At 38.2% G+C, this 60,948-nt stretch overlaps 1 pseudogene; it reads left to right on the top strand.

Moving 5' to 3' along the window:
* Positions 1-40,724: 40,724 nt before the first annotated feature.
* Positions 40,725-41,586, top strand: LOC117714099 (uncharacterized; annotated as a pseudogene).
* The last annotated feature ends 19,362 nt before the right edge of the window (positions 41,587-60,948 follow it).

Below are 60,948 nucleotides of genomic sequence, written 5' to 3' on the forward strand. Positions count from 1 at the left end.
CAAGAAAGTAATCTTTCAACAAACCCAAAAGAAGATAGCCTGCACATTACTGACATAAATTGGTATAGTTATGCTCTAACTGTATTTTGAGAGAAAATTTTATTTTAACAGGAAGGGTGATATGTAGGAGGAGCTAAGGTGGGAGGAGTACAGAGAGGAGGAGTAAGGAGAGGGGGAGGAGAAGGAGAGGAGGACCTAGGTGATGAGAGAGAAAGAGAGAGGGGGGCCAGACATGGAAGCGGATGTTCACATGTCTCCACCAGTCAAAGATAGTTGATATATCTAGATTGGGTATTAGGTTACTCTTTTGATTGATATTGAGAATTACCAAACTTATAAAGCCTTTGGTTGACATTTTAAAAAGTTGTATAAAAGCAAAAACAAGAAGGGGGTATGGGATAGGGGTTTTCTAGGGAGGGGAAATGGGGAAAGGGGATGGCATCTGAAATGTAAATAAATAATATCCAATAAAAAATAAATTTAAAAAAAGAAGATAGCCACACAAACATAATTCTATTTCTAACAACAAAAAATAACAGGAAGCAACAATAACTTTTCCTTAATATCTCTTAACATCAATAGACTAAATTCCCCAATAAAATGATGTAGACTAATAGACTGAATATATAAACAGGGCCCAGCATTTTTCTGTATACAGGAAACGCACCTCAGTGACAAAGACAGACACTACCTCATAGTAAAATACTGGAAAACATTTTTTCCAAGCAAATGGTCCCAAGAAACAAGCTGCAGTAGCCATTCTAATATCAAATAAAATTGACTTTCAACCAGAAGTTATAAAAAGGGATAAGGAAGGGCATTTCATACTCATAAAAAAAATCTATCAAGAAGAACTTTCAATTCTGAATATCTACACTCCAAATGCAAGGGCACTCACAGTCATAAAAGAAACTTTACTAAAGCTAAAAGCAAACATTGCCCACAATAATAGTGGAAGACTTCAACACCCTTCTCTCATCAATAAACAGATCATGGAAACAGAAACTAAAGAGAGACATAGTAAAACTAATAGAAGTTAGGGACCAAATGGATTTAAGAGATCTCTGTAGAACATTTCATACTAAAACAAAAGAATATTCTTCTCAATACCTCAGGGTACTTTCTCCAAAATTGACCACATAAACAGTCACAAACCAGGCCACAAACATACAAGAACATTGAAATAAACTCATGCATCCTATCAGAACACAATGTACTAAGGCTGGTCTTCAATAACAACAAAAACAACAGAAAGCCCACACACACATGGAAACTGTATAACACTCTACTCAATGATAATTTGGTCAAGGAAGAAATTAAAGACTTTTTAGAATTTAATGAAAATGAAGGCACAACATACCAAAACTTATGGGACACAATGAAAGCAGTGTTAAGAAGAAAATCCATAGCTCTGAGTCCCTCCAAAAAGAAACAGGAGAGAGCATACACCAGCAGCTTAACAACACACCTGAAAACTCTAGAACAAGTGAAGCAAATACACCCAAGAGGAGTCGAAAGCAGGAAATAATCAAACTCAGGGCTGAAATCAACTAAGTATAAACAAAAAGAACTATACAAAGAATCAACAAAACCAGGAGCTGGTTCTTTGAGAAAATCAACAAGATAAACCCTTAGCCAGACTAACAAGAGGCCAAAGAGACAGTATCCAAATCAACAAAATCAGAAATGAAAAGGAAGATGTAACAACAGAAATTGAGGAAATTAAAAATATCATAAGATTCTACTACAAAAGCCTATACTCAACATAACTAGAAGATCTGGATGAAATGTACAATTTTCTAGGCAAGTACCAAGAACCAAAGTTAAATTAGGATCAGATAAACCATCTAAGCTGTCCCATACCCCTATAGAAATAGAAGCAGTCATTAAAAGTCTCAAAAAAAAAAAAGCCCAGGACCAAAGGGATTTAGTGCAGAATTCTATCAGACCTTCAAAAAAGATCTAATGCCAATACGCTTCAAACTATTCCACAAAATAGAAACAGAAGGAACACTACCCAATTGGCTATGAAGCCAAAGTTACACTGATACCAAAACCACACAAAGAGCCAACAAAAAAGAGAACTTCAAACCAGTTTCCCTTATGAATATAGATGCAAACATATCCAAAAAATTCTCACAAACTGAATCCAAGAACACATGAAAATGATCATTCACCACAATCGAAGTAGACTTCATCCCAGGGATACAGGGATGGTTCAATATAAGAAAATCCATCAATGTAATCCACTACATAAAGAAACTTAAAGAAAAAAAAACCAGACATGATCATCTCATTAGATGCTGAAAAGCATTTGACAAAATTCAGCATCCCTTCATGGTAAAAGTCTTGGAAAGATCAGGAATTCAAGGCTCATATCTAAACATAGTAAAAGCAATATGCAGCAAACCAGTAGTCAATATCAAACTAAATGGAGAAAAATTGAAGCAATCCCACTAAAATCAGTGACTAGACAAGGCTTCCCACTCTCTCCCTATCTATTCAATATATTACTTGAAGTTCTGACTAGAGCAATTAGACAACAAAAGGAGGTCAAAGAGATACAAATTGGAAATACCACTCATGGGCGTACATCCAAAAGATGCTCTAACATATAACAAAAACACATGCTGCACTCTATTCATATCAGCCTAATTTATAATAGCTAGAAGCTGGAAAGAACCCAGATGTCACTCAACAGAGGAATGGATACAGAAAATGTGGCACATTTACACAATGGAGTACTACTCAGCTATTAAAAACAATGACTTTATGAAATTCGCAGGCAAGTAGATGGAACTTGAAAATATCATCCTGAGTGAGGTGACCCACACACAAAAACAACACACATGGTATGCACTCACTAGTAAGTGAATTTTAGCCCAACAGCTTGGAATACCCAAGATACAATTCACAAACCATATAAAACTCAAAAAGAAGGAAGACCAAAGTGTGGATGCTTCTGTTCTTCTTAGAAGGGGGAACAAAATTCTCACAGGAGGAAATATGGAGACAAAGTGTGGAGCAGAGACTTAAGGAAAGGCCATCCAGAGACTGCTTCACCTGGGGATTCACCTCATATACAGACACCAAACCCAGATGATATTGTGGATTTCAGGAAGTGCTCGCTGACAGGACCCTTATATGGCTGTCTCCTGAGAGGCTTTGCCAGAGCCCGAAAACACAGATGCGGATGCTTACAACCAGCCATTGCACTGAGTGTGGGGTTCCCGATGGAGGAGTTGGAGAAGAGACTGAAGGAGCTGAAGGGATTTGCAGCTCCATGTGGGGAGCAGCAGTGTCGTCAAATGGCCAGACCCCCCCCCCCAAGAGCTCCCAGGGACTGGACCACCAACCAAAGAGTACACATGGAGGGACCCATGGATCTGGCCACATATGTAGCTGAGGATGGCCTTGTTGGACATGAGTGGGAAGAGTGGCCCTTGGTCCTGTTTGGTTAGAAGCCCCAATGTAGGGGAATGCCAGGACTGGAAGGCATTAGTGGGTGGGTAGGTGGGCGATCATCCTCATTGAGGCAGGTGGAAGGGACATGGGATAGGGAGTTTCTGGAGGGGAGACCTGGAGAAGGAATAACATTTGAAATGTAAATAAAGAAAATATCTAACAATAGAAGAAAAAAAGAAAAGACATATGGAAGCCTACTAATGTAGAAGCTTCTTAAAATATATGCGTATACATACAAGAAAAGAGTTTAAATCAGGCTACCATAAAATTGGGTGACAATGCCCTTATTTGATATCATATGAGGATATAAGACACTATTGCTGAAAACATAACATTCTTAAATCATAGAACATACAAAAAAAAAAAATCATCAAATGGGTGCTGACCTGGAAGCTTCATCTCTACTAGCTGGAGAGTTTTACTATGGCAAGTAGGACAGTGATCATTGGCCATAACCACTTGAGAACGCTATTAACTACAACAATGACTGTCCTGACAAGATAGATCTACTGATACAAGGAGCTGTTATGGGAGTATATCAGTATCAGTCAGTATTCTCTGCAGTAATAGAACATATAAAATGAATCTCTCTATATAAGAAAGGAATTTCTTCAAATGATTTATAAGCTGTGGCCTAGCCAATAAAGCTAGTTATAAATAGAAAGTCCAAGAATCCAGTAGTTTCTCAGTCCATAAAGCTGGATGTCTCAGCTGGTCTTTAGTATACACTGGAATCCTGAAGAAGTAGGCTCTAATGCCAATTAAAGAACTTGCTAACAAGGCAAGAGCATGGAGGCAAAGAGCAAAAGTTTCCTTCTCCTGTGTACTTACATAGGCTACTTCCAGAAGGCAGAGCCCAGATTAGGTCTGGATTAAAGGTATGTCTTCCTACCTTAAAGATATGAATTAGAAGTAGATCTTCCCCCTTTGAATGACACAGAGATCCTCACAGGTATACCCTCCATTTTGGGCCTCTGAGTTTAGGGCCTATGCCTGGCACAGTTATAGTCAAGAGCTGTGCTTAGACAGACCATAGGTCCTAGGGGAGAACCTATAACTATTATTCTAGTAAATGGTAATAGTATTAAAACAATTCTTAGTAACTTACTGCTACACCCGCAGATTAGTGCATCTCTCATCCCTCACCAGAGAAGTTTCTTCTTTCAGTAGATGGTAATTAACCAAGAGATTCATAATGATCAACATATAGGTTATTAACTCTCTTATTAGAGAGGCTGTGGAGTTTTCAGCCCTAGGTGTGACATTTTTATCACACCCCTCCCCCAAAGACTCAGGGATCATAGCAGAAGAAAGGGTAGGAAAATCACAAATCAGAGGTGGTAGATGACTACAAAGAAAGGGTGTTTTCCAGACATAACAGGGCATGTGCACATAAAAACTCACAGAGATTGTGATAGCATGTACTAGACCAGCACAAACTCAAGATGCAAAAAATAAATAAATAAATAAATAAATAAATACCCTAGTGTGGGAGAAAGGGGGGGGGCTCAATGTGTCATTACTAAATGATAAACTATTGGCAAATGAAAGCTTCTGGAAAGGAAAAGGTTGTTGTTGTTGTTGTTGTGTTTTCTCTTCTTTCTTTCCTTCTTTCTTTCTTTCTTCCTCCCTCTCTTTCTTTCTCTCTCTCTTTCTTCCTTTCTCTCTCTCTCTCTCTCTCTCTCTCTCTCTCTCTCTCTCTCTCTCTCTCTCTTTCTTTCTTTCTTTCTTTTGAGGTGTGGCCCATGATAGATTGATCATGTTCCATGGCAGGCTTCACATTCAAAAATATTTAGACAACTCAAATTGGACCTGATGAGATAAAAAATGAAAGTGAGAGGTAGGGATGGATCTGAGAAAAGTTGGAGGAGGCATGTGAATATGATAAAAATACATTGTACAAAGTTCTCAAAAAATTAATTAAACAGTTTAAAACACTTGCTATTATAGAAACACATGCTCACCCATGTTTATTGTTGCTTTATTCACATGAGTTAGTACCTGAAAATAGCTTAGATGTCTACTGATGAGCAAATAATAAAAATGGGGTGTGTATATATAATGGAATTTATATAGTAAAGAAAAATGAAATTGTAAAATATTAAAGTAAATGAAGATGCTGGCAAACATTACACTGAATGATGTAGCCCAGATCCAGAACAACAAATGTCATGTGCTCTCTCTCACATATAGATCTTACCATCAAATCTTTAGGTTTGTATATTTAACTTGAAATACACATAAAAGCCAGGAAAATGTTCCATGGGGACGCAAAAACATCTTAGGGAACGGGGTATAGTAGAACACAGGTGACATAAAGGGTAATTGGGGTGTAGTAGAGAAAAAGGTTGGAGGGGAGACGGATAGGGCAGTAGGGGAGAAGAGATTAATAGAGAGAAACTAACACTAAAAATATTTTTTAAACCATATTGAACCACTTTATAGTTGATGAAAGAGAAAGGGAGGAATGGAGAGAAGGAGAAAGTGAAAGGCAGAGGGAGGGAGGGGTGAAGAAAAGGAGGGATGAAGGAACTGGTAGATGGATGAACAGACAGACAGACAGACAGACAGACAGACAGAGTTACCCTCCCTACTCAGAAGATAATGCTCCTTCAGGAAACCATAGATTGCCAAACAAAAAGCCAAGTACCAGATATGTGACACATAACCTTGAATAATTAGTTGGTCTGGGGTGTCCATTAGACCCTTCAAACAAATGCAGATTATTTATTGCACCATTCTTAGTTGACTACAAAGTTTTATAAGACTCAGTTCCTTAGGACACCACATACCTAAACTTACCACTTGCCTTTCTTCTTTTCCTGCCCCTCAACTACCCAAGTGAGTCCACCTCAGGTCCTTTGCGTCAGCTGCTCCTTGCTACCTATTTCTTAGCTATCTCCCTGGCTGATAGACATCTTGGATATCTTCTCTGATATCCAAGAACCCCCAACTCAGGGCTGCCAATTAAGCCTTTGCTTACCATCTGTGCTTATCATCTTACTAAATTCATTTTGTAGGTTTCCGTAAATTTTCTTTTCTATTCTTCTATTCTATTACATATTTGGACATGTTATATTTTATATGTGCCATATGCTGGAAGCAAAAATATAACTTACAATCTGGTTAATACATAAGGAGATGATAACTGTACATGAGTTTTGGTATATTTTGTTGAATTAAAATTTTGGTGAATATTGGGGCATTTATGCTATTTTATATTCTGGCCTATTTAGAGTTCTAAGCTAACAAAAAAAAATTTTAAGATGTGTTATTAATAATCCCTGGACAACATCTTGCACAGTCACACCAAGCTTCCAAAGCCTGGTAATGACTCTCCTCTTCCTGGAAAACAAAGTGTGAGAAACAGACGAGAAGTTTTAGAGAATATTTCTCTCTTCCTTCCCAAGAGGCCAGTTACTGGTGTTTGGACACAAGCTGAGTAGAGCAGTTACTGTTTTGAGTAAAAAGCTTCTTTGATCTAAAACATAAACATTAAGGCCTTTGACCAATTTGAATATGGCAAATGTCTTTTAATTCTGTAACTAATCAAATTGGGACTTAATTCTATTTTGTAGCCTAACTGCAAAACATGAGGTAAGGCAAGTTTTTGTTATAGTATAAAAAAAAAAAAACCATTGCTTTTACTAAGTAATATTAAACAGCAACATCTTTTCATTCCTGAGAGTCTTATAACATGTTCCTTTTTAATCAGCAAAAGTACTAATTATTTCATTTTTCTCACCAATTGCCATAAATTTCAACAATAATGTGAAATCTACTTAAAAGAACTAAGACAAAAGCAAAGACTGAAGGAAAGGAGACAGAGTTTACTTTCTACCTTTTAGTTAAAAAAGAAAAAGCAAAGAGCAGTAAACCTACTTTCTGGGGTCTTTGGACTATGAGTTTCTAAAGCCCAAAGCCCGAAGAGGTGACAACCTTGTTCTCAAGTTTCCCAGAGTACAGAACATGTTTCTGAACCTTTACACAGAGAAAAGGACATTCAAAATCATCCCCAAAGGGAGTTGCAAAGACAGGAGTTTGCTTCTCTGTTGCAGTCCATTTGTACTGAAATAGTGAAGGAGGAGTCTTTTGCTTAGCAGACTTCCCAGGGAAAATAGAGTTGACCTACTTTTAAGGGAAATGAATTCCAGGAGTCAAGCTTTAGGACACATGCTCCACCCATGTCTCCTTTCAGTGGAATTGTCTGAAAATCACTAGTAAAAGCAATTGTCATCCTGACAAGAAACTGCTAGACCACCATGGATTCTGTTTGTTTCTTTCTTTCTTTGGTTGAGTTTTACTTTGTTTGGTTTTAGGGATTTTTTTCATTGTTTGTTTGTTTGTTTGTTTGTTTGTTTTTGATACAGGGTCTTGCTATGTAGTTCTAGCTGTCCTGGAACTTACTATGTAGACCAGGCTAGCCTTGAGTTCACAGAGATTTAACTGCCTCTGCCTCTAGAGTGCTAAGATTAAAGGCATGCACTACTACACCCAGATTCCCTTGAATTTTTAGTGCATGATATTAACTTGAACCAGGCAATGGCCCTGCATTTCAATGTCAGATGCAGTTAACAGGATAATCACTATCTAACACAGAGATGTCAGCTCATTATTCCTATTCTAATAGTATTAATTTCTAGAATATTAATGTTTTACTAAAATGATTATTAATACAGAATAACTCCTTGACATAACATTGAAGCTTTTTGTATTTTGTTTAGAAGTTCTAAATAAGCTATTCCATAAAATAGTCTTTTATAAAAATGTGAACACTAGACGTCCAGGAAAGAGAAAACCATGTATTGTAAGAAGGAACCAAACTGAAGCCATTTCGAATAAAACTTCCAATTTGTTTATTTTCTTTTTATTAATTAATTTATTTATTTACTTTACATGCAGATTGCAGCTTCCTCTGAGATGAATGTTTAAGGATGCAGTCAGCTCCCAAGTCTGTGCTGTTGTCCCTGACTGATCAGTTCTTGCTGCCTAACTCAAATAAGGATCTTGCTTTGCTGAACTCTTGTGACTACTTGGGTTGTTTTGGAATTTTGGACTCTAACAGTATCTCCACTTTTAGCCAGGTCACAAGTAAAGAAAGTAACATCATAAGTAATGCAAGAAGTAGCCATAAATCAGAGAAACAAGCCAGATGTCATTTTACCTATTAATCTATCCATGCAGTAGATTTTATTAATATGTTGATCTCTCAATTTCAGACACCATGTAAGAATTAAGAGCCCATCTGGATAATTCTAGTATATGTCTTCATTTTATACTACAACCAAAGCCATGTCATGGTCATAATCTTTCAAATAGTAAAGACCTCTATAATTAAAAGTTACAGTAAAAACATTTACCAATTTCTGTTACCTCAGTACCCACCAACATTTAGCATGAATAATATCCCATGTAGAGAAAGTGAGCTAACTTGTTTTTATAGAAATCTTCATAGTGTTTTTGTTAAACCAGAGGAACTGACTGTGCATCTGAGGACTCATGTCAATTCACATACAGGAAAAAGAATGGACCACTCTCTCACCTTCTTAGATCAAAACAGCAGCATGGGTGCACCTCTCCTTTGAGCATTATCTAGAAACCAGTTTTAAGATGACTTGAGTGTATATTCTTGTCATTTTTAAAATAATATTTTCATTATTTGAATTTTTCGTACATTTGTGCAATGTATTTTGACCATATCCACCCACCAGCACCTTTCTCCAACTATCCCTAGTTCGCCTCACCCCATCCCCCTCCCTACATGTCATCTTTTATTTTCATTATTGTCACTAATAACTTCTAGGCTTCAATCAGTGCTGTCCCGTGTGTGCATGAGTATAAGACAACCAGCCAGTGGTCATATTCCCAAAGGATCACAATATACTCCCTCCTTCCACAGCCATCAACTGCCAACTCCCAGAGGTGTTGCATCCTGCCCCCAACCATGCTGGAACTTTGACTGGCTTCATCTTGTGTAGGTTTTGTGCAGGTAAGCACAGGTACTATGAGGCAATACATACAGCAGCCATGTCATCCCAGAAGTCAGCATTTCAGCATTCTGCTTCTCATCTGAAAGCTCTTACATGCTTTCTTTTTCTCTTCTGAATGATATTCCTTTGATCCTTGGATGATATAAATGGTCCATCCACAGCTGAGCACTCACAGTTCCTGACCATTGGAAATTTGACCACTTAAGAATCTCTGTATTAACCACTACCCAGTAGTCAACCACACATCGGTTTGGTCAAATTTCTCTGACCAAAATTGAAAACAACAAAAATCTGTATAAAAACAAAAAAATTTAAAGCAAGTTGACAGCATCATCATTAAGCAAAGCCATAGAAGGTTCCCTTCCCTCTAGAGCCCATCATCTTCCTAGTTGTGTGTTTTTGACCAGGTTCAAGTACTAGGTATAAAATCCTTGTTAAAGCACCACTCCTATCTCATGAAATTCAAAGGCTTCTTCACAGTAGCAGAAATGCTCAATCAGATGAAGAGGTAGCCCACAGAATAGGAGAAAATACTTTCCATTTATATATGACTAGAATTTTTAAATTTTCTTTTAAAATTTTTATTTATTTACTTTACACTGCCCCCCAAGACCTGCCCGCACATAATCTCTCTTCCCAACTCTCTCCACCTCTCCTCTAAAAGGGTGGAGACCCCTAGGTAACTGCCTCCTCTGGCACATATACTCTCTGCAGGGCTAGGTGCATCCTCTCCCACTGAGGCAGTTCAAGGCAACCCAGTTAGAACTATACCAGATAGACAACAGCTTTAGGGATGGCCCTTGCTCTAGTTGTTGTGGGACCTACATGAAGACCAAGCTGTACATCTGCTACATATATTCAGGATGGGCCTAGGTCCAGCCTGTGTATGCTCTTTGGTTGGTAGTTCAGTTTCTGAGAGCCCCTAAGCATACAGGTTAGTTGACTTTGTTAGTCTTTTAGTGGATTTCCTATCCCCCCTTGTGGCCCCATCCTTTCTCCTACTCTTCCATAGGAGTTCCAGAGCTTGGTTCAATGTTTGGGTGTGGGTCTCTACATCTGTTTCAGTCAGCTGCTGGGAGGGCCTCTCAGAGGACAGCCTTGCTAGGCTCCTGTCTTCAAAAACAGCAGATCAGCATTACTAGGGTCAGAGATTGGTACATGCCCATAGAATGGGTCTCAAGTGGGGCCAGTTATTGTTTGGCCATTCCCTCAGCCTCTGCTCAGTCACCTTCCCTGCATTTCTTTTAGACCTAAGCTCAATCCCATTCCCATCTTCCAGACAGGGTAAATTTTGGTGTTCCTATCACTCCACTGGGGTTCCTGTCTGGCTACAGGAGGTGGTCTTTTCAGGTTCGCTAACCCCACTGCTGTGAGTTTCAGCTAAGGTCATCCTCTCTGATTCCTGAGAGCTTCCCCCATCCCAGGTCTCTGTCAAGTTCTAGTCCTCGAGCTTTGGCCCACCACCCCCTCTCCCAATCTCTGCCAGCTACAGACTTTCATTTATTCTCCTGGCCCTCTGGCCCTCTGGCCCTCTGGCCCTCTGGCCCTCTGGCCCTCTGGCCCTCTCTCCTGTCTCTCCCTACACCTGATCCTGAAATTCCCCCCATCCCCCCAATCCCCCTTCCTACCCAGTACCCTCCATCCATCCACCTTCCCATCTAAGTGATATTCAAGCATCCTTTCACTTGGACTTCCTTCTAGTTTGCATCTTTGGGCCTGTGGACTGTAGTATGGGTATCCTGTACTTTATGGCTAATATCCACTTTGCCTTTTTAGTTTTATCATGTCCCATTTATCAGTTGTTCTTAGAGCCTGAGCCATTGTTGATCTGTTCAGGAAATTGTCTCCTGTACCAATGAGTTCAAAGTTATTCCCCACTTTTTGTTCTATAAGATTTAGTGTATCTGATTCTCAGCCCATTTATCATTTGGATAAAGGAAGGCTACTGATTTTTTTTTTTTAGTTAATTTTGTATCAAGCCACTTTGCTGAAGGTACTTATCAGATGTAGGAGTTCTCTAGTAGAATTTTTGGGGTCCCTTATGTATGCTATCACATCATCTGTAAATAAAGATACCTTGACTTCCTCCTTTCTAACTTGTATCCTCTTAGTCTCCTTTAGTAGCCTTATTGCTCTAGCTAGCTCTCCAAATATTATGTTGAATACATAGGGAGATACTGGGCAGCCTTGTATCATCTCTGATTTTAGCTCCATTTAAAGTTTCTCTCCATTTAATTTTATGTTGGCTATTGGCTTGCTGTATATTGCTTTTATTATGTTTAGGTATGCACCTTGTATTTCTGATCTCTCTAAGACTTTTAACATGAAAAGGTGTTGGATTTTTGTCAAAGGCTTTTTCAGCATATAACAAGATAATTATATAGTTTTTTTCTTTTAGTTTGTTTATATGGTGGATTACACTGATGAATGTTTATGTATTTAACCAGCCCTGTAGGAGGAGGTGCTGATACTAAGATCTGGTTCCCAAATTGGCTTTTGACTTTGTCAATAAAGAAGGCTGGGAGCCAATTGCTGGATGAAACACAGTTGGGACTTCTGGGAGACAGAGGGAAAGAGAGGGGCTTTTTCTGCCATGTCTTGGAGGAAAAGAAACACTGCAATCATATAAGGCCTTGAGGACAGCTAGAGACAGCGGCCTCCACTATGGGCAGGTGGCCAAGGATGTGGAGGAGAGACAGGGATAATTAATTGATAAGGGCTCCTTTCCATGCAGGAGATTCTGTGCCCAGGAATTGTGCCACAAAAGGCAAACCATAAAGTGACAAGCTGAGTGTGTGTTTTTATCCTCAGAATCAAGGTCTCGGAAGCGAGCTGGTGGAGCAATCAACTCCTGAAGTAAAGACAGAGAAGCTGGGTCAGTGCTGGCAGCTTGGTGGAGCTAAGCTGGAAGGAACAAAAGGGAATCAGGAGGGGCCAGTCATGGTCACAGCTCCCAGGCAAAGACAGTATCATGATTTATTTTTAAATTACACATAACACATCCCTGCATCCCTGGGATGAAGCCTACTTGATCGTGGTGGATATTTTCTATGTGTTCCTGGATTTGGTTTGCAAGTACTTTTTTATTTTATTCATTTTATTTATTTTTATCACTTTTACTTTTTTATAGCACAGTCATTACCCCCCTTCCTGGTCTACCCTCCCACAGTTCCTCATACCATTCCTCCTCTGCCCTGTCTCCATGAGGATGCACACACACACACACACACATACACACACACACACACACACACACACACACACACACACACACACCAGACCTCCCCACTCCCTGGGGCCTCAAGTTTCTCCAGGGATAGGCTTGTCTTCTCTCGCTGAAGCAGACCAGGCAGTCCTCTGCTGTATATGTGTCAGGGGCCTCAGACCAGCACTTGTACACTGCATGGTTGGTGACTCATTGTTTTATTCAGTATTTTTGCATCAATGCTCATAAAAGAAATAGATCTGAAATTCTCTTTCTTTGTTGAATTCTTGTGTGGTTTAGCTATCGGAATGGCTATGGCCTCTTAGAATGAGTTTGGCACTGTTCCTTCTGTTTCTATTTCATGGACTAGTACTGGCTCGTATTTGAATCTGGTAAAATTTTGCACTATTTGGCCCTGACCTTTTTTGATTGGGAGACTTTTAATGACTGCTTCTATTTCCTCAGGAGTTATGGGGCTGATTAAATAGTTTACATGTTCTTGAATTAACTTTAGTAAATGGTATCTGTCTAAAAATTCATGCATTTTGTTAAGATTTTTTTAAAAAATTGTGGAGTACAGGCTTTTGAAGTAAGACCTAATGATTCTTTGCATTTCCTCAGTGTCTGATGTTATGTCTCCCTTTTCATTTCTGATTTTGTTTATTTGGATACTGTCTCTCTGCCTTTTAGTTAGTTTGGCTAAAGGTTTGTCCATCTTATTGATTTTCTTAAAGAACCAGCTCTTGCTTTCATTGACTCTTTGTGTTATTCTCTTTGTTTCTAATTGATTATTTCAGCCCTGAGTTTGACTATTTCTTGCCTTCTACACCTCTTCAGTGTGTTTGCATTTTTTTTCTAGAGCTTTCGGGTGTACTTTTAAATTGATGGTTACATTTCTAAGTTGTTTATGGAGGCAGATAGTGCTAATAACTTTCCTCTTAAGATTGCTTTCATAGTGTCCCATGAGTTTGGGTATGTTGTGCCCTTATTTTCATTGAATTCTAGAAAGTCTTTAATTTCTTTCTTTATTTCTTCCCTGGCAGGGAGATCATTGAATAGAGAGTTGTTCAGGTTCCATGAATATGTAGGCTTTCTCTTATTTCCGTTGTTGTTTAAGTCCAGCTTTAATTCATGGTGTATGATAAGATACAAGGAATTATTTAAATTTTCTTGTATCTGTTGAGGCTTGCTTTGTGACCTAGTCAGGTCTGGAGAAGAATCCATGAGGTGCTGAGAAGAAGGTCTATTCTTTTGTGTTTGAATGTAATATTCTGTAGATGTCTATAGATTCTGTAGATGAATCAAAATACCATTTGATTTCCAATAACATTGGTTAATTTCATAATTTCTCTGTTTAGGTTTCATCTGGATGACCTATTGTTTGGTGAGAGTGGGGTGTTGGAGTCTACCACTATTACTGTATGGGGTTCAGTGTGTGATTTAAGCTTTAGCAATGTTTCTTTTACAAATGCAGATGGTCTTGTTTTAGGACATAAGATGTTCAGAATTAAGATATCATCTTGTAGATTTCTTTTGGTGAGTATGAAGTTATGAAGTATCCTTTCCTGTCTATTTTTTTATTAGTTTTGATTGAAAGTATACTTGATTAGATATTAAAATGTCTACTCCACCTTATTTCTTGGGTCCATTTGCTTGGATTTTTTTTCCAGGCCTTTACTCTGAGGTAATGTCTATCTTTATTACTGAGATGTGTTTCTTGTATTGAGCAAAATGACGGATCCTGTTTTCACATCCATTCTGTTAGCTGGCATCTTTTTATTGGGAATTGAGTCAATTGAGGTTGAGAGATATTAATTATCAGTGATTGCTACTTCCTGTTATTTTGATGTTGGGTGTGTGTGTGTGTGTGTGTGTGTGTGTGTGTGTGCTTCCCTTGTTTTGGTTTTGCTGGTATTAAATTACTTATTACTTATTTCCTGTGTTTTCTTGGGTGTAGTTATCCTCCTTGGGTTGGAGTTTTCCTTTAGTATTTTCTGTAGGACTAAATTTTTAGATAGATATTGTTTACATTTGGTTTTATCTTGAAATAATTTGTTTTCTTCATCTAAGGTTATACAAAATTTTGCTGGGTATAGTAATCTAAGTTGGTATCTGTGTGTTTTTTAGAGGATGCAAAATATCTGTCCAGGCCCTTTTAGCTCTCAAGGTCTTTGTTTAAAAATCAGGTGTCATTCTGGTAAGTCTGACTTTGTATGATACCTGGCATTTTCCCCTTGCAGCTTTTAGTATTTTTTCTTTGTTCTGTAAATTTAGTAATTTAATTTTTATATGGTTGGAGGATTTTTTTCTGGTACAATCTAATTGATGTTTTGTGTGCTTCAAGTATGTTTAAAAGAATCTCTTTCTTTGGGTTGGGAAATTTTTCTTCTATGGTTTTGTTGAAACTATTTTCTGGTCCTTGGACCTGCAACTCTTCATCTTCTTCTATTCCTATTATTCTTAGGTCTTTTCATGGTATCTCAAATTTCTCAGATGTTTTGTGTCAGAAACTCTTTATATTTCACATTGTCTTTGATTTATATATCAATTTCTTCTACCACATCTTCTATGCCTGAGATTCTTTCTTCCATGTCTTTTATGCTGTTGGTGATGCTTATGTCTGTTGTACCTGTTCTCTTCACTAGGTTTTCCACTGCCAGAATTCCCTCATTGTCTTGAACAATTTTACTTATTTCCTTCACTTGTTTGATTGTATTTTTCTGAATTTCTTTAAGGGATTTATTCATTTTCTCTTTAAAGGCTTCTATTGATTTTGTAACATTGGAGTCCAGGTTATTTTCTTGTGCTTCAGTTGTATTAGGATATCCAGGGTTTGCTGTAGTAGGATTTCTCCCAAGGTGTCATATTTCCTTCACTTTTGTTCATTATGTTCTTTTGCAAGCCTTTAGTCATCTGGGTGTCCTTGAATGGCTCCTCTTATACCAGGTATTAGGAGGGAATCTAATTTCAATGTTCCTGGTGTGGCAGGTCTCTGGTGAGTATCTTTAGGCTGGACAATGGAACTCAGTAGTGGTATAAGTCTTCCAACAGCTAGGTATATCCCTGGATGGTTCTTAATCATCAGGTCTGATGAAAGTAGGCACAGAGGTCTTGGGAAATTGATGTCTTGGGGAATTCCAGGACACTCTGGGCAGCTAGGTGTGCCTGAAGAGGACTCAGCAGGCAGAGGAGATGGATATAGAAAGGGCACATGATCTGTGTGGTTCCAGATCAGCAGGTCTGATGAAGGTGCTGAACAATGGAGGTCCAGGGGGAACATAGGCCACTTGGGGCAGCTGGGTGTAGCCCAGAGGATTCATCAGGCAGAGTAAATAGACTAGAATGTTTTTTAAATGCTTAAAAAATAAACACTTAAATTTTTTTCAATTAAACATGAACCATGTAACTTAAGAAAACTCTCAAACCAAGAATTACAAATAGTTGGTAAGGACTTTAAAGATTGCTCACCATTTTTAGCCATCAGAAAAATACAGATTGATTGATACTTCTTTAAAATATTCTCACCCCAGTCATAATGAATACTAAAAATGACAGCAAATGCTGGTGTGGATATAGGGAAAGAAGGAGCCTTGATAATAATGTAAGGTAATATACAATGTTGGAAATCAATATGTGAATTTTCCAAAAAGCTAAAAAAATAGAACTATCATATGATTCAGCTATATCAGTCCTAAATATATAACCAGAGGACTTTACATATCATTTTAAGTATCTTATACTTAAAGATTCAGACTTCTACAGAAAACTTGAAGATCATTTGAATTGTTGAAGGCATTAAGTTCTTCGATGCAACTGAATTCCTCTCTCATGGGTTATTGCTAAGTGAACCATCAGACCATGCAAACAAGAAGTTTCATACCTGTGTACCAGCAAGGAGACTGATGTCCATTTTCTTGTTTGGGTTGTTGAGTGGTCATGCTGGATTTAATCACTATTGAGCCAAATCCAGATAACAGTTTCATTGTTCTTGATATTGATTTCTTCTTCTCTAAGATAAGATCATCAAGCCAGATGAGCACTCATTATACCTTCAAAACTAATGGACTGATATAGACAATTATGCAGTGCAAATACAAAAGATTATTTCCTTCTTTTCTGAGACAGGGTTATGCTGTATAGTTCAGGTTGGCCTTGTTGCCATTCTTCAGTTTCCACCTCGTGACGCCATAAATTACAGTCATGCAGCACCACACATACTGACTAACTCATTCTTAACAATAACATGGAAAAATTAACTCCTCTCTATTAAATCATCTTAGAGCTACTTTAGAAATACATTTCCAGCTGCCTCCTATGCGTGTGATGAAAGTAGAATGTCCTTATGGTCCTTTATGCAAAATGATAAAATAGAAGTATGAAAAATTTATGAAGAATTAGCTAGAAATTAATTTTGTTTTTAAATAGAGCTCAGGCCTGGAGGTGTCTTTTAAAATTTTGAGAGAAGCTAAGGCAGGAACTCAAACAGAGCAGGAACTCAAACCTAGAGGCAGGAGCTGATGCCAAGACCATGGAGGAGTATTGCTTATTTTTTAAAATGTAGTTTAAAATAAAGATATCATGGTGGGAAAACCTCGTTTAGTTCTCTTGGAATCACTACTTTCATCTGATCATTTCAAAGAGAAGCTTTGAGAAAGAGAAAAGAAAATAGTACTTGGATAAAAACAAAACCTTATGACAAGAGTGTGAAATGCAAACCAGAGTGACCTCGAGCAGATTTGGAATCTCTGCAAGGTTTTGTCTGAGGTTTCTTTGAATCACAGAGGAAATGACCAACCCATTTGTTTCATTTTTCTCAGCTAAATTATCTTCCTGTCATTTTGTCAACAGGGCAGAGACATGAAAATGAAGCTTCTAGCCCAAATAGTGTCTGGCTGAACCCAGGTTAAAGGCTGCATAAAATAATTTCTTAATTAATTAGCTGGGACCCATGAAGTAATTAGGACCTTGTGTCCTGCTGGTGAGAAATTTGAGAAGGTTGGTCTAAGCATGGAAAATCTGATTTTACTTGCATGAGTTGAAACACCTGCCATGAGTAGGAAAAAGCAGGATTTATCCAGCCAAAAGAGAAGTGTATATGCCCTGCTTCCATTACATCATTCGTTAGGAGGGCAGCATTACAGAATTTGAAAGCTGTGTTCACTGCATGACAGAATGGAAGGAGTGAATACATAGTGACTTATTTAGGGTTTCTGTTGCTGATAAAACACCACGACCAAAAGCAGCATGGGAGAAAAAGGTTTATTTGAATTACACTTGCACACCATAGTCCATCAGTAAAGGAAATCAGGACAGGAACTCAAGCAGGGCAGTAACTTGGAGGCAGGAGCTGATGCAGAACCCATGGAGGGGTGCTGCTTATTAGCTTGTTCTGCAGGACTTGGACAGCTTGCTTCTTTATATAAACAGGACCACCAGCCCAAGTTGGCACTCCCATACTGATTCTGGTAGAATAATTTTCTCAACTGAGAGTCTGTCTTCCAAAATAACTCTAGCTTTTATCAAGTTGAAATAAAGCTAACCAGCACAATTGACCTCTTGTCAACTTGACATAAAAACACATCACTGTTAAACCATAACCTTTCCTTCCTAGTCTATCCTCAATATTTCATATTAATATTAATATCACAAATACAAAACATCCAAGCTTTTAAAAAGTATCATCTTGTAAAAAGTTCAAATGCTTTAAAAATTTAGTCTTTTATTTAAAAGTTTAGTCTTTCTAAAATATCTAAGATATTTCTGATATTCTAATGTCTCTGAAAAATGCTGAAGTCTCTCTATAGTGTCCAAGGCCTTTCTAAAGTATCACATTTCATATAACTGGTTCCTGCCAAATCAGAAAAACCTGTTAAATACTTTCTTACTTCAAGAGAGGAGATCCAGGTCAAAGTCACAATCAAATCGAAGCAAAACTAAACTTGAATAGCATAAAAAGTTTAGTGCTCGATGTGTGTGACCCAGTCACAATCTTCTAGACTCCAAAGGAACTTGGCACTGGCACTTCTCTGGAACTGATACCAACAACACACAGTTTGTCTTCTCACCTCCAGTTGGCTTCACTCCACAGCTGCTGCTCTCCTTGTCAATCATCCCAGGGAACTGGCATCTTCTAAAGGTTGGGTTCTCCATTGAATCTGGGCTGTCCCTTCATCAATGGCCTCCTGAGCTTTCTTTGGAGACTCTGCCACTGCCACATGGTGCTAAGCCTCAACTTCTCTCTCCATGTCCCCTTCAATCCTTGAGCTTCTACTTTAACTAAGGCTGCACATTTACAATGACCTTCCTGGCCTCTCATAGTGCTAACCCTCAGCTACTGCTCTCCATGACTTTATCACCAGTAATACCTGGGAAAATTTTACATATTACCAAACTTAGTTGCCAGCATATGATAAGCCTCAGCACCCTCTGGATCACAGTTTCTGTGTGCTGAGCTGAAGAAACATTTTTTTAGAAGATTTTACCTCAGTGTTGCTGGTCTCTACATTTTTAAATATATCAGTAGTAGTGCTAGTAGTAGTAGTAATTATATACTAAGTTTATTTAATGAAAAGTATCTATACGGTTTTAACAGCAGATGTTTTCTTTGGAAATATTTGGGGTAAAATATTTTTCACTTATGTTTCAGAGGCCCTCTTAACCACTAAAAAAAAACACCCTAATTTGTTTGGGGTAAAGAAACAACTTCTAAAAAGTTCTGCAGGGGGCTCAGACTCCAATATTTGGGAAGTTTTTCTCTTTATTATTTTGGGGGGAGATTGTAATATAATTGTATAATTTCCCCTTCCCTTTCTTCCATCTAATACCTATCTTTGTCCTCATTCAACAACATGGTCTTTTTATTAATACTGTTATATGTATGTGTATGTACATATATATATTCCTAAATACATAAATACAATCTATTTAGTCTGAATAATAGTATTTATATGTATGTTTTCAGGATTGACCATTGGTATTGGATAGCCAATCAGTGTGATCTTCCCTGGGAAGACTTTATTCCCACTCTTGGTATTTCTCAGTTATATCTAGTTTTATTGTGTGTGTAGAGTTGAGTACTTGTGGGCTTGCTCCCTGTCCACTTTGGCATGCCCACTGTGTTTTGTTAAGCTCATGTTTATGTGGTCATGTTGGTGAGACCTGATGGAGGTAGTATTTGACATTCCTAGGAGACACAATCTCACAAATCTCTGATCCACTGGCTCTTACAGTCTTTCCTTTCCCCTTTTTCAATAATCCTTGAGCCTTAAGAGTGGTGAGTGCATTAAAGATGTATCAGTTGGGACTGGGCTCAACACTTAGGCATTTTGATTAGTTCTTGTCTTCTGTAATGATCTTCTATTCCAAAAAGAAGTTTCTTTGATGCAGGGCGAGGAATTACATGTTATAAGGACAGACATCTAGAATATAGTTGGGAATTATTCTAGCTTAGGAAAGACTAAGTTGTAGGCTTTACTCCAGCATCTATGACTTTACTAGCCCTGAGTAGTTGACTAGGTTTCCAGTACCAGGCTTGATTTCCCTCTTGTTGAGCAGGGGTTATGCCCCCAATTAGAAAGCTCTTGTTATCAAAAAGGTATGTGTGACAATAGTACACCTATACAGTTATACCACATTGGTCATTTCTGTAGTTCACAGGCATCATAGATAGTTAGGGCTATTAGCTGTTTCTATCCTTTGGAAGGTTACATAGTATTTTCTGGTACCATGAAAGTTAGTCTACATGGAGGAAGCATTCAGGTCAGTTCTAGATTAGGAACCTCTGAGCCCCATGTCTGAAGTGAATGGTATCTTTAGACAAGAGCCTGATATAGCTGTCTCCTTAAAGGTCTGCCAGAGGCTGACACAGTCAGAGGCCGATGCTCACAGCTAACCACTGAACTGATCAAGGGTTTCCCAATGTGGAAGTTAGAGAAAAGACTGAAGGAGCAGAAAGGGTTGATGACCCCATGAGGAAAACAACAATACCAACCAACCAGAGCTCCCCAGGGTCTAAACCACCAGCCTGGAAGCACATAGGGAGGAACCCATGGCTCCAGCTGTATATGTAGGGAGGATGGCCTTGTCGGGCATAGGTGGGAGAGGAAATTCTTGGTCCCATGAAGGACGAACACCAAGTGGGGGGAAATTCGAGGGTGGGGATGTGGGAGTAGGGGGGTAGGTGGGGGCACATCCTCATAGAAGCATGGGAAGGGGGAATGGGATAGGAGGTTCCTAGGTGGTGGGGTGAAGTGGGGTAAGAGGATAAAATCTGAAATGTAAATATAATATCCAATAAAAATAAATTTAAAAAAGAAATAGGCAATAGCTTTCCACCTCTGGGGACAACTCAAAGGCAATAGTTATAATATGTAAAATGTTGGAAGTCCCTTTGTGTTGGGACTTTTCTTAGATGACCTTTGACGCTTGGAGGTAGATTATCAGCCAAGATGAGAAATTTTCATTTAAACTGTATACTTATGTCTTTCTTTATAATATGATTATTTTATGCTATTATTGTTCTACAACTTGAAATCTACAATGGTGATACTGCAGTAAGTTCTTTTATATTTAGAATTGTTTTAGCTATCTTGAGTATTTTGTGTTTCCAAATAAACACAAAGATTGTTTTTTTTTTTTAATTTCTGTGAAGAATTGTATTAGAATTTTGATGGTGATTACATTGAATCTGTAGATTGCTTTTGGTAGAAAGACACTTTTCACACTATTAATTCTACTGATTCAGCAGTATGGAAAAGTCTTTAATCCCGTAAAATTGTTTATAGAACTTTATCACTTACTTGGTTGCATTATCACAATATATATTTGAGACTATAGTTAAAGATACTATTTCTCTTATTTCTTTCTCAGTATGTTTGTCATTTGTATATAGCAAGGTGATTGACTTTTGTGTGTTAATTTTGTTTCCTGCTACTTTTTCTGAAAGTGTTTATTAGCTATAGATGTTTCCTGGTAGAGTCTTAAGGTCTCTTAACTATAAAAGTATATGTAAATAAAGATACTTTCATTTCTTCCTTTTCTAGTTATATTCTCTTGGTTTCCTTCAGTGTTCTTATTGCTCTGACTATATAGTTCAAGTACTATATTGAATAGGTATACAGAGAATGTACAACCTTGTGTTGTTCCCGATTTTTGTAGAAATTATTTTAATTTATCTCCATTTAGGTTGACATTGGCTATAGGCTAGCAGTAAATTGCCTATATTACATTGAAGTATATCCATTGTATCCCTGATGCCTCCAGAACTTTTATAATGAAGAAATGTTGGATTTTGCCAGTGTTCTTTCTGCATCTGATGAGATGATCATGTGAATTTTTTTATTTCAGTCTGTTTACATGATATGTCTTATTTATTGACTCATGTATGTTGAACTATACCTGCATCTCTGGGATGAAGCCAACTTGAGCTTCCAAGTGTGTCATTAAGTTGCTAATATGAGACCTCTCCAATTTATTTAGGTAGACACTTGGTACTATGAACTTGCCTCTTAAGAGCTGTTTTCATTGTGTCTCATAAGCTTGGGTATTTTTTGTTTCTATTTACTTTCAATTATAAAAAGTTTTTAATTTTTTTCTTAATTTGTCTTGACTCAATTTTTATTCAGGAATGAGTTGTTTATATTCCATGAGTTAGTACAATTTTACTACTTCTGTTGTTGCTGCTATCTATCCAGCTTTAATCTAGGGTAATCAAGTAGTTGCAGGGTATTATTTCAATTGGTTTATATATGTTGAGACTAGCTTTGCATACTAATACATTATCAGTTTTGGAGATAATTGCATGAGCTTATGAGAGAAAAGTATATTATTTTCTGTTCTAGTAAAGTGTTCCATTGATATCTGTTAAGTCCATTTGACTTATGGTGCTATTCAACTTCAGAATTTCTGTTAAGTTTTTGTTTGGATGACCTGTCTGTTAGCAAAATGGTGGTGTTGAAGTCACCTACTATCACTATAGCAAGGTCAATGTGTGATTGTAGCTGTAGTAATGTTACATTTATATCCTTGAGTACCCTTCTGTTTGGTGCATAAGTGTTTGGAATAGCAATCTCCTTTGTGGATTTTTTCATGAGTATATTGTATCCTTTTCTATCTCTTATGCTTGGTTTTTGTTTAAAGTCTGTTTTATCAGATATTAATATAATATTAATAATTATTAATGGTATTAATAATTATTATATTTAATGTTATATTTAATATTATATTTAATATAATAATTATTAATGTTATTGATAATTATTAATAATATAATTAATAATTATTAATAATATAATATTAATATAAGTATACCTGCTCCTTTTTTGATTAATTTTCTTGAGATGCCTTTTTCTATCATTTTACTCTGAGCTGATGGATTCATCCACCCTTGATGGCTACTTCTTGATACAGTAGAGAGTTGAATCCTGTTTTCATATTCAGTCTGTTAGTCTGTGTCATATAATTGGGAAATTGAGAACACAAATATTGGGAATTTTCGTTTCTTTTTTTTTTTTGCTGTTTTTTTATTAGATATTTTATTTATTTACATTTCAGATGCCATTCCCCTTTCCCATTTCTCCACCCTAGGAACCCCCTATCCCATACCCCCTCCTCCTTTTTGCTTTTATACCATTTTAATTACATGCAAGTATTAAGGTCAGTTCTAGGTAGAGGAACTAACAATACAATAGATACAAATAGCCAAGGAACAAGCAAGACAATAAACACAAATAGTCAAAGAACAAGCAAGGCAATAAACAAAATATTCTGTAAATATTCCTCTCATTACTGTTTTTAAGGGATTATCAGGATGACCAAAATATCTGATACAACTTCCCTGTCCTAGTCCAAAGCCATTTTCATGTCTGAAGCCTACTTCCTTGTTCTGGCCTAACATTTAGATTCCTGCCTAAAATTACTTCTTTGTTCTAGCCTAATATGTAGATTCCTGCCTGAAATTATTTCTTTGTTCTAGCCTAATATTTAGATTCCTGTCTGAAATTATTTCTCTGTTCTAGCCTAATGTCAGATTCCTGCCTGAAGCCCACCTCTTTGTCCTTGGCCAATGTCAGATTCCTGCCAAGCATCCCCATTTCCTAGTCCTTGGCCCATGCCAGATTCTTGCCAATCAGCCCCAAAAGCTCTCTGCCACTCCCTGTTTTTTATTTCATAAACAAGACTAAGCCTGTCTTAGGTCATTCTGACAAAAATGCCTTCCTTACCCATTGTGGAATATGCATTATCAAAAGCAATGTGCTTCTGTCTTAGGTTGGTAAGGCTCTGTGCAGAATCTTACCAGTTCTTGCATTGCCAGCCTGTTAATTTAATAACTCTGTCTGGAGGTTTATTTTCAGTTTCAAGCCATGTACTTTGGCTGCCAACATTTTGATGTTGTTAAAGACAAGCTTTAACACGATGTGCAGGAATAAAAGTATTCCCAGAACAAAAGCTATATATGCCATTCTTGAAGCTTAACCAAAATAGAAATACTGACCTCAGGCCATGAATAATTTTATCAATAGTATCTGCCGCATCAATGCTCAGCAGAGCAACATTCTTTAAATTCATAAGCTCACTATGCAAAGCTAAAACATCCAGAGAGGTTAGACTTATGCAAATAAACTGCAAGTGTCTTTAAATTTTTTCCTAATTATAATGACTACCACTGTAAGTTTTAGGACTAACATGAATCCAGTGGTATTTGGCATGACACTCGAGATGGCTCCTTACTATTTAACTCTGAACCTCCTTCCAATAATTTGAATAGGATAAAGAGCATCAATCCATTGTTCCAAATGCCTATCTAAAATCCTCTTGTATACTCAGCACATTAGTAACTTTTTTTGATAAATGGTTAACAAAAGTAGCTGCCTTAACCTCTTGTGTCAAAGCAATTGCAAAAGCAGTGGTGCCAGCAATTAATATAATAAAAGCTTTTATACCAGCAATAATCAAGCCTACTACCCTCTTGCTTCTGCTAAAAGCCTGACTCACTTCTTCCAGTACTTGAAAGCTTTTTTCAGAAGACCAAGTTTCTGTGCTACTCAGGGCAATAAAAACAAAAGCTGGTTGATAGAACTCCATAACTGACATGCCGAGTTTCACCACACTAACACTATTAGAAAGTGTACAATCAATGCAACTTACATTAAATACTGGGGAAGAAACAAAAGTAATTTTAAACTTGACAATTAAAAGAGCCTTAACACATGTACTAACACTTGTTTGAAATCCAGATCCTGCCCCAACATTGTCTCTTGCTAACATAACATCATAGAGAACTGCAGCTAACTTCCAAATGTCTCTGAAAATGTCTAGAACCAGACTTCCAAATGAAGACTGTTATTTCCAAAACTGAATTGATTGCTAGACTAGTTCATGATTGAGTTCATAACTGGTCACATTCAAGGAAAATACAAGAGTATTTTAATTTCTCTTTTTGATTCTCTGTTCCACGGGTCTAAAATTTGAGGCAACGCAGCTTGTCCCATTAGAAGTATAGGTAAGCAAAAGTGGGTCTGAAACGTATGCCCAACACAGCTTTCCAGTTACCATTGTCAGGGCACTCAGCAAGCTCACAGGTCACCATCATTCTTTGTCCGGGTATCAGCATGTTTCACCTATCACTCTGGCAGCCACCATGCTCCTTTAGCATCCTGCAGATAAAACACAAACATGCCCTCTTCGCCAAATTAAATATCTGATCGGGATTATGCCATATGCCAGTAAGTGGATCCTTCCCTTTCACCTATGCATAGGAATTATTTATAAGCCTGGTTTGTTGATTGCTCTTATTTTATTTTGGTGGTAATGGGTTTTTGGTTTGGTTTAAGGTTTTATTTGTTTTGGTTTTGATTTGTTTCATTTTGCCTCTTAATTTACTGTTGTAGGATTACCAATTCCTTGTGTCCTCACGTGTAGTGAATGTTCTCTTTTTCCTTCTAGTATCTTCCATAAAAGACATTGGAAAGGACATTGTCTAGTTTTTAAAAAAGATGTATTTATTTTGTTTATATGAGCACACTGCAGCTGTCTTCAGACATCCCAGAAGAGTGCATCAGATCCCATTACTGATGATTGTGAGCCACCATGTGGTTGCTGGGAATTGAACTCAGAACTCTTAACCACTGAGTCATCTCTCCAGCCCACCTAATTTTTTTAATCATTGACTGTTTCTTTTTTGCCACAATTATAATTGATTCTTTTGCTGGGTATTGTAGTCTATGTTGGCATCTGTGATCTCTCAGAGTTCATTTATTCTAGATTTTTTTGGCTTTCAAAGTCTCTATTGAATAGTCAAATGTTAATCTAATGGGCATGCATTTGCTTGTGACTTTGTATTTTTCCCCTGCAGCTGTTAATATTCTTTCTTTGTTTTGTATGCTTATTGTTTTTATCATTACATGTTGTGGGTAATGTATTTTATAATTCTATCTACTTGATATTCTGTATGTTTGACTCCTAATAAATATATTTTTCTTAGATTGGGGAATTTTTCTTCTATGATTTTTTTAAAAATATTTTTAGTGCCTTTCACCTGGGTTTCTATTCCTTCTTCTATCCCTATTGGTCTTAGTTAGGATTTCTATAAAGAAATATGTAATGAAACACCATAACCCCAAAACAACTCAAGAAGAAAAGGATATGTTTGGCTTATACTTCCACATGATAGTCCATCACTGAGGGAAGTCAGAACATGAAGTCAAACAAGGCAGGAACCTGGAGACAGGATCTGATGCAGAGCCCATTGAGGAGTGCTGCTTACTGGCTTGCTCATCATGGCTTGCTCAGACCAGGGATAGCTCCACCTACAATGCGTTGGATCCTCCCCTATAAATTCCCAACACCAGAATTTATGGGGACATTTTTCTCAATTGAATTTACCTCCTTTCAAATAATTGTAGTTTGTGTCTAGTTGAAATAAAACTATGTAGTGCACTATTATTTATAGATTTTTTTCAGTGTCCCAGTTTTCCTATATGTTTTGTATCTGGATTTTATTTTAATTTAACATTCTCTTTGGCTGAAACCATCTATTTCTTCTACTCTCTCTTAAAGATCTGATATTCTCTCTTCCATGTCTTTTAATATGTCGGTGAGGCTTATCTCTGAATTTTTTATTTGACATTTTTTGTTTCTAATTTAATTTTAGATTTGGTTTATTTTAATGATTCTATTACTTTAAGTTCTACGTTCATGTCTTGAATTGTTTCCATTATTTCATTCAACTGTTTGTATTTTTACAGTTTCTACTAGGCATTAATTCCATATCCTCTTTAAAGTCCTTAGACATATTCTTAATTGCTCTTTTGAAGTCCATGTCTTGAGTTTCAGTTAAGTTGTGTTTTTCAGGATCTATTGCAATAGCACCAGTGGCTTCTATAGGAGGCACATTATCTTGGTTGTTCATGTTTGTGTTTTTGCTCTGGGATACAGGCATATGGAGTTAAGATATTTGGTGTGTTTCCTGGTATAGATATCTGGTATCATCTCTGTTGGGCAGGTATTCTGTTCTTCGGCTGCTGTTGCTGAGTTTGTGACCTAAGCAAATGTGGAGGCTGTGAGTTTCCTGGTAGAGAGCATTTCGGTGAATTGGTAGGTGTTACAAAGAAATGGAGATGGGCTAGAAGAAAAGGCTGAAGGGGCTGCAGGAAAGAACTAAGGGGAGCCTGGCTTTGTACCAGGAAGTGGGGTTCCAGAGTTGAGCATGGCAGAAGGTCCTGACATCAGGCTGCAGCAGGACTAGGAGTAAGTCCAGAGAGACAAGAATACAGGACAAGAAGGATAAGAAAATCACCTTCCAGAATCCCAGTTAGTATGGCTTCGGGGACACCCTGGTACACATAGATTCTACAAGTATGTATGCATCACAAAAAAAAAAAAAAAAATAGAGCTGGTCTAGAAGAAAGGTTGAAAGAGGCATCAGTAAAAACTAGAGAAGTCTGGTTCTGAACCAAAAGGTGGGCTCTCTAGGGAATGAAGGTAGGCTTGGAAGAGGGGCTCCTATATGTCTATATAATTACTCTTCTTTAAAACTCTTTTGTAATGAAAGAGACATTTGTGAAATTAATTCAAAGTGCCCCCAAATCACACCTTAACTCTGTACATATAAGAGTAATACCATATTTTAATTTTAAAATCAAATATGCTGACAAAGGATTAAAATAGTGTGTTACTGCTACCTGCCATATTAACTACTGTGAATTATTGTGTATGGACATTTTTTGGTACTAGGAGTAAACCCATGGCCTTTACATGCTAGGTATGAATTCTACCACTGAGCTACATTGTCAGTTCCATTTTGTATTCCTGTATATGTACAAAACCCATTGATAACAGGGCTAAAGAGATGTCTCATTGGTTAGGAATACTGGCCACTCTCCCAAAGGACTCAGGTTTACTTCCTAGCACACATGATTGCTCATAACCATCTGTAATTTCAGTACCACAGAACCTAAGATTTTCTTTGGTATCCACAGGCACTGCAGACATGTGGCAAACTGATACACAAGCATGCAAAATATCCATACAAATAAAATTAAAAAAAAAAACAAAGAATAATTACGCTCATATTATTTCCCTATGGAATAAAAAGTCATTTTGAACTGGTGAAGCACTCTGCATATATAAGGAATTCAATTATTCAATTACTCTTTGGAGTTTTACTTTAGCTTAACATTTATAGAAAATGAAAGAACCACAATAAATTGAGAGACCAAGCTGAGATTCTCCTAAGCTTACATCTGTTCCAGGCTTGGCTACCTTTCACTTTTTCCCAGCTAAAAATGAGAGAATAGACTCCAGTACATGTGGTGGAGAGACAAATTCTTAAGCTTTTTTTCCAACTTCATCAAGATTTTTAGCTTTTTAGTTCATACCAGTAGTTTGAATTATTGGGTAGCAGACAAGCTGTCAAAAGACTGGATAATTATCTGTCATATTCCATGTCTGAAGGCAGCCTTCCACCTCTGCAACTTGATGGATAATCTGTGCTTGCATTCCAAAATTCATTATATTTGGATTTTATGTGGGAGTGAATGATCCCTTGAGGGAGAAACCTCAAGCAACCTCTTTCCACCTCTATTCTAACCCACATCTTGCATATGCACCACAGTCTACTTATAATATACATACAAACAGGCACACACACTGTGCACAGCATTGTATAGACATACTCAAAGTTGCTCAAAAAAATGACCTAAGCTCTAAATATCTGATCATTAATTTTTTTACCACACTCTCATTTCACATCACTTTCCAACCTAATAAATGGTCATATTTAGGCAGCATAAAAACCAAACCTGCAAATGCTGATGGACTTTATCCCTGATTCCAGTGTACTTTGCAAAAGTTTATCTTGCTCAGGACTAGAAAAATGGCTCTGCTGTTGAGAACACTCCACTGTTCTTCCTGAGGACCTAGGTTCAGTTTCCCATACCCAAAAGTGGTGGCTCAAAATAACCTGTAATTACAGTTCCAAAAGATCTAATGCCCTTTTATGTCCTATGTATACATGAGATACACATGTGGTACACAAACATTATAAAGACAAAATACTTATACACGTAAAGGAAGTTAAAGCATTAATTTTGACTCATTCTATAGTATGCCTAATGGCAATAGCTTTAGATCTGAATATGTTATGTGTGCCTGTGTGTGTGTGTTTGTGTGTGTGTGTATGCGTGTGTACATGTGGAATCCAGAAGTTGAACTGCCTTCCTTGATGCTCTCTATCCAAGAGGATGTCCCCACCAACCCCACCACCACCCCAACAGACCTCCCCAGTCCCTGGGGCCTCAACTCTCTTGACAGGTGCATCTTCTCTCACTGAATCAAGATCTAAAAGTCCTCTTCTGTATATGTGTTGAGGGCCTCATATCAGCTGTTGTATACTTTCTGGTTGGTAGCTCAGTGTCTGAGAAATCTCAGGAGTCCAGGTTAGTTGAGACTGCTGGTCTTCCTATAGGGTCCTCCTCCTCAGCTTCTTCCAGCTTTTCCCTAATTCAACTACAGGGGTCACCAGCTTCTGTCCATTGGTTGGGTATATACATATCTGCTTTTGATTCTTTCATCTGCTTGTTGGGCTTTCAGAGGGCAGTCATGCTAGGCTCCTGTCTGAGCACACCATAGTATCAGTAATAGTGTCAGGTCTTGGGGCCTCACCTTGAGCTGGATCCCAATTTGGGCCTGTCACTGAACTACCTTTCCCTCAGGCTTTTCTCCATTTTTGACCCTGCAGTTCTTTTAGACAGGAATAATTCTGGGTCAGAGCTTTTGACTAGGATAGCATCCCCATCCCTCTACTTGACGCCCTGCATTTCTACTGGGGTGGACAAGTTCCCTCTCCCCACTGTATAGTATTTCATCTAAAGTCCCTCCCTTGAGTCATGAGGATCTCTCACCTCATAGGTGTCTGGTACATTCCAGAGGGTCACCCCACCTCCTACTTCATGAGGTCCCATTTATCAATTCTTTATCTTAGTCCTGAGCCACTGGAGTTCTGTTTAGGAAATTTCCTCTGTGCCAATGAGTTCAAGGCTCTTTCCCACTTTCTGTTCTATTAGATTCAATGTATCTGATTTTATGTTGATCCACTTTGACTTGAGCTTTGTGCATAGTGGCAAATATGGATCTATTTTCATTTTTCTACATACACACTACCAGTTAAACTAGACAATTTATTGAAGATGCTTTAAAGATATTTAAAGATATTTAAAAATATACAATGGAATATATTCCATTGTATATTTTCGACTTCTTTGTCAAAGATCAAGTGTCTATAAGTGTGTGGTTTTATTTCTGGGTCTTCAAATCTATTCTATTGATCAATGTGTCTGTCTTTGTACCAATACCATGCAGTTTTTATCACTATTGCTTTGTAGTATAGCTTAAGACCCCCTAGTCTCAAGGCCTCCCAGAGGCCTCTCCAGAAAGTCACTATTGCCAGGGCAACAGGTCACCAGCATACATGCCCCTCTGAAGACTCCACAACATGAAGGACCCACAGGAAGTCTGCTACAGCCAAAGCCACAGGCCTACCAGGGGACCTGAAGCAATCCAGGGACAAAAGAGGCAGGCTCCAAACAGAGACACCCAGATCAGCAAACACCAGGGATAACCAGTTGGCAAGAGGCAAGTGCAAGACAATTAAACAACAGAAGCTAATATACTTTGACATCATCAGAAGCCAGTTTTTCCACCACAGTCAGCCCTGGATACAATAACACACCTAAAAATCAGGAAGCTGACCTAAAATCCTATCTCATGAAGATAATAAAGTCATTCATTGTTAAGTTCTACCATGCCACAATAATTATTAAAAACAACCATGTCTTTTCATAGGATAAATAATTTGTCATCTTAGCAGAGTTTCTGAACAATCATACTAAGTAGACTCTGAGAAGACATAATTATCCTGTCTCAGAGGTGTAAACCTGTGATCCTGATCTTGAAGCTAGGAGATACAAGTTTCTGACCTAGATCTTGGCATGGAGATCTTGAAGTATAGTGGCTATGAGTCCCAGGAGATCAAGGCAAGGAGATCTCTGAGTTCAAGGTCATCTGGTACAAAACAAGTCTCAGATCCAGGCATGGTGGTACACACCTTTAATCTCGGCCACACCTTCTGCTGGACACCTACATAAGGACATTGGAAGAAGGAAGACTCTCTCTTCACCTGCTTGCCTCATGGGACTGAGCAACTGCTAGATCCTTGGACTTCCATTCACAGCTACTGCTGACCACTGCTGGGGAGTTGGACTACAGACTGTAAGTCATCCACAAATTTCCTTCCTATATAGAGACTACCCATAAGTTCTGTGACTCTAGAAAACCCTAACTAATACAATCATATAAAATGTCTTGAGGTAACTCTAATCAATCATGTAAAAGGCTTATATGATTTAAAAAATAAAGTTATTGAAGAAGGAAATTGAATAATATATTAGAAGATGAAAAGATCTATCTCCTTTGCTCATGGATTGGTAGGATTGATAGAGTAAAAATGACCATTCCACAATAACCAAACTACAGATTCAATGTAATCCCCATCAAAATTCCCAAGCAATTCTTCACAGAACTTGAAAATACAACTTTATCTTTAAATGGAAGTGGAAGTGCACACGGGCGCGCGCACACACACACACACAAACACACACACACACACTGGGATAACTAAAAAAAAAAAAAAAATCCTGAATCATAAAATAACTTCTAGAGGTATCACCATCCCTGACATCAAATTGTACTAAAACCGCATGGTACTTGCACAGAAACAAACATGTTGATCAACGCAATCAAATTGAAGATCCAAAAATGAATCTATACCCCTGATTATTTTTTATAAAGAAGCAAGAAACACACACTGGGGAAATAATCTTTAACAATCAGAGCTGGATGGCTTCATGTAGAAGAATTCAAATAGATTCATTTGTATTACCAGGTACAAACCACAAGTTCAAATGGATCAAAGACCTCAACATAAAACCAGATATACTGAACATGACAGAAGATAAAGTGGGGAATAGCCTTGAATGGATTGCCACAGGAATTGACTTTCTGATTGGAACACTATTAACACAGGCACTAAGAACAATTAATAAATGTGACCACTTGGAACTGAAAAGCATGGCAAAAGACACAAGCATTCTGACAAAGCAGCACCCTACAGAATGGAAAAGATTTTTAACAGCTCCACATCAAATAGTGAAATAATATCTAATATATGAAAAGCTCAAAAACTAGATATTAAGAAAATAAATAACCCAATTTTTAAAAGGAGTACTGTAATCAGTATATATAATGTGATGAAAAAAGTCTATTTTCAATGAAAGGACAAAAATAATCTCTCATCTTCAAAATGCCTAGAGCCCCACCAGCCAAAGAGCATGCAAGGGCTGTAACTCAGCCCCCTACTCATTTGTATCAAATGTGAAGCTTAGTCTTCATGTGGGTGCTCTTATATTGGATCCTCTTTCCCTACCTGAACTGCCTGCTTGGGCCTCAGTGAGAGAGGATGTTCCTAGTCCTGCTGGAACTAGATATCCCAGGGTGAGGTGCTGTCCCCTTCTCTGAGGAGAAGGAGAGGGGGTAATGGGAGGAGGGACTTGAAACAGTGGGACTGGAAGAAGAGGGAGGTATGCTTGTGATCAGGATGTAAGGTGGGGGGGGCGTGACTTACAGTACAATATCACTGTTCACTACTGTAAGAACTTAGGATAAGAACTCAAACAGGGCAAAGACCTGGAAGCAGGAGTTGATGCAGACGCCAAGTAGGAGTACTGCTTACTAGCTTGCTCTCAGCAGCTTACTCAGCATGCTTTCTTTATAGAACCCAGGATCATCAGCCAGGGATGGCATGACCCATAGCGGGCTGGGCCCTCCCTCATTACTCGCTAATTAAGAAAATTCTTTACAGTCTTGCCTACAGCCCAACCTTATGGAAGCATTTTTTTAAATTGAGGTCCCCTCCTCTCAGATGATTTTAGCTTATGTAAAGTTGACATAAAACCTCTCCAAAAGAGACATCATTAAATAGAAAATAAAAGAAAAATCCCAACTTCCTTTTTCAAAGTCAGTATTATCCTGATTCCAGAACCAGACAAAGATATATTTAAAAAGAAATTATAGGTTAACCACTCTAATGAACATAGATGTTAAAAATTCAACATAATATTGATAAACCCAATTCAAAAACACTTCAAAAAATTATCCACAATAATCAAGTCAGCTTCCTTTCAGAGCTGTAGATATGGATCAATATATGTAAATCAATGGACATAATATATTCTGTAAGCCATACATTAAAAGGAAAGACATGATTGTTTCATTAGATAAATAAAATGCCCTTGACAAAATCCTAAATCCCTTCATGATAAAAGTCCTGGAAAGAATAGAGATACAGGAGGAATATCTAAATACAATAAAGACAGCATACAGTAAGATCATACTCAACAGCTTTCTAAACTGAAAAAAAAAAAAAAAACAAAGTTTCCAATAAAATCAGGAACAAAACAAGGTTGTCCCCTCTCTCCACAACTATTCAATATAGTACCTGAACTCTGAGCTAGAGCAAGGAGACAACTAAAGAAGATGAAGATGATACAAACAGGACGGGAAGAAGTCAAGGTATCCTCCTTCGAAGATGGCATGATTATGCATGAAAGACTCCAAAGCGTCCACTACAAATTTTCTGCAGCTGAAATACTTTGAGAAAACTAGCAAGTTACAAACAAACATACAAAAGTATTATCTTTCCCATACAAAAACAAAAAAACACACAAAGAAATCAAAAACCAATCATTCACAAAGGCCTCAAAATAATGAAATACTTTGGAATAAACCTAATCAAGGACATTAAAGATTCATACAATGAAAACTTTAAATCATGAGGAGGGGCAGGAATTGAAGATTATGTCAGAAGATGGAAGGACTGCCCTTGCGCTCTTGCTCACAGGTTGTGAAAATGGGAATCCAACTAAAAGCCATTTACAGATTCAATGTGATCTCTATCAAAATTTCAATGTATTTTAACAAAAAATAAGAAGATAATCTTAAATTTCATATGGAAAAACACATAAGAACTAAAAACAAGAACTAATTGCATGGAATTGAGGACATGGACACAAATCCATCTACCTATGCACAATTTCTTCTTTTCTTTCCTTTTTCTCCTTTCTTCCCTTTCTTTTTTCTTTTTCTTTTTCTTTTTTTTTTTTTTTGGAAGATAAATAAATAAATAAATATCCATCCACTGGAGAAAAGACAGAATCTTCAGGAAATGGTGCTTATCAATCTAAATAAGTAGATGTAAATCCTCATTTCTACATTGTTCAAGCATTCAGACCAACAACTAATAAATAGAATGTTATGAAACTAAAATATTTCTATGCAATGAAGAACACCATCATATTTAAGTGAAGAGACAGACCACAGAACTGGGAAAAAACCTTTACTTCAGACCCTGTTGCTGAAGCTACCGTATATTTGAATTGTAAAACATGGAGAAAGCACACTGCTACTGACATGGAAGTTTCTCACTGTCTAGCTTTCACAATGCTGGAAGGTGCTACTGGAGGAAAAAAGTGATCATCAGTCATATCCAGCTGTAATTCTGCAAACTGTAACAACGATTGGCCTTATAAAACGTGTCCACAGGTGTAAAGTGACCCAAATATCATCGGAGGGTGCCAGCCTGGCTTGGTCCTGGAAACTTGTCTTTAGTGAAGAGGGAATAAATAAGGGACAGAAACACAGATACCACATGTATTTAAAAGTGGTAATCAAGTGGCTGTGCTTACCCAGATGGAAATGGAGGCACCTATGGAAGAATTTTAATCCAGCAGCATGGCTTCTCTGACAAGGATCACATGCAAAGACCTTCTAGGTCTGTGTGATATGAATGGAACACAGACACACCACACACCTTTAATCCCTCTAGCTAGAGTACACATGCACCGTTAGTACACACCACATACCTTTAATCCCAAACAACCTAGGTTAAGTTAGTTTGTAGAAGGAAGCACCTATGTTTGAAAGTAATGGCTAAGGGCAAAAAACATGGTGAGTCAAAGAGAGAGTTGACAGAATCATTCTAGGGAGGGGGGCAGTTTGATTAGAACTGTTTTACAAGCCGGGCAGTGGTGGCGCACTCCTTTAATCCCAGCACTTGGGAGGCAGAGACAGGCAGATTTCTGAGTTCGAGACCAGCCTGGTCTACAGAGTGAATTCCAGGACAGCCAGAGCTATACAGAGAAACCCTGTCTTGAAAAACAAAAAACAAACAAACAAAACTGAACTGTTTCACAGAGGCAGGTTGCCGGTGAAGACAGAACCAGTCAGAGAATGAAGAGCCAAAAGATTAGAATATATGCCAAAGAGAGTATGAGGCCAAGCAGAACAATTCAGTCAGAAGCTGAGAGAAACCAGATTCAATCAGTCAGCCTGGAGATGGGTTTGTGCCAGAACAACTGAGTTCAATCAGCCAGTTCAGAAGGAGCTAGAAAGGTGAACTTATGCAGCAGTAAGCCTATAAGATGACAATTATATCTGGAGAATACATTGCTTTTACAGACACCAAGTATGCAACAACCAGAACTTCACCATATTTATCATGGACACTGGGTAGAAGACTTAGTCTTGGTGGCAGTCTAAGGCTATTAATTGAGGAGAACAGTCTAATGCTATAAGAACAAACAGGGTTATGACGCTGTGTTCATGCATGATATGAACATGCTTAGGTCAGGTGAGAAATGGTAGGTTTTGAGGCTTCTGAGATTTTTCTAGAAAGCTATATCCTATGACAAATCAGTAAGCAATTAATTCATAAGACTCTTTGTAAGTCAGTTTTCAAAATGTTTTTAACATCTAAGACTAAGTAGTCCTTTGAAAATGAAGTTGGCTCCTTGGTACATGCATACCAAGATGAGAGTATCAATTATCGAACTGTTACCTTTCTGTTTTAAGTGTTTTAATGTTTTAGCATAGATCATTTCCCTTCAATATGCACTGCCCTTGGATGAAATGATAAGTAGAGTGCTTGAGAATCCTCTAAAATCTGTACCAATTCGCATACTACATTTCTCAGGCTGATAGATTGTCTCTATCTTTGTATCCCATTAAAACTATTCTTTGAAACTCATCTTGTAGAAAGAAAGAACCTCAAGATGATGTAGTATATGGGCAGGGCTAGTCTAATTAAATCAGTAGTGAATGTATAACTTTTGGATGAGCAGACCAATTGTCTTACATCTCATTTGGTTGAGCTCAGAGGATCTGCATCTGGTTTGGTCCAATTTTAGTTCATTTGATTTTCCATTATTCAAAGACCACATCTGTGCCTTTGAAACCTCCTACCAAATGTCACTGTAGATTCTGCTTCCCAATGGATGGAGTGTTCCTTGTAATCAGAATTAATGTTTTAATGCTCACAACAAAACATCAATTTCATCGAGTGTAACACAAATCTATTCTTTGGCACATCTTTTAGCTTTTATTAAGACTAATGTGAAAGATGGGTAATATGAAGTCTACCAAATACACAGACTAGGGAAACATTCTATGACAGTTTGGCCAGGTCTGCTCTGCCACTCAGCTTCTCACCTCTTGACTACACAGTGCTTGTCACGGTAGCCTATTTTACCAAGAAAGTGAGTAGAATCATATACAAAAGAAGCGCCCCGGGAATAATTAACAAGGCAATTAAAGATATGTTTTTCAAAATATTTACTATTAAGTACCATTTTTGCAATCTTAAAAGGGAAAATTTTGAACTATCTGATTTGAACTTGACATTTCACATATACATGTGGCAATGCACATGCCAAGAGTAGACTTTAATAAATGTATGCATTGGTAGACTATAATTATCTTATTTACTCACAGTCTGCTTGGTAATATTTTTATATGGTTCTTGCTCCACATAGATTTTGCTATAAGAAGAAAGGAGGAAGTTTAGACACTGAATTCCATCAGCATTTATGAGCAAGATATTCATTCATAGGACCTTGCTCACCAAAATTTTGCAAATAGGAGATATATACATTTTGAAACTATTAATATAAAGATAGCCTCTACTCAGAAAGAAAAATTATCTTTCATACTAAGTATTTAGTATTTAATTGCCACACTATTTTGATTTTCAGCCTAGCTCTGGAATGACTGCATCCAAAATATTTAGAGGTACTTTAATAAATACTTTGTTGAACACAAAGACACCAGCAGGTTCTCAAACGGCGTGTATTTCAGTCCCCTCTACAGGCACAATGGAGAGAAACTGGATTCTTCTTCGCTCTAGATGTAAAGTCATAGACCACTGAAATTTTACAGTTTGAAAACAAGCATGGTCTCTCTTTTTTGGTGCACACTTGATTTTCATCTGCTTGAGGTACTTTTACAGTCTAATAAAAGAAAGAACCTACGTTTTTATATGAACAATTGACAGGCTGTAGTTGGAGTCTTTTTCATTCTTCACTCAGTTGGTTTCGGGACATTAAATAATAATGTTCAACAGTGCATTAGCATAATGGCAACAAGCATTGACTTCACTTAGGACCCTTTAGTATTCCTCATCTTAAATAACAAGTACAGCACACCTGTAGACGGTCTCACAGCATCCAAAAAGTAGGAAAGCATTGTCTCGAAGTTGAAACCCTAGAAATGTTCCCAAGTTTTCCTCATTTCTTAATCAACTCCTCTCAATAAAAAGCAGTAAGTGTGGCGTTGGAAAAGGGGCTCAGCAGTTAAGAACACTGACCGCTCTTCCAGAGGATCTGGGTTTAATTCCCAGCATGGCAGTCTGCAACAACTATCTTTAACTCCATTTCCAGAGCATCTGGCACCCCCACACCAATACACATAAGATAAAATTCAACAATTAAAAAAAACAGCAAGTGTTTAACATTGTTTCAGTGCATAAAACTACTATGAAACCTGACTAAGCAGTTGCTTGTGTCGGAATTTGAAATCTACGGTAGCTTCTGAGAACAGTTATGAGTGATTTGAACTGTTGAGTGAAGTTATCAGAAAAATAAGGCAGGAGATGAACATCTGCATGTTTACTAACACTCTAGGGCATAACATCTAGGGCGATCAGTACTCTAGAAATAGGTCCAAAGACTTGTACTACATAGCTAGCTAGTTTTCTAAAATACCAACTAATATGCTCTGTTATAGGTAATTACAAATTTGAGTTCTAAATACAGCCCAGAGCTTAGCATTTTGAATGTCCATGACCCACATATTTAAAAACTATCTCTGTCTACACTAAAGCAAAAATTCCTCTCTGGAGTTTGTTGTCCCTAGTGTGGAACTGGTATTACTGCTCTAGCCTAGAAGTGAAATACCAGACATTCCTATGTCACTGACCAGAACTAGTCACACAGTTCTATTCTATCACAAATGGCCAGGAAGTACAAACTTCCTATAGGCAGGCAAGACAGAGATCTGGAGATACTGTTTGCGTTAGACTTACTGGTTTTACCAGTTAAATAAAGGAATAACCCTGAAGGCATCAAGGGAGGGTACAGATTGTGAGATTTCATATCACTGGGCCTATGGAATTACAAAGAAGTGAGCATGTACGAAAAATCAAACTGAGATGGGAAGGTGGCTTAGTAAGTAAAACCACTTGCTAAGCTTGAGGAACTAAGCTCAGATCCCTGAATCCTCATAAAAGCTGGATACGCAGACACCTGTACCTGCCACAGTCAGCAAAGGGGCAGAGACGGAAGGATCTCTGAGGCTTGGGTCAAGCAACAAAGTCAAAAATTGGAAGCTCCTCTTTCATCAAGAGACCCTTTCCCAAGGAAAGTGATAGACAAGAATGGTCTGTATCTACTTCTGACTGCAAGTGGGTGAACATGTATGCTCACACACCTGTGCACACATATGTACATCATATATAAATAACATATGCACACATAAAAATGAAGTGATATAAAATAAAAGGCCAAGCAAGTTGTACCTAGCCTTGTACTGCTTATAAGCTGTGGAGATTCAGTATTCGTCTTGTGAGTAAAGTCTATACAAGGTATCTCAGTATCTGTCACACAAGAACTCATAAAGCAGTGGTGGAATAAAGGACAAGAGCATTGAATTATCAAGAAGGAGTAGAATCCTAAAATCATAGAAAGCTTATCTACTGCTCTTCTTATCAAAATGGCAGTTTCCTGGAAAGATGTGAGTTTCGTGCAGAAGCTACAGAAAATTACCAATTGTTTATTTCCCTGGACTTAAAAAGTGAGGTCTCTCCGACTCATACAAGCAAGGCTACAGAAGCCTAACATATTGGACAACAATGGGCAGCAATCCTAAAGTTTGGGTGTTGTTCATATGATAACAACTCACCTATCCTGGAAATGCTTCTGCTTCCTTAAATGGAGGCCTGGAGCAAGCGTTCCCTGTCCACGGCTCTTCCCAGGATTTAGATGCTAATCTCTGGTTGTGAATTTAGCTTTAGCACTGAGTTAATTTATACTGCTGAGACTTCGTTTCTTCTTCAACATTGCTAGTTATCTCACTTTATAAATGAAGGAACAAAGAGGAAACTTTGTTGAAGTCCAATCTCATACCATGATTTTACAGTGATGGCAGGAATAGGAAGCAGGATTTACAAAGTTCCCTTGAGATCAACGAGCAAGAGAGGCATGGGCTTCCCCTATCAGAAGCATGGGAGATTTGGAAAGTCCTCTTGGACAGGATTACAGGCATGTCCTAGACATGGCATTAAATGTAATCAAATGCACACATCGGGCTGTTTGAAATGTCCTTTTAAAGTTTTGAAAGGAGAGAACATGAACGTACACAGTGAATTTGAAGGCAATTCCAATTCAGGCAGAACGCTCCCTCTGGTGGCTGCAGCATGTCCTAATCTTAACAGTAACCAGTTCCACAACGCAGAAACCAGGCCAAGAGCTGAGATCAGGGCATGCATGTGCTTGGTTAGCAACACTTGGAACAATGGGTGACAGTTTCAAAAGTTAAAGGACAAAGAAGCAAGCAGCCTTTGACCAGAGGAGACAGCACTTGTGACATAGGTTAAGGCATTTCTCAAAAATAGATCCAGAAAAAGGACATACAATATCTGCAGTTAACTCAAATTACCTCCTCCATCATTTAACCAAACTATTTTATAACCAAAGCATTTCAGCAAATACAACATCCTCAAATCTCTTAAAGTGAATAAGAACTCAAACTGAGGTTCTTCTCAAGAATTTCTCAGCCCTACAGCTATTGTTTATTTGGAATGAATTCCTTTTCCATGATGGAGATACAGCTCTGGGTCAGAGCTATAACAATTTCCAAAGAAATTGGGGGTGGAGGGTATGTTCTGTGTCTATACAGGAGACTTCTATCATTTGAATAAATTTTTCATAAAAAGTCAAAGAACATGTAAATATCACACATGCATACCTCCTGGATCTGACATAGATATGACACACAATCATATAACTGCACCTATACCACAGACATATACACACACAATCATAATGATTCCCACAAACATATGTCCCATATCCATATATTATTTCCACTAAATTATATTATATAGGTCTAAGAAGATCGGGAGGAGGTGGCAGCCTTGAGAAGATGGCTCCTTCTGCTACCAAACACAAGGACCGCTCTGATGAGAAGTCCAAGGATAGATCTAAAGATAAAGGGGCCACTAAAGAGTCAAGTGAGAAGGATCGTGGCAGAGATACGACTCGGAAGACGCACAGTGCTTCAAGCGGAAGCAGCAGCACCATGTCTGGGTCCAGCTCAACCTCCAGCTCGGGCTCCAGCACCAGCACAGGCTCAAGCAGTGGCTCCAGCTTGTCCTCTGCATCCAGCCGCTCGAAAAGCTCCAGTACATCCCGGAGCTCCAGTTCTAGCAGCTCTTCCAGCTCCCCCAGCCCTTCTCGGCTCAGGCATGACAACAGGCAGCAGTCCCGCTCCAAATCCAAGCCACCTAAAAGAGATGAAAAAGAGAGGAAAAAGTGGAGTCCTTCACCTGAACCCACCAAAGTGCACATTGGGAGGCTCACTAGAAATGTGACCAAGGATCATATCATGGAAGTGTTTTCTACTTACGGGAAAATTAAAATGATTGACATGCCTGTAGAAAGGATGCATCCTCATCTATCCAAAGGCTATGCATATGTGGAATTTGAGAATCCAGATGAAGCAGAGAAGGCACAGAAACACATAGATGGAGGACAAATTGATGGCCAAGAGATCACTGCTACTGCTGTGTTGGCACCATAGCCTCGGCGATTCAGCCCACCCAGGAGAATGCTTCTGCCACCTCCTATGTGGTGTAGGTCACCCCCACGGATGAGGAGAAGGTATTGATCCCCAAGTTGCAGGTCCCCTGTGCGAAGGATCTGTGTGTCTCGATCACCTGGCCGCTGCCGCCACACGAGCTGATCCAGCTCCAACTCCTCCCAATAATCAGGGACATTGATTCGTACCTCTGTAACTTATGTTCCCCAGACTCAGTTTTGTCCTTTTCTCTAGCCAAATGAGGATCTGTAGGGAAGAATCCCTTACCAGGGTAGGCTTTGAAGACAGCAGTTAAGATATCTCCTCTGCAGGAAGGTTCTGGCTTCTAGAAGCACTGTTGATTCAGGACTGTCCCCATAGAGGTACCCTGTAGTTTTCTGGCTAGAAAGTTCACTCCTTCAGTTCTTGACAGTCTGTTTGGTAGCAGAACTAATGGGACCTGTGGCAGTACACCATTTTCTACAGATGACCTAGGACCAGTCAGACAACCTGGTCAAGCCCTTGCTGTTGCTGTGCCACACCTGTGGAGAGGACCAAGCTGCTCTTCTGTAGGCCTGACCACAACCCCTGCTTATTATTCTTCACTGCCTAGGGTTAAAACCTTTGAAGGATTCCTCCATAAATGGTTATCTTTTCTGTCCCCGTGTCAGTTACTTTCTAAAATTGGTGAGCCAGTTCTACAGGGTCCTCATGAAACCTACCCCACCCCCATTGTCACCTGACATTCATGGTGATGTTGCAGGTTAACCTTGGCAATGTGTACATTGCTTCTTTTTGCTTTTATTGTACAGTCAGTACTATAAAATTTGTTTTGAGTTTTATAACTTTGTAGCATTTTAGATAAGGCTGTGTTTGTACTTGCATAGAGTGAAAGGACTGTTGAATAAACCTAGGATTAGAATGCAAATTGAAAAAATATTATATATTAATATACATTAGTAATATAATAATATATATTATTAATTAATATAATAATGTATATTAATAATATGTAATACATGTATATTAATAATAGTGTATAATTAATATAATATATTATACCATTGATAATAATATATTAATATACATAATGACACATGTGATCATATAATATCTATGGTTTTGCTATATACTTCTACATAGTTACACATATACCATACATAGATACATCTCTTAAATGTGTTATATGCACACACAAACACATACTCATTCATACTACTTACATACTCCTACTCACTTGTCACACATTTTACACAGTCATAATTACCATGTGCACATCATCACACATACTTGAACACTCATAAACACATCATACACACAAAACCAAACATCTTTTATTTTGTAAATATTTAAAAATATATGCTTCAATAAAAAATTAGAAGTTAGAGGGCTAGAGTTATAGTTGAAAGATAGAGAGCTTGCCTAGTACGTACAAGGCCTTAGGTTCAATTCTCAGTATTATTAAAAATAAACTTATAGTTGCATTTAATAATTATTTTATGTTCAGCTCTAATTAAGACATCTTTATCACATACACCCAAGCACCCATCCCAGCTCAAGAAACATTATGGAAGAGAAGGCAGAAAAAAATGAAAGGAGAATGGGAGGAGCCCTGCGACATGCTGTCTTCTGAGCTCACGAGCTCAATGCAACCATGATTACCTGCACAAAACAAGCACAAAGTCAAGACAGAAAGATCATTCAACATTCCAATGGGCAGCATTCACTAGGCTCCGCAGCTTATCAATGATAGATAGATAGATAGATAGATAGATAGATAGATAGATAGATAGATCAAATAGGAGAGGACATAAAGAAAAAGAGAAAAGGAAACCTCTTGGGCATGCCTAGAAGAGTGGGAGAGAGAAGTTTGGATACATATGATCAAAATGCATTGTTTATGTGTGTCAAATTCTCAAAGAATAAATAATAAATATTCTATATTTTTAAGAAAGAAAAGTCTAAGGAGACACTGCCAGGCTGTTTTAATATGTAATAAGAAGAACTAGTATAAGGAGAAGTAAATGTAAGAATGGGAATATTTTAGCCTAGTGAGTGATACAAATCTGTATTTCTCACACTTGGAATGTTGAGGTAGGAGGCTTATAAATAACAGAGTGGGTTTCAGGTCACTGTGGACCTGTTTAATAAGCAAGGGTCCAGGAGTTGGGTATCTGGCTTTTACTGCTCAGCCACAAACATTTGTTATCAATAACCCTAAAGAAAGTCTAGCTTAGGTCTTGCATGTTTGCCTCTTACTTTTGATCTTACTAAACTGTAGTTTTTAAAATTAACGTGCTCTTACTTAATTTTTTTCATGCAATATATTTGGATCATATTCTTTCTCCTCCTCCAACTCCTGCCAGGTTCTCCCCCACCTCCTTACTCAGCTAACTTCATTTCCTTCCTCTCTTTCAAAGTAAATGACTAGATAGATAAATAAGTAAATAAATAAATAAATAGTCAAAATAAACTAAAACAAAGCAAAACAAAAAAAACTGGTAAGACAAAAACAAATGTCAAAATAGTTTGCTGGGTTTATTAGTGAATTTACCCAAAGCTGGTTTCTCCAGACTTAGCTGCTACTATAAACATTAGTAAGTGGGATTTGGGGGATAGATTTGGTGTAGATTCACAGGCTTTTTCTTACAAAATCCAGTTGACACTCCTCTCATCTGTCCTCCATCCTTGCCAAAGATAGAAAGCTGATCTGGTATTCCTGACTCCTTTGAAACTACGGTTTGACAATGGCTTGGATTCCATTTAATAGGTGCCTTTTTGGTTGGAATGACGATTCTACAGGTATCTGTGAAGTCAGAGATGCTACAATCCAAAGAAGAGCCTCCACAAAAAGAATCCTCCAAATCACAAATGTCAATAATGGCAAGATTAATGAAGTGCTATAATCAAATAAACTGGCTCAACATCTGCTCACAGAGGCTCTTTAGCTCTGTGAACAAATACACTTAACACCAAAAGATGAATTAATAATAAGAAAACAAGGTTTGGAAGAGAGCATGGGCACTTTATAGTAAGCACAATGACTTCCTGGGATGTAAGCTTTTAGGTTATCTGGTTAGCTATTAGGCCAAAAGCATTCAGTTCATTAGAGTGACTGATTCTCAATGCTCAGTGCTGTTCTCTGCCCAAGGAAACAATGCTCCTAATTTGTCCCTCAAGAAGGTCTCTTATGGACCTTTGAAAAGACTCTCACCACTTAAATATGTCTCAGAACCCAATACCACCTGAGAAAAGGAAGGTATTCTAGTCCCACCCTCAGAGCTTTGAAGTGAGAATTCATACTCTTAAGTGCAACAAACCAAGAGACTGCTGTATTCACTGAGATGCACTGTACAGCTACCATAGCAGGTGCAAGTACTCTGGGGATATAATTTTAAGTCTGTGAATGCCTGGGAGCTGCCTGACTTTATACATTTAGCTCTGTCACACCAAATGGAAATTTTCAATATCATAGATCAGTGTAACTTCTGATTTGTTTTTGTTATGTAACGATTTCCATTTAGAGGCCAGTGGACTGAAACACAAATTATTTCACATTCTCCCTTAATTAAATATTTAATGATCTGCAAACAAGTTCCTACAAAGATGCCAGTTAAAGAAACTCTATGGTCCTTTCACAATGTGACTCATTACACTCTTTACTGTTTCACTGTGCCCAAAGGCTATTTAGAGGCCAGTGGTGGCTGCAGTGATAGAGAGTGCTATTCTGCAGAAATGTCCCCAGCACGCCACCCATACAAACACATACATGAGCAATACGTGCGTAGACCATGTTCCTGGCCTATGTCCTCAAGTACAGTGCTTCTTAGAAATTTTGCTCCGTTCCAGACCATATACAGGCTGTGGATCCAAATCACTAATTTATCCCCACAGGGGTTCAACAATAACCTAAGGCAGAACTAGCTGCAAAAGGGTGGTTTTGAAAACTGTTTCACGGTTTTTCTCACGGGAGAAGGAAAGGCAAGTACAGCATGTGTGAACCTCTCCTCCCACACAACCCAAAAAGTAACAGGATTTGTACTTTTTACATACTTAGCTATGTAAAATTTCATCTGGAAAATGAACAGTACTTTTAAAAAAAAAATTTTTTCTTGTACCTGTTGTAATGTCTCTTTTTTCATTAAATCGAATGGTCTCTCAATTAGTTTGGCTAAAGGTCTGTTAGTCATGTTAATCTTTTCAAAATACTAACTATTGGTTTCATTGATTCTTTGTATAATTTTTTCCTTTCTAGTTTATTCATTTCAACATTAATTTAATTTAAATTATCTACTCATGTCTATTTTTTGTCATTGATTGTTTTTCTAAGGCCTCTTGGTGTATTGTTAAGTGATTAATTTGATATTTCTCTGGGTTTTTTAATGTGGACACATGGTGCTATGAATATCTCTTTTATGACTGTCTTCACTGTGACAGATTTTTGGTGTAATGTGTGTAATTTTCATTCAATGCAAAGCATTTAAAGTTATGTTCTTGATTCTTTCTTTCTTTCTTTCTTTTTATCACCAGACGCCAACACAAAACAAATAAATTAGAGATTCTTCAGGAGTGGAAAAGTCCCAGTGAACTGACAGGAAATAATAAACATCATTGTGATGATTATTTGTTGTCATTAGTAACTCTGCTCTATCCTTGGGAGATGCACAGAATTATAATGCCTAAAAATATGACAAAATGTAAATAATAATATCAATAATAAATATATTTGTGATACAAAAATCAGAACTACTGGAGGGAAAAGCTAGAGTTTAAAGGAAGAGAAAGATACATTTTGAAGAATAATATTTTTTTCACATCACAAGTACCGTTTATTTACTCAAATGCGATCATTCTGGTCCTACAAAAAATAATAGAGGCAGATCAATTTAAAATTGAATCTACACACCCTTATACCTGGCAGTAACATCCTCCTGAGTGGGGGTTACAGGCTCTCTGTTCTTATATATTTTCTGCTGCAAGTAACAACTGTAATAAATGCAATTCTGGTGTTTTATTTTCTAATTAGATATTTTATTTATTCACATTTCAAATGTTATCAACTTTTCCGGTTTCCCCCCCCCCCCCCTCTGCAAATCTCATATCCCATCCCCCATTACACTGCCTATATGAGGGTGCTCTCCAACCTACCCACCCACTTCTGCCTCACCGCCCTAGCATAATTCTACACTGGGGTATCAAGCCCTCAAAGAACCCAGGGCCTCCCCTCCCACTGATGCCAGATAAGGCCCCCTCAGCTCCTTCTGTTCTTCCCCTAACTTCTCCATTGGAGTCCCTGCACTCAGGCCAATGGTTACATGCAAGCATCTGCATCTGTATTGGTCAAGATCTGGGAGAGCCTCTCAAGAGACAGCTGTATCAGATCCTGTCAGCCAGCAGTTCTTGGCATCAGCAATAGTGTCTGGGTTTGGTGTCTGCACGTGGGATGAATCCCCAGGTGGGGCAGTCTCTGGATGGCCTTTCCTTCAGTTTCTGCTCCACTCTTTGTCCCTGTACTTCCTTTAGACAGGAGCAATTGTGGGATAAATTTTGGAGGTGGGTGGGTGGCCACATCATTCAACCTGGGAGCGATGCCTACCCTCTGGATATGTTCTCAACAGGTTCTCCCACCCATTGTGGGGTATTTCAGCTAATGTCATCCCCATGGGGATCTGGGAGGCTATTGCTTTCCTGGCATCTGGGACTTTCTGGTTGCTACCCCCAGTTCCCCATCCCCCATTGCTACATATCTCTGTTCAATTTCCTGACCCTCTGTATATCTCCTCCCATACCTGATACTGCCCCTCTTTTCCCCTCCCATTCTTCTCTTCCTCCCAAGTCCCTTCGACCCTCTACTTCCCTTGATTATTTTGTTCCTCCTACTAAGAAGGACTGAATCATCCACACTTTGGTTTTCCTTTCTCTTGAGCTTCATGTGGTCCACATGTTGTATCATGGGTATTCCATGCTTTTTGCCTAATATCCATTATCAGTGAGTATATACCATGTGTGACATACTTTTGTGACTGAGTTACCTCACTTAGGATGATATTTTCTGGATCCATCCATTTGCCTGCAAATTTCATGAAGTCATTGTTTTTAATAGCTGAGTAATATTTCACTGTATAAATGTACAACATTTTCTGTATCTATTTCTCTGTTGAGTGACATCTGGGTTGTTTTCAGCTTCTAGCTATTATAAATATGGCTAATATGGACATAGTGGAACATGAGACATCATGTTCATCTGGGTATATCCCCTGTAGTGGTATAGCTCGGTCCTCAGATAATGCTATGTCCAATTTCCTGAGGAACCACCTGACTGATTTCCAGAGTGGTTGTACCAGCTTGCAGTCCCACCAGCAATGGAGAAGTGTTCTTCTTTCTCCACATCCCTGCCAGCGTCTGCTGTCACCTGAGTTTTTGATCTTAGCCATTCTGACTGGTGTGAGGTGGAATCTCAGGGTTGTTTTGATTTGCATTTCCCTGATGACTAAGGATGCTGAACATTTCTTTAGGTGCTTCCCAGCCATTCAAGTTTCCTCAGTTGGGAATTCTCTGTTTAGCCCTGATACCCAATTTTAATGGGGTTACTTGGTTCTCTGGAGTAACCTTATATGTACTTCTTGAGTTCCTTGTATATATTGGATATTAGTCCTCTATTGGATGTAGGACTGATAAAGATTGTTTCCCAAGTTGGTGACTCTCCTAGATGTTCTTTTATTATTGAGAATAGTTTTCACTATCCTGGGTTTTTTGTTATTCCAAATGAATTTTAGAATTGCTCTTTCTAACTCTATGAAGAATTGATTTGGAATTTTGATGGGGATTGCATTGAATCCATACATTGCTTTCCATGAAATGGCCATTTTTACTATATTAATCCTGCCAATCCATGAGCATGGGAGATCTTTCCATCTTCTGAGCTCTTCGATTTCTTTCTTCAGAGACTTAAAGTTCTTGTTGTACAGACTTTAACTTCTTTGGTTAGAATCAAACCAAGATATGTTATATTGGTTGTGACTACTGTGGGGGTGTCATTTCCCTAATCTCTTTCTCAGTTCATTTATATTTTGAGTAGAGGAAGGCTACTGATTTGAGTAAATTTTCAATCCAGCCACTTTGCCGAATTTCTTTGTCATCCATAGGAGTTCCCTGGTGGAAGTTTTGGAGTCACTTAATTATACTATTATGTCATATGCAAATAGTAATATTTTGACTTCTTTCTTTTCAATTTGTATCCACTTGACCTCTTTTGTTGTCTAATTGCTCTAGCTAGGACTTCCAGTACTATACTAAATAGGTAGGGAGAGAGTGGGCAAACTTGTCTCATCCCTGATCTTAGTGGGATTGCTTCAAGCTTCTCTCCATTTAGTTTGATCTTGGCTACTGGTTTGCTGTATATTGCTTTTACTATGTTTAGGTAGGGGCCTTGAATTCCTGATATTTCCAAGTCTTTTATCGTGAAGGGGTATTGAATTTTGTAAAATGCCTTCTCAGCATCTAATGAAATGATCATGTAGTGTTTTTCTTTGAGTTTGTTTATGTAGTGGATTATGTTGATGAATTTCCATATATTGAACCTAACCTGCATCCCTGGGATGAAGCCTATATAATAGTGGTGAACAATCAGTTTGATGTGTTTTTGGATTCGGTTTGTAAAAATTTTATTGAGTATTTTAACACGGATATTCATAAGGCCTGAAGCTCTCTTTCTTTGTTGCATCTTTATGTGGTTTTAATGTTAAGGTAACTGTGATTTCATAGAACAAATTGGGTAGTGTTCCTTCTGTTTCTATTTTGTATTGGTATTAGGTCTTCTTTGAAGGTCTGATAAAATTCTGCACTAAACCCATCTGGTCCTGGGTTGTTTTTTTTGTTGTTGTTGTTTTGTTTTTTGTTTTTTTGTTTTTTGGGGGGTTGTTTTTGTTTTTTTGTTTTTTGGTTTTTCTTTTTTCTTTTCTTTTCTTTCTTTTCTTTTTTTTTTTTGGTTGGGAGACTTTTAATGACTGCTTCTATTTCTATAGGGATTACCGGATTGTTTAGATGTTTTACCTGATCCTGATTTAACTTTGGAACCTGGTATCTGTCTAAAAAATTGTCCATTTCATCCAGATTTTCCAGTTTTGTTGAATATAGGCTTTTGTCGTAGGATCTGATGATTTTTTTAAAAATTTCCTCAGTTTCTGTTTTTATATCTCCCTCTTCATTTCTGATTTTGTTAATTTGGACAGTATCTCTGTGCCTCTGATTAGTCTGGATAAGGATTTATCTATTTTGTTGATTTTCTCAAAGAACCAGCTCCTGGGTTTTGTTGATTCTTTGTATAGTTCTCTTTGTTTCTACTTGGTTGATTTCAGCTCTTAGTTTGATTATTTCCTGCCTTCTACTCCTCTTGGGTGTATTTGCTTCTTTTTGTTCTAGAGCTTTCAGGTGTGTTGTTAAGGTGGTAGTGTATGCTCTCTCCAATTTCTTTTTGGAGAGACTCAGAGCTATGATTTTTCCTCTTAGCACTTCTTTCATTGTGTCCCATAAGTTTGGGTATATTGTGCCTTCATTTTCATTAAATTCTAAAAAGTCTTTAATTTCTTTATTTCTTCCTTGACCAAATTATCATTGAGTAGGGCATTGTTCAGCTTCCATGTATATGTGCACTTTCTGTTGTTTTTTGTTGTTATTGGAGACCAGCCTTAGTCCGTGGTGATCTAATAGGATGCATGGAATTATTTCAATCTTTTTGTATGTGTTGAAGCCTGATTCATGACCGAATATATGGTCATGTTTGGGGAAGGTATCATGGGGTGCTGAGAAGAAGTATATTCTTTTGTTTTAGGATGAAATGTTCTATAGATATCTGTTTAATCCATTTGGTTCATAACTTCTGTTAGTTTCACTGTGTCTCTGTTTAGTTTATGTTTCCATGATTTGTCCATTGATGAGAGCAGGGTATTGAAGTTTCTCACTATTATTGTGTGGGGTGCAATGTGTGCTTTGAGCTTTAGTAGTTTCTTTTATGAATGTGGGTGTCCTTGCATTTGGAGGGGATGTTCGGATTTGAGGGATCTTCTTGGTAGATTTTTTCTTTGATGAGTATGAAGTGTCTTTATCTTTTTTGAAAACTTTTGTTTGAAAGTTGATTTTAGTCCATTGATGTTAAGAGATGTTAAGGAGTAGTGATTGTGGTTTCCTATTATTTTTGTTGTTAGTAATGGAATTATGTTTGTGTGGCTACCTTCTTTGGGGTTTGTTGAAAGATGATTACTTTCTTGCTTTTTCCATGGTGTAGTTTCCCTCTCTATGTTGGGGTTTTCCATCTATTATCCACTGTATGGCTGGATTTGTGGAAAGATACTGTGAAAAATGGTTTTTGTCATGGAATATCTTGGTTTCTCCATCTGTGCTAATTGAGAGTTTTGCTGGGTATAGTAGCCTGGGCTGGAATTTTTGTTCTCTTAGAGTCTGTAACACATCTGCCCAGGATCTTCCAGCTTTCATTGTCTCTGGTGAGAAGTCTGGTGCTATCCTGGTAAGTCTGCCTTTATATGTTACTTGACCTTTTTCCCTTACTGCTTTTAGTATTCTTTCTTCGTTTTGTGTTTTGATTATTATTTGACAGGGGGAATTTCTTTTCTGGTCCAGTCTATTTGGAGTTCTATAGACTGCTTTTATGTTTATGGGCATCTCTTTCTTTAGGTTAGGGAAGTTTTCTTGTATGATTTTGTTGAAGATATTTGCTGTCCCTTTAAGTTGGGAATCTTCACTCTCTTCTATACCTATTATCCTTAGGTTTTGTCTTCACATTGTGTCCTGGATTTCCTGGATGTTTTGGGTTAGGAGCTTTTGGAATTTTGTATTTTCTTTGATGGTTGTGTCAGGGTTTTTTATGGTATCCTCTGCTCTTGACGTTCTCTCTTCTTTCTCTTGTATTCTTTTGGTGATACTTGCATGTATGACTCGTGATCTCTTTTCTAGGTTTTTTTTTATCTCTAGGGTCATCTCCCTTTGTGATTTCTTTATTGTTTCTAGTTCCACTTTCAAATCCTGGTTGATTTTCTTCTATTCCTTCACCTGTTTGGTTGTGTCTTCTTGCAATTCTTTAAGGAATTTTTGTGTTTACTCTTTAAGGGCTTCTACCCATTTACCTGTATTTCTATAAGAGACTTATTTATGTCCTTCTTAAAGTCCTTTATCATCATCTTGAGATGTAATTTTAAACCAGAGTCTTAGTTTTCTGATATGTTAGGGTATCCAGGGCTTGCTTTGGTGGTAGAACTGGGTTATGATGATGCCAAGTAGCCTTGGTTTCTGTTGCTTACATTCTTGCCTTGCTTCTCGCCATCTGGTTATCTCTGGTGTTAGCTGGTCTTGCTGTGTCTGACTGTGGCTTGTCCCTCCTGCAAGCCTGTGTATCAGCACTCCTGGAAGACCAGTTCTCTTAGGGAGGAATTTGGGTATGGAGAGCTGTGGCACAGGGTCAGGTCTGGGTGCAGACAGAAACCAGAAGGATCCTGTCACTGGCTGTTCCTTGGTTCCTGTGTCCTGATGGCTCTGGGCCGGTACCTCTTGGGCAAAGAATTTGAGCAGAAGTTGTCTTATTGATGTTCACAGGTATGCCAGCACTCCTGGGAGAACAGCTCTCTCTAAGAGATATTTGGGTACAGAGGCATGTGGAACAAAATTAGCTCTGTGCGGTGCTGGGCAGGAAGAGCTCTGGGTGCAGAAAGTAACTGAAAGGATCTTGTCCTAGGCTGTTCCTAGGTTCCTGTATCCTGAGGTCTTCCTATAGGTCCCTTCGAGCTGATGTGGTAGTCTTACTGGTGCTCACAGGTGTGCCAGCACTCCTGGAAGACCAGCTCTTTCCTGGTGGTATGTGGGTATGGAGCACTGTGGCACAGAATCAACCTTAGGATGATATTTTTAAGTACCACCGATTTGCCTGCAAATTTCATGAAGTCATTTTTTAAAATAGGTGAGTAGTATTCCATTGTGTAAATATACAACATTCTCTGTATCCATTCCTCTGTTGAGTGACATTTGGGTTGTTTCCAGCTTCTGGCTATTATAAATTTGGCTGCTATGAATATAGTGGAACATGTGTCCTTATTCCATGTTGGAACATTTTCTGGGTATATGCCCAGGAATGGTATAGCTGGGTTCTCAGGTAACACTATATCCAATTTTCTAAGGAACCGCCAGACTGATTTTCAGAGTGGTTTGTACCAGCTTACAATCCCACCAGCAATGGAGGAGTGTTCCTCTTTCTCCACATCTTCACCAGCATCTGCCGTCACCTGAGGTTTTGATCTTAGCCATTCTGACTGGTGTGAGGTGGAATCTCACGGTTGTTTTGATTTGCATTTCCCTGGTGACTATGGGTGTTCAACATTTCTTTAGGTGCTTCTCAGCCATTCAAGTTTCCTCAGTTGAGAATTCTCTGTTTAGCTTTGTTTCCCATTTTTTAATAGAGTTATTTGGTACTCTGTAATCTAACTTTTTTGAGTTCTTTGTATATATTAGATATTAGGTATTAGATGTAGTGTTGGTAAAGATCTTTTTCCAATCTGTTGGTTGCCGTTTTGTCCTATTGACACTGTTCTTTGCCTTACAGAAACTTTTCAATTTTATGAGGTCCCATTTGTTGATTATTGATCTTAGAGAATAATTTAGTTAAGGGGGTTATTTATGTACTTCTTAAAGTCCTCTATTGTCATTATGAGATGTGATTTTAGATCAGAATCTTGCTTTTCGGGTGTCTTGAGGGTATTTAGGGCTTACTGTTATGGAAGAACTGCATTCTGATGATGCCAAATAGTCTTGATTTCTGATGCTTATATTTTTGTGCTTGCCTCTTGCCATCTGGTTAACTCTGGTGTTTGCTGGCCTTGCTGTCTCTAAAGCTTGTTCTTCCTGTGAGCCTGTGAGCCTGGGAGTTTCAGCAGTTCTGGAGGTCAACCTGTTACCTTGGGTGTGTCAACACACCTGGGGGACAACTTCCTCTGTGCTAGATTGGGGTGTGGAGGGCTATAGCATAGGGTCAGCTCCCATGCACAGATGGAAACTAGATTTTGTATCTGGCTTCACTGAGGTTCCTGTGATGTCCAGCTTGGGCCAGGTATTGGGGTGGTAGTAGTGGTCTCATCTGTGAAGTTGGATATGTCAACACTTTTGGGGGACAAGCTTTCTCTGGGTGGGATTGACATGCTGAGGGTTGTAGCACAGGGTCAGCAAAGTGGCTGGATATAAAATCAACTCAAACAAATCAGTAGCCTTCCTCTACTCAAAGGATAAACAGCCTGAAAAAGAAATTAGGGAAATGACACCTTTCACAATAGTCACACATAATACAAAATATCTTGGAGTGAATCTAACTAAGCAAGTGAAAGATCTGTATGACAAGAACTTCAAGACTCTGAAGAAAGAAATAGAAGAAGATCTCAGAAGATGGAAAGATCTCCCATGCTCCTGGATTGGCAGGATTAACTTAGTAAAATGGCCATCTTACCAAGAGCAATCTACAGATTCAATGCAATCCCCATCAAAATTCCAAATCAATTCTTCATAGAAATAGAAAGAGCAATTTCAATTTGCAAATTCATTTGAAATAACAAAAAACCCAGGATAGCGAGAACCATTCTCAACAATAAAAGAACTTCTGGGGGAATCATCATCCCTGACTTCAAACTGTACTACAGAGCAGTAGTGATAAAAACTGCATGGTATTGGTACAGAGACAGGCAGAAAGATAAATGGAATAGAATTGAAAATCCGGAAATGAACCCACACACCTATGGTCACTTGATCTTTGACAAAGGAACTAAAACCATCCAGTGGGAAAAGGACAGCATTTTCAACAAATGGTGCTGGCTCAACTGGAAGTCAGCATGTAGAAGAATGCAAATTAATCCATTCTTATCCCCTTGTACAAAACTCAAGTCCAAGTGGATAAAGGACCTTCACATAAAACCAGATACACTGAAACTAATAGAAGAGAAGTTGGGGAAGACCCTCGAATACCTAGGCACAGGGGAAGTTCCTGAATAATTTCACTTTCTTAATAGCTGAATAATATTGCATTGTACTCTGGAAATCAATCTGGAGGTTCCTCAGAAAACTGGAAATAGATCTACCTAAAGACCCAGCAATACCACTCTTGGAAATATATCCAGAAGATGTTCCACCATGCCACAGGGGCACGTGTTTCACTATGTTCATAGCAGCCTTGTTTGTTATAGCCAGAAGCTAGAAACAACCCAGATGTCCAAGGACAGAAGAATGGATACAGAAAATATGGTTCATTTACACAATGGAGTACTACTAGCTATTAAGAACAAGGACATCCTGAGTTTTTCAGGCAAATGGAAGGAACTAGAAAATATCATCCTGAGTGAAGTAACTCAGACCCAAAAGGACATACATGGTATGTTCTCGCTTATAAGTGGATATTAACCAAGAAAGAAAGAAAGAAAGAAAGAAAGAAAGAAAGAAAGAAAGAAAGAAAGAACAAAAGAAAGAAAGGAAAGGTACAGAATACCCAAGATGCAGCCCACAGAACTAATCTCGAGTGTCATGCCAAATGCCATTGGATTGTGTTACTTCTAAAATTTACAATGATAGTCATTATAATTAGGAAAGGGCTTAAAGACACTTGCAGTGTATTTGGCATAATTCTAACACCTCTCTGGATGTTTTAACTTTGCATAGTGAGCTTATGAATTTAAAGAATGCTGCTCTGCTGAGCATTAATGTGGCAGATACTGCTGACAAAATTACCCATGGCCTGATGTCAATATTTCTGTTTTGGTCAAGCTTCAAGAATAGCATATATAGCTTGATCATGCTAGCCCTTTTTGTCCTGGGAATACTTTTATTACTGCCCATCATGTTAAAGCTTATCTTTAACAATATCAACATGTTGACTTGAAACTGAAAATGGACCCTCAGACAGACTTACTAATTTAACAGGCTGGCAAGCCAAAGATGGGTAAGATTCTGCACAGAGCCTTACCAACCTAAGACATAAGTGCATTGCTTTCGATAATGCATATTCCATGATGGGAAAGAAAGGTATTCTTATCAGAAAGACCTAAGACAGAAAGCCTCAGTCTTGTTAATGAAATATAAAATGAGGAGGCAGGAATCTAAATCTTAGGCTAGAATAAAGAAGGAGGCTTCAGACATGAAAATGACTTTGGGCTAGGACAGAGAAGTAGGCTCAGATATTTTGGTCATCCTGGTGAGCACTTAGAAACAGTGATCATGGGAGTGATCATGGAACTTTGTTTATTGCCTTGCTTGTTCTTTAGTTATTTGTGTTTATTGTCTTGCTTCTTCCTTGACTATTTGTCTCTATTGTATTGCTAGTTCCTCAACCTAGAACCGACCTTAATACTTGCACGTAATGGTATAAAATGGTATAAAAGCAAAATGGAGAAGGGGGTGGAATAGGGAGTATCTGGGGTTGGGAATGGGGAAAGGGGATGGCATCTGAAATATAAATAAATAAAATATACAATAAAAATGTCAATGAGCTGAAGGGCCCAAGTGAGGACTCCTCAGTCCCACTTGGGAAGGAGAAGAAAGCAATCACAAGTGGGGAGGGAAGGAGGGACCTGGGAGGGAAAGTGGACAAGGGAATGGGGGAGAGAGGAGAACCTGATCTGGTATTGGGTGAGGAAAAAGAACTGAAGCTGTGAGAGCCAGCAGAAAGAATGGAAACAGACAACCTCGGGAGGTAGGAGTGGGGGACCTTCTAGAAAGCACCAGAGACCTGGGAGGTGAGAGGTTCTCAGGATGTAAATGGAGGGACCTTAGATAAAATACCCTAAAGTGAGGAGAGGGAACTTATAGAGTTTGCTTCCAGCATGAAAACAGTGCATCAAGTGAGGGAGGGGATTGCCATCCCATAGTCAAAACTCTGACCCATATTTGTTCCTGTCTGAAAGAACTGCAGGGATGGCAATGGAAAGGTACCTGAGGAAAAGAAGGTCCAGCAACAGACTCAAAGTGGGATCCAGCTCAGGGGTAGGTCCCAAGGCCTGACACTATGGAGTGCTCATGCTCACAAAAAGGCACCTATCATGACCACACTCCAGAAGACCCAACAAGCAGTTGAAAGAGTCAGATGCAGATATTTGCACCCAAACAATGGACAGAAGCTGCTGACCCCTGTGGTTGAATTAGGGAAAGGTTGGGAAAAGCTGAGGAGGAGGGTGACTCTGTAGGAGGACCAGTAGTCTCAATTAACCTGGACCCCTAAGATCTTTCAAACACTGGACTACCAACCAGGAAGCATACACCAACTGATATGAGGTCCCCAACACATATACTACAGAAGATTGCTGGGTCTGTGTTCAGTCAGAGAAGATGCACCTAACCCTCAAGAGACTGGAGATCCCAGGGTGTTTACAGGTCTGTTTGGGTGAGGGTTGGGGGTGGGGTCATCCTCATGGAGATAGGGGGGTGGGAAGGAGGTATGGGATGTGGAACAGTCGGAGGGTAGATGGGGGAAGGGATAAAATCTGGAAAGTAAATAAATAAATAAATAAATAAATGACAAAAAAGAAAAATAAAATTTTTTTCTCATTTTTATTATTAATCCATCAGTTGATTGAAATCTAGACTGCTTTTGTTTCCTAGGTATTTCAAATAGAACAGCAATGATATGTAAGAGCAAATATCTATATAGTGAAATGTATAGGCATTTGGGCACATGCCCCAGAGTGGTAAAACTGGATGTTTTGGTAGATTTGTTTTCATCTTATTGAGGAACTTCTGCAATGATTTGGTAGTACCTCGCCTGGTTTTTACTATATATTAGTTGCTTTTCTATTGCTGTGGTAAAACACCATGACTAAGGCAACTTATCTAAGAAAGCATTTAATTGGGCATCTGGTTTCATAGGATTACAGTCTATGATCTCAGGGTGAAAACACAGAGCCAGAAACAGCTGACATATCACATCTTAGGAGGCAGAAAGTAACATATTAGGAATGATGTGGGTCTTTTGAAACCTCAAACTTTTGCCCAGTGACACTCCCCCTCTAATGAGGCCACACCTTCCCAAGCTCTGCCACTTACTGATGACCATGCATTCAAACATGAACACACAGAGGCCATTCTAACTTAAAACTACATACCATTTACCCCATCCTCCTCATTGTCTGCTTTTATTTTTATATTTCATTTTTGGCCATTTTGATTAAGTTTAAATGAAATCTAAAAGTAATTTTAATTTGTATTACCCTCATAGCAAAGAGAACGTTTTAAAAGCATTTCTTAGCCACTGTGTTTCATATTTTGAGAAGTCTCAATTTAGTCCCATACCCCATTTTTCAATTTATACATTTTCCCCTTGATGTCTGTTTTTTTTTTTTTTTTGAGAACTTTGTATATTCTATATGATAACTCTTTGTCATGTGTGGGGCTGGTAATTTTTTTATTATAGATGTTGCCTATTTACTCAAAAGTTATATTCTTTGTTGTACAGAAGCTTTTAATTTTACATGTTCATGCAGTTCCCTGTTCAGAAATCCCATTTTTTGCTTATAAGTTCAAGTGTATTTGATAATTTATCCTCCATTGGATTCAGCATATATTCTGTTTTATGTTGAGTTTCTTGATCCATTTAGGATTGTTCAGGATGCTGGACACAGATTCAGTTTCATTCTTCTACATGTACACATCCAGTTGGACAAGCACCATTTGTTAAAAATTCTGTATTTTCTCAAATGTGTATTTGTTGACCTCTTTGTAGAACAATCATGTGTAAGTAGGTGTGGGCTTATGTCTGAATCTTCAAATGTATTTCATTGTTCAATGACTCTGTTTTGTGGTACTACCATGTTGTTTTTTATTACTTTAGCTCTGTGTTATAATTTTAAATCATAAATGAGTATATCTCCAGCAGTTATTTTATTGCTGGTTGTTTAAGCTGTCTTGCTGATTTTGTGTTTTCTTATAAAATTTAAGATTTTTTTCAATTTCTGTGAAGAATTGAACTGGATTTTTAATAGGGATTGCACTGAATGTTTAGATGGGTTTAGATATAATAGACATTATCACAGCATGATATATGTTCACAGACTGATGTAGATGTCTCACTTGGGGTTAGATTCCCGACAATCTGTTGAACTCTATGTTGTGCCTACTTGTAGTTTTCTGTGATTGTCTCCATTTGCTGTTTAGAGAGGCCTCCTTGATGAGGCATTGTGGTTTCCACTACCAGTGGTTATAAGAATAATATAAATTTAGAATATAGTGAGGAATTTTGCTAGTCTAGCAATTGGAAGCAGTAGATTCTTTTCTAAGGATCATGACCAAACTAAACCCAGGAAGCTGGTGAGGTTTCCAGGACCAAGAATTATTTCCCTCCTGTTGAATAGGCCTTCCATTCAATTAGATAGCTGTTGGTTGCCTCCAACATATGAGTGCCACTTCTTGCATCTTTATGCATATTTTGCCATGCTGGTGATTGTTGTGGCTCATGGGTGTTGCTGCTCAATAGGACAGCTTAGTTGTTTCCCTGCCTTTACATCTTGAATTAGTACTTTTGGAACAATGGAAGCTAGATCACAGAAAAAAATCTTCTATGTGTAATGCAGCCCAAGACATCTGAGTCCTGTGTCCTAAGTAGTTTCAACAAAAAGCAGCCCACGCTCAACCTGAAAGGCAACCAAGGGCTACATCAATAATCTGTATTGTTTTGGTGATCACTTAGACTATCCTGACCAACCATTCAAAATAAAGTTCCTTGAACCTGGTGCTGGGTTCCTTTCGTTAATTAAGTGCTTCTTGTTGGGAGCACTGTGAGTCCCAATAGCTTATATTCTGTTCACTTCCGTACTGATCAGCTTCCCTCCTTCTCAGTTGAAGCCTCTTTTCCATTACTCTTTCATGTCATCTCTATCTTGCTATTTCCCTCCCAATCTCCCTACCCTGGTCCCTTTATATTTTTCTGGTTTCTGTAGTTACTTCATGATCTAGACTCACTTTTGAGGGGTTGGATATAGGAACTGAAGTTGAGTGAGAACATGTAGTGTTTGTCTTTCTGAGTACAGGTTATTTCATTCAATATAACTGTTTGTAGGTCAATCCATTAACCTGAAAATTTAATGATTTCACTGTTTTTTATGTTCAAATACTATCCCATGTGTATAGATACCATATTTTCATTAGTCATTTGTCTGTTGAAAGACATTTAGATTGTGAGTGATCGCAATCAACATTGCTGAGCAAGTATCTGAGTCCTTTGGGTATATGCCAATCAGTAATACAGCTGGATCATACGGTAGATTTATTTTTAGTTTTTTTTAGTATCTTCTATACTTATTTGTACCATTATGACACCGATTTACATTCCCACCAATACTGAGAACCTTACCAGCAATGGTTTTCAGTTGTTTTGTTGATCTTAGCCATTCTGAATGGGATGAGATTAAGAAAATCTCAAAATTGTTTTAATTTGCATTTCTCTAATTGTTAAGTGTGAACACTTTCTGAGACATTTCTTTGCCATTTTTATTTCTTTTGAGAACTTGGTTCAGATTCCCTAGTCCAATTTTGTGGAGGGTAACAAAAAGTCTTAACAATAGCCTGTGATATTTTGAGGGGATCCATGGGACTCCATTGGTGAACAACTTAATAAGATTTCTGGAACTGTAAATTTTATTTAGTGGCATAAAGTGTCTAGTTGGGGCATTGTCTCCCCCATTAGGTGATGGTATCTCCATTTAAATTTGTTTCATATATGTATTTTAGGAAGTTTCTGTGATTGTAGGTCTGCAGATGGTTTCTCAGATGTCCTTTAGTGTTAATTGTCCCTCCCTATATTTCCTCCTTTACTCTTCTCTCCAAAGGCTGGGCAGTTCTAATCATCCTACCCTAGGCCCAGCTGGGGAAGTGGCCAGTGGCCACTCACCAGAAATCTCACATGGTTGGTTGGCTTTATCTCCTGTACCTCCTATGTCTATCCATATCCTACTGCTTTATGGCAATTTTCCTTCTTCTCCCCACTGTGTCCTAGCCCAGGCAACTGTAAGGGTCCTGCCCTGCCTCCCTTTGCCTAGCCATTGGCCACTGGCATCTTTATTGATTGATCAAAAATCAACTGGGGATAAGGACCTTTAGTGTTTGGACCCACAGATTCCTGATGGAATCAAAGCACTAGAACCAATCTCTAACACTATCTAGTCTCAGATTCTTGGTCACTTTATTAGTGTCAGGCATGGGTTCCATCTCATGGAGTGGGCCTTTAATTCAATAAAAACACGGTTGGTTACTCTTGTTACATTTGTACCACTATTGTACCAGTCTTTTTGCATGCAGGTCTGTTGAGCTGTGGAAGGGTATCTTGGTTCTTGGGTGGGCATGGGCCTGGAACCCCAAGACTCCAAGGGAGAAACGACAGGTGTTCAGCCACGCCCTCAAGATCCTCAGATCTAATCTTCATTTAACCTTCCCTGTTCAGTCATGTAGGACAGAGGTAGAGGGCGTGCCTAACAGGCTTCAGCCTTGAGAGATTTACATATTAATGAGTTATCTAAAGACCCAGAATTA

This window comes from Arvicanthis niloticus, chromosome 8, assembly GCF_011762505.2.
Source record: "Arvicanthis niloticus isolate mArvNil1 chromosome 8, mArvNil1.pat.X, whole genome shotgun sequence".
NCBI classification, from domain to species: domain Eukaryota; kingdom Metazoa; phylum Chordata; class Mammalia; order Rodentia; family Muridae; genus Arvicanthis; species Arvicanthis niloticus.